This window comes from Somniosus microcephalus, chromosome 4 (genome assembly GCF_052327205.1).
Source record: "Somniosus microcephalus isolate GS21.2 chromosome 4, FLI_Smic_1.0, whole genome shotgun sequence".
NCBI classification, from domain to species: domain Eukaryota; kingdom Metazoa; phylum Chordata; class Chondrichthyes; order Squaliformes; family Somniosidae; genus Somniosus; species Somniosus microcephalus.
Window position 1 is genome coordinate 36,597,669 of NC_140990.1, and position 69,605 is coordinate 36,667,273.

At 51.4% G+C, this 69,605-nt stretch overlaps 2 protein-coding genes across 3 annotated transcripts; one reads left to right on the forward strand and one right to left on the reverse strand.

Annotated features, from left to right (window-relative positions):
* Positions 1 to 46,829: 46,829 nt before the first annotated feature.
* On the reverse strand, positions 46,830 to 51,230 carry LOC147118632 (uncharacterized). Of its 2 annotated transcripts, none has more exons than XM_085984515.1 (2): positions 50,965 to 51,046; positions 46,830 to 48,794 (listed from the first exon to the last, which is right to left on the reverse strand). In XM_085984515.1, the coding sequence occupies exon 2, from the start codon at positions 48,740 to 48,742 to the stop codon at positions 48,152 to 48,154; it is 591 nt and encodes a 196-aa protein (XP_085840641.1). In that variant the 5' UTR covers positions 48,743 to 48,794; positions 50,965 to 51,046; the 3' UTR covers positions 46,830 to 48,151. The 2 variants fall into 2 exon arrangements, with proteins under 2 accessions (XP_085840641.1, XP_085840639.1); XM_085984513.1 differs by lacking the exon at positions 50,965 to 51,046 and adding an exon at positions 51,143 to 51,230 and having other exon boundaries at positions 47,953 to 48,794.
* Positions 51,231 to 54,780: 3,550 nt separating this feature from the next.
* LOC147118633 (uncharacterized) lies at positions 54,781 to 55,721 on the forward strand. Its single transcript, XM_085984512.1, has one exon. The coding sequence runs from the start codon at positions 54,796 to 54,798 to the stop codon at positions 55,552 to 55,554; it is 759 nt and encodes a 252-aa protein (XP_085840638.1). The 5' UTR covers positions 54,781 to 54,795; the 3' UTR covers positions 55,555 to 55,721.
* The last annotated feature ends 13,884 nt before the right edge of the window (positions 55,722 to 69,605 follow it).

Genomic DNA, 69,605 nt, shown 5'->3' on the forward strand with positions numbered 1-69,605 from the left:
CCCTGCGCTTCTGTCTGCGTCTGAACTCCTGTTCACCCTCACACCCTGCGCTTCTCTGTCTTAACTCCTGTTCACTCTCACGCCCTGCGCTTCTCCCTGTGTCTTAACTCCTGTTCACCCTCACACCCTGCGCTTCTGTCTGTGTCTTAACTCCTGTTCACCCTCACACCCTGCGCTTCAGTTTGTGTCTTAACTCCTGTTCACTCTCTCACCCTGCGCTTCTGTCTATATCTTAACTCCTGCTCACCATCACACCCTGCGCTTCTCCCTGTGTCTTAACTCCTGTTCACCCTCACACCCTGCACTTCTCCCTGTGTCTTAACTCCTCTTCACCCTCACACCCTGCGCTTCTGTCTGTGACTTAACTCCTGCTCACCCTCACACCCTGCGCTTCTCCCTGTGTCTTAACTCCTGTTCACTCTCTCACCCTGCGCTTCTGTCTGTGTCTTAACTCCTGTTCACTCTCACAACCTGCGCTTCTGTCTGTGTCTTAACTCCTGTTCATCCTCACACCCTGCGCTTCTGTCTGTGTCTTAACTCCTGTTCGCCCTCACACAACTGCACTTCTGTCTGTGTCTTAACTCCTGTTCACCCTCACACCCTGCGCTTCTGTCTGTGTCTTAACTCCTGTTCACCCTCACACCCTGCGCTTCTGTCTGTCTTTAATCCTGTTCACCCTCACACCCTGCGCTTCTGTCTGTCTTAACTCCTCTTCACCCTCACACCCTTCCCTTCTGTCTGTGTCTAAACTCCTGTTCACCCTCACACCCTGCACTTCTCCCTGTGTCTTAACTACTGTTCACCCTCACACCCTGCGCTTCTGTCTGTGTCTCAACTCCTGTTCACCCTCGCACCCTGCGCTTCTGTCTGTGTCTCAACTCCTGTTCACTCTCACACCCTGCGCTTCTGTCTGTCTTAACTCCTGTTCACCCACACACCCTGCGCTTCTGTCTGTGTCTCAAATCCTGTTCACCCTCACACCCTGCGCTTCTGTCTGTGTCTTAACTCCTGTTCACTCTCCCACCCTGCGCTTCTGTCTGTGTCTTAAATCCTGTTCACTCTCACACCCAGCGCTTCTGTCTGTGTCTTAACTCCTGTTCACCCTCACAACCGGCGCTTCTGTCTGTGTCTTCACTCCTGTTCACCCTCACAACCTGCGCTTCTCCCTGTGTCTTAACTCCTGTTCACCCGCACACCCTGCGCTTCTCCCTGTGTCTTAACTCCTGTTCACTCTCACACCCTGCGCTTCTGTCTGTGTCTTAACTCCTGTTCGCCCTCGCACCCTGCGCTTCTGTCTGTGTCTTAACTCCTCTTCACCCTCATACCCTTCCCTTCTGTCTGTGTCTAAACTCCTGTTCACCCTCACACCCTGCGCTTCTGTCTGTGTCTCAACTCCTGTTCACCCTCACACCCTGCGCTCCTGTCTGTGTCTTAACTCCTGTTCACCCTCACACCCTGCGCTTCTGTCTGTGTCTTAACTCCTGTTCACCCTCACACCCTGCGCTTCTGCCTGTGTCTTAACTGCTGTTCACCCTCACACCCTGCGCATCTCCGTGTCTTAACTCCTGTTCACCCTCACACCCTGCGCTTCTGTCTGTGTCTTAACTCCTGTTCACCCACACACCCTGCGCTTCTGTCTGTCTTAACTCCTCTTCACCCTCACACCCTTCCCTTCTGTCTGTGTCTAAACTCCTGTTCACCCTCACACCCTGCGCTTCTGTCTGTGTCTTAACTCCTGTTCACTCTCACACCCTGCGCTTCTCTGTGTGTTAACTCCTGTTCACCCTCACACCCTGCGCTTCAGTCTGTGTCTTAACTCCTGTTCACTCTCACACCCTGCGCTTCTGTCTGTGTCTTAACTCCTGTTCGCCCTCACACCCTGCGCTTCTGTCTGTGTCTTAACTCCTGTTCACCCTCACATACTGCGCTTATGTCTGTGTCTTAACTCCTGTTCACCCTCACAGCCTGCGCTTCTCCCTGTGTCTTAACTACTGTTCACCCTCACACCCTGCGCTTCTGTCTGTGTCTCAACTCCTGTTCTCCCTCTGTCTTAACTCCTCTTCACCCTCACTCCCTGCGCTTCTCCCTCTGTCTTAACTCCTCTTCACCCTCACACCCTGCGCTTCTGTCTGTGTCTTAACTCCTGTTCACCCTCACAGGAGTTCACCCTCACACCCTGCGCTTCTGTCTGTGTCTGAACTCCTGTTCACCCTCACACCCTGCGCTTCTCCCTGTGTCTTAACTCCTGTTCACTCTCACACCCTGCGCTTCAGTCTCTGTCTTAACTCCTGTTCTCCCTGACACCCTGCGCTTCTCCGTGTCTTAACTCCTCTTCACCCTCACACCCTGCGCTTCTGTCTATATCTTAACTCCTGTTCACCCTCACACCCTGCGCTTCTCCCTGTGTCTTAACTCCTCTTCACCCTCACACCCTGCGCTTCTGTCAGTGTCTTAACTCATGTTCACCCTCAAACCCTGCGCTTCTGTCTGTGTCTTAACTCCTCTTCACCCTCACACCCTGCGCTTCTGTCTGTCTTAACTCCTCTTCACCCTCACACCCTTCCCTTCTGTCTGTGTCTTAACTCCTGTTCACCCTCACACCCTGCGCTTCTCCCTGTGTCTTAACTACTGTTCACCCTCACACCCTGCGCTTCAGTCTGTGTCTTAACTCCTGTTCACCCTCACACCCTGCGCTTCTGTCAGTGTCTTAACTCCTGTTCACCCTCACACCCTGCGCTTCTCCCTGTGTCTTAACTCCCGTTCACCCTCACACCCTGCGCTTCTCCCTGTGTCTTAACTCCTCTTCACCCTCACACCCTGCGCTTCTGTCAGTGTCTTAACTCCTGTTCACCCTCACACCCTGCGCTTCTCCCTGTGTCTTAACTCCTGTTCACTCTCACACCCTGCGCTTCTCCCTGTGTCTTAACTCCTGTTCACTCTCACACCCTGCGCTTCTCCGTGTCTTAACTCCTGTTCACTCTCACACCCTGCGCTTCTGTCTGTGTCTTAACTCCTGTTCTCCCTCACACCCTGCGCTTCTCTCAGTGTCTTAACTCCTGTTCACACTCACACCCTGCGCTTCTCCGTGTCTTAAGTCCTGTTCACTCTCTCACCCTGCGCTTCTGTCTGTCTTAACTCCTGTTCACCCTCACACCCTGCGCTTCTGTCTGTGTCTCCAAACCTGTTCACCCTCACACCCTGCGCTTCTCCCTCTGTCTTAACTCCTCTTCACCCTCACACCCTGCGCTTCTGTCTGTGTCTTAACTCCTGTTCACCCTCACACCCTGCGCTTCTGTCTGTGTCTTAACTCCTGTTCACCCTCACACCCTGCGCTTCTGTCTGTGTCTTAACTCCTCTTCACCCTCACACCCTGCGCTTCTGTCTGTGTCTTAACTCTTGTTCACCCTCACACACTGCGCTTCTGTCTGTGTCTGAACCCCTGTTCACCCTCACACCCTGCGCTTCTGTCTGTGTCTGAACTCCTGTTCACCCTCACACCCTGCGCTTCTGTCTGTCTTAACTCCTGTTCACTCTCACGCCCTGCGCTTCTCCGTGTCTTAACTCCTGTTCACCCTCACACCCTGCGCTTCTGTCTGTGTGTTAACTCCTGTTCATCCTCACACCCTGCGCTTCAGTCTGTGTCTTAACTCCTGTTCATCCTCACACCCTGCGCTTCTGTCTGTGTCTTAACTCCTGTTCAGCCTCACACCCTGCGCTTCTGTCTGTGTCTTAACTCCTGTTCGCCCTCACACCCTGCGCTTCTCCCTGTGTCTTAACTCCTGTTCACCCTCACACCCTGCGCTTCTGTCTGTGTCTTAACTCCTGTTCACCCTCACACCCAGCGCTTCTGTCTGTGTCTTAACTCCTGTTCACCCTCACACCCTGCGCTTCTGTCTGTCTTAACTCCTGTTCACCCGCACACCCTGCGCTTCTGTCTGTGTCTTAACTCCTGTTCACCCGCACACCCTGCGCTTCTGTCTGTGTCTTAACTCCTGTTCACCCTCACATACTCCGCTTCTGTCTGTGTCTTAATTCCTGTTCACCCTCACAGACTGCGCTTCTCCCTGTGTCTTAACTACTGTTCACCCTCACACCCTGCGCTTCTGTCTGTGTCTCAACTCCTGTTCTCCCTCTGTCTTAACTCCTCTTCACCCTCACAGCCTGCGCTTCTGTCTGTGTCTCAAATCCTGTTCACCCTCACACCCTGCGCTTCTGTCTGTGTCTTAACTCCTGTTCACCCTCACAGGAGTTCACCCTCACACCCTGCGCTTCTCCCTGTGTCTTAACTCCTCTTCACCCTCACACCCTCTGCTTCTGTCTATATCTTAACTCCTGTTCACCCTGACACCCTGCGCTTCTCCCTGTGTCTTAACTCCTGTTCACCCTCACACCCTGCGCTTCTCCCTGTGTCTTAACTCCTCTTCACCCTCACACCCTGCGCTTCTGTCAGTGTCTTAACTCCTGTTCACCCTCACACCCTGCGCATCTCCCTGTGTCTTAACTCCTGTTCACCCTCACATACTGCGCTTCTGTCTGTCTTAACTCCTCTTCACTCTCACACCCTGCGCTTCTCCCTGTGTCTTAACTCCTCTTCACCCTCACAACCTGCGCTTCTGTCGAGATCTTAACTCCTGTTCACCCTCACACCCTGCGCTTCTCCCTGTGTCTTAACTCCTGTTCACTCTCACACCCTGCGCTTCTCCGTGTCTTAACTCCTGTTCACCCTCACACCCTGCGCTTCTGTCTGTGTGTTAACTCCTGTTCACCCTCACACCCTGCGCTTCTGTCTGTGTCTTAACTCCTGTTCACCCTCACACCCTGCGCTTCTCCGTGTCTTAACTCCTGCTCACCCTCACACCCTGCGCTTCTGTCTGTGTCTTAACTCCTGTTCACGCTCACAGGAGTTCACCCTCACACCCTGCGCTTCTGTCTGTGTCTTAACTCCTGTTCACTCTCACACCCTGCACTTCTGTCTGTGTCTTAACTCCTGTTCACCCTCACACCCTGCGCTTCTGTCTGTGTCTTAACTCCTGTTCAACCTCACACCCTGCGCTTCAGTCTGTGTCTTAACTCCTGTTCACCCTCACACCCTGCGTTTCAGTCTGTGTCTTAACTCCTGTTCACCCTCACACCCTGCGCTTCAGTCTGTGTCTTAACTCCTGTTCACTCTCACACCCTGCGCTTCTGTCTATATCTTAACTCCTGCTCACCCTCACACCCTGCGCTTCTGTCTGTGTCTTAACTCCTGTTCACCCTCATACCCTGCGCATCTCCCTGTGTCTTAACTCCTGTTCACCCTCACACCCTGCGCTTCTGTCCATATCTTAACTCCTGCTCACCCTCACACCCTGCGCTTCTGTCTGTGTCTTAACTCCTGTTCACCCTCACACCCTGCGCTTCTCCCTGTGTCTTAACTCCTGTTCACCCTCACACCCTGCGCTTCCCCCTGTGTCTTAACTTCTGTTCACACTCACACCCTGCGCTTCTGTCTGTGTCTTAACTCCTGTTCACCCTCACAGGAGTTCACCCTCACACCCTGCGCTTCTGTCTGTGTCTGAACTCCTGTTCACCCTCACACCCTGTGCTTCTGTCTGTCTTAACTCCTGTTCACTCTCACGCCCTGCGCTTCTCCGTGTGTCTTAACTCCTGTTCAACCTCACACCCTGCGCTTCAGTCTGTGTCTTAACTCCTGTTCAACCTCACACCCTGCGCTTCTGTCTGTGTCTTAACTCCTGTTCACCCTCACACCCTGCGCTTCTCCGTGTCTTAACTGCTGTTCACCCTCACCCTGCGCTTCTGTCTGTGTCTTAACTCCTGTTCACCCTCACACCCTGCGCTTCTGTCTGTGTGTTAACTCCTGTTCACCCTCACACCCTGCGCTTCTGTCTGTGTCTTAACTCCTGTTCACTCTCTCACCCTGCGCTTCTGTCTGTCTAAACTCCTGTTCACCCTCACACCCTGCGCTTCTCCCTCTGTCTTAACTCCTCTTCACCCTCACACCCTGCGCTTCTGTCTGTGTCTTAACTCCTGTTCACTCTCACACCCTGCAGTTCTGTCTGTGTCTTAACTCCTGTTCACCCTCACACCCTGTGCTTCTGTCTGTGTCTTAACTCCAGTTCACCCTCACACCCTGCGCTTCAGTCTGTGTCTTAACTCCTGTTCACCCTCACACCCTGCGCTTCAGTCTGTGCCTTAACTCCTGTTCACTCACACCCTGCGCTTCTGTCTATATCTTAACTCCTGCTCACCCTCACACCCTGCGCTTCTCCCTGTGTCTTAACTTCTGTTCACCGTCACACCCTGCACTTCTGTCTGTGTCTTAACTCCTGTTCACCCTCACACCCTGCGCTTCTGTCTGTGTCTTAACTCCTGTTCCCCCTCACACCCTGCGCTTCTGTCTGTGTCTTAACTCCTGTTCACCCTCACACCCTGCGCTTCTCCCTGTGTCTTAACTCCTGTTCACCCTCACACCTTGCGCTTCCCCCTGTGTCTTAACTTCTGTTCACACTCACACCCTGCGCTTCTGTCTGTGTCTTAACTCCTGTTCACCCTCACAGGAGTTCACCCTCACACCCTGCGCTTCTGTCTGTGTCTTAACTCCTGTTCACCCTCACACCCTGCGCTTCTCCCTGTGTCTTAACTCCTGTTCACCCTCACACCCTGCGCTTCCCCCTGTGTCTTAACTCCTGTTCACCCTCACACCCTGTGCTTCTGTCTGTGTCTCAACTCTTGTTCACCCTCACACGCTGCGCTTCTGTCTGTGTCTGAACCCCTGTTCACCCTCACACCCTGCGCTTCTGTCTGTGTCTGCACTCCTGTTCACCCTCACACCCTGCGCTTCTGTCTGTGTCGTAACTCCTGTTCGCCCTCACACCCTGCGCTTCTGTCTGTGTCTTAACTCCTGTTCGCCCTCACACCCTGCGCTTCTGTCTGTGTCTTAACTCCTGCTCACCTCACACCCTGCGCTACTCCCTGTGTCTTAACTCCTGTTCACCCTCACACCCTGCGCTTCTGTCTGTGTGTTAACTCCTGTTCACCCTCACACCCTGCGCTTCTGTCTGTGTCTTAACTCCTGTTCAACCTCACACCCTGCGCTTCAGTCTGTGTCTTAACTCCTGTTCACCCTCACACCCTGCGCTTCTGTCTGTGTCTTAACTCCTGTTCGCCCTCACACCCTGCGCTTCTGTCTGTGTCTTAACTCCTGCTCACCTCACACCCTGCGCTACTCCCTGTGTCTTAACTCCTTTTCACCCTCACACCCTGCGCTTCTGTCTGTGTCTTAACTCCTGTTCACCCTCACATACTGCGCTTCTGTCTGTGTCTTAACTCCTGTTCACCCTCACATACTGCGCTTCTGTCTGTTTCTTCACTCCTGTTCACCCTCACAACCTGCGCTCCTCCCTGTGTCTTAACTCCTGTTCACCCGCACAATCTGCGCTTCTGTCTGTGTCTCAACTCCTGTTCTCCCTCTGTCTTAACTCCTCTTCACCCTCACACCCTGCGCTTCTGTCTGTGTCTCAAATCCTGTTCACCCTCACACCCTGCGCTTCTCCCTCTGTCTTAACTCCTCTTCACCCTCACACCCTGCGCTTCTGTCTTTGTCTTAACTCCTGTTCACCCTCACAGGAGTTCACCCTCACACCCTGCGCTTCTGTCTGTGTCTTAACTCCTGTTCACTCTCACACCCTGCGCTTCTCCCTGTGTCTTAACTCCTGTTCTCCCTGACACCCTGCGCTTCTCCCTGTGTCTTAACTCCTCTTCACCCTCACACCCTGCGCTTCTGTCTATATCTTAACTCCTGTTCACCCTGACACCCTGCGCTTCTCCCTGTGTCTTAACTCCTCTTCACCCTCACACCCTGCGCTTCTGTCAGTGTCTTAACTCATGTTCACCCTCACATACTGCGCTTCTGTCTGTGTCTTAACTCCTGTTCACCCTCACATACTGCTCTTCTGTCTGTCTTAACTCCTCTTCACTCTCACACCCTGCGCTTCAGTCTGTGTCTTAACTCCTCTTCACCCTCACACCCTGCGCTTCTGTCTATATCTTAACTCCTGTTCACCCTCACACCCTGCGCTTCTCCCTGTGTCTTAACTCCTGTTCACCCTCACACCCTGCGCTTCTCCCTGTGTCTTAACTCCTCTTCACTCTCACACCCTGCGCTTCGGTCAGTGTCTAAACTCCTGTTCACCCTCACACCCTGCGCTTCTCCCTGTGTCTTAACTCCTCTTCACCCTCACACCCTGCGCTTCTGTCTGTGTCTTAACTCCTGTTCACTCTCACACTCTGTGCTTCTGTCTGTGTCTTAACTCCTGTTCACCCTCACACCCTGCGCTTCTGTCTGTGTCTTAACTCCTGTTCACCCTCACACCCTGCGCTTCTCCCTGTGTCTTAACTCCTGTTCACCCTCACACCCTGCGCTTCTGTCTGTGTCTTAACTCCTGTTCACCCTCACAGGAGTTCACCCTCACACCCTGCGCTTCTGTCTGTGTCTTAACTCCTGTTCACTCTCACACCCTGCGCTTCTGTCGGTGTCTTAACTCTTGTTCACCCTCACACGCTGCGCTTCTGTCTGTGTCTGAACCCCTGTTCACCCTCACACCCTGCGCTTCTGTCTGTGTCTGAACTCCTGTTCACCCTCACACCCTGCGCTTCTCTCTGTCTTAACTCCTGTTCACTCTCACGCCCTGCGCTTCTGTCTGCGTCTGAACTCCTGTTCACCCTCACACCCTGCGCTTCTCTCTGTCTTAACTCCTGTTCACTCTCACGCCCTGCGCTTCTCCCTGTGTCTTAACTCCTGTTCACCCTCACACCCTGCGCTTCTGTCTGTGTCTTAACTCCTGTTCACCCTCACACCCTGCGCTTCAGTTTGTGTCTTAACTCCTGTTCACTCTCTCACCCTGCGCTTCTGTCTATATCTTAACTCCTGTTCACCCTCACACCCTGCGCTTCTGTCTGTGTCTTAACTCCTGTTCGCCCTCACACCCTGCGCTTCTGTCTGTGTCTTAACTCCTGCTCACCTCACACCCTGCGCTACTCCCTGTGTCTTAACTCCTGTTCACCCTCACACCCTGCGCTTCTGTCTGTGTCTTAACTCCTTTTCACCCTCACACCCTGCGCTTCTGTCTGTGTCTTAACTCCTGTTCACCCTCACATACTGCGCTTCTGTCTGTGTCTTAACTCCTGTTCACCCTCACACCCTGCGCTTCTGTCTGTGTCTCAACTCCTGTTCTCCCTCTGTCTTAACTCCTCTTCACCTTCACACCCTGCGCTTCTGTCTGTGTCTCAAATCCTGTTCACCCTCACACCCTGCGCTTCTCCCTCTGTCTTAACTCCTCTTCACCCTCACACCCTGCGCTTCTGTCTTTGTCTTAACTCCTGTTCACCCTCACACCCTGCGCTTCTGTCTGTGTCTTAACTCCTGTTCACTCTCACACCCTGCGCTTCTCCCTGTGTCTTAACTCCTGTTCTCCCTGACACCCTGCGCTTCTCCCTGTGTCTTAACTCCTCTTCACCCTCACACCCTGCGCTTCTGTCTATATCTTAACTCCTGTTCACCCTGACACCCTGCGCTTCTCCCTGTGTCTTAACTCCTCTTCACCCTCACACCCTGCGCTTCTGTCAGTGTCTTAACTCATGTTCACCCTCACATACTGCGCTTCTGTCTGTGTCTTAACTCCTGTTCACCCTCACATACTGCTCTTCTGTCTGTCTTAACTCCTCTTCACTCTCACACCCTGCGCTTCAGTCTGTGTCTTAACTCCTCTTCACCCTCACACCCTGCGCTTCTGTCTATATCTTAACTCCTGTTCACCCTCACACCCTGCGCTTCTCCCTGTGTCTTAACTCCTGTTCACCCTCACACCCTGCGCTTCTCCCTGTGTCTTAACTCCTCTTCACTCTCACACCCTGCGCTTCGGTCAGTGTCTAAACTCCTGTTCACCCTCACACCCTGCGCTTCTCCCTGTGTCTTAACTCCTCTTCACCCTCACACCCTGCGCTTCTGTCTGTGTCTTAACTCCTGTTCACTCTCACACTCTGCGCTTCTGTCTGTGTCTTAACTCCTGTTCACCCTCACACCCTGCGCTTCTGTCTGTGTCTTAACTCCTGTTCACCCTCACACCCTGCGCTTCTCCCTGTGTCTTAACTCCTGTTCACCCTCACACCCTGCGCTTCTGTCTGTGTCTTAACTCCTGTTCACCCTCACAGGAGTTCACCCTCACACCCTGCGCTTCTGTCTGTGTCTTAACTCCTGTTCACTCTCACACCCTGCGCTTCTGTCGGTGTCTTAACTCTTGTTCACCCTCACACGCTGCGCTTCTGTCTGTGTCTGAACCCCTGTTCACCCTCACACCCTGCGCTTCTGTCTGTGTCTGAACTCCTGTTCACCCTCACACCCTGCGCTTCTCTCTGTCTTAACTCCTGTTCACTCTCACGCCCTGCGCTTCTGTCTGCGTCTGAACTCCTGTTCACCCTCACACCCTGTGCTTCTCTCTGTCTTAACTCCTGTTCACTCTCACGCCCTGCGCTTCTCCGTGTCTTAACTCCTGTTCACCCTCACACCCTGCGCTTCTGTCTGTGTCTTAACTCCTGTTCACCCTCACACCCTGCGCTTCAGTTTGTTTCTTAACTCCTGTTCACTCTCTCACCCTGCGCTTCTGTCTATATCTTAACTCCTGCTCACCATCACACCCTGCGCTTCTCCCTGTGTCTTAACTCCTGTTCACCCTCACACCCTGCACTTCTCCCTGTGTCTTAACTCCTCTTCACCCTCACACCCTGCGCTTCTGTCTGTGACTTAACTCCTGCTCACCCTCACACCCTGCGCTTCTCCCTGTGTCTTAACTCCTGTTCACTCTCTCACCCTGCGCTTCTGTCTGTGTCTTAACTCCTGTTCACTCTCACAACCTGCGCTTCTGTCTGTGTCTTAACTCCTGTTCATCCTCACACCCTGCGCTTCTGTCTGTGTCTTAACTCCTGTTCGCCCTCACACAACTGCACTTCTGTCTGTGTCTTAACTCCTGTTCACCCTCACACCCTGCGCTTCTGTCTGTGTCTTAACTCCTGTTCACCCTCACACCCTGCGCTTCTGTCTGTCTTTAATCCTGTTCACCCTCACACCCTGCGCTTCTGTCTGTGTCTTAACTGCTGTTCACCCTCACACCCTGCGCATCTCCCTGTGTCTTAAGCCCTGTTCACCCACACACCCTGCGCATCTGTCTGTCTTAACTCCTCTTCACCCTCACACCCTTCCCTTCTGTCTGTGTCTAAACTCCTGTTCACCCTCACACCCTGCACTTCTCCCTGTGTCTTAACTACTGTTCACCCTCACACCCTGCGCTTCTGTCTGTGTCTCAACTCCTGTTCACCCTCGCACCCTGCGCTTCTGTCTGTGTCTCAACTCCTGTTCACTCTCACACCCTGCGCTTCTGTCTGTCTTAACTCCTGTTCACCCACACACCCTGCGCTTCTGTCTGTGTCTCAAATCCTGTTCACCCTCACACCCTGCGCTTCTGTCTGTGTCTTAACTCCTGTTCACTCTCACACCCTGCGCTTCTGTCTGTGTCTTAAATCCTGTTCACTCTCACACCCAGCGCTTCTGTCTGTGTCTTAACTCCTGTTCACCCTCACAACCGGCGCTTCTGTCTGTGTCTTCACTCCTGTTCACCCTCACAACCTGCGCTTCTCCCTGTGTCTTAACTCCTGTTCACCCGCACACCCTGCGCTTCTCCCTGTGTCTTAACTCCTGTTCACTCTCACACCCTGCGCTTCTGTCTGTGTCTTAACTCCTGTTCGCCCTCGCACCCTACGCTTCTGTCTGTGTCTTAACTCCTCTTCACCCTCATACCCTTCCCTTCTGTCTGTGTCTAAACTCCTGTTCACCCTCACACCCTGCGCTTCTGTCTGTGTCTCAACTCCTGTTCACCCTCACACCCTGCGCTCCTGTCTGTGTCTTAACTCCTGTTCACCCTCACACCCTGCGCTTCTGTCTGTGTCTTAACTCCTGTTCACCCTCACACCCTGCGCTTCTGCCTGTGTCTTAACTGCTGTTCACCCTCACACCCTGCGCATCTCCGTGTCTTAACTCCTGTTCACCCTCACACCCTGCGCTTCTGTCTGTGTCTTAACTCCTGTTCACCCACACACCCTGCGCTTCTGTCTGTCTTAACTCCTCTTCACCCTCACACCCTTCCCTTCTGTCTGTGTCTAAACTCCTGTTCACCCTCACACCCTGCGCTTCTGTCTGTGTCTCAACTCCTGTTCACCCTCACACCCTGCGCTTCTGTCTGTGTCTTAACTCCTGTTCACCCTCACACCCTGCGCTTCTGTCTGTGTCTTAACTCCTGTTCACCCTCACACCCTGCGCTTCTCCCTGTGTCTTAACTCCTGTTCACCCTCACACCCTGCGCTTCTTCCTGTCTCTTAACTCCTGTTCACCCTCACACCCTGCGCTTATCCCTGTGTCTTAACTCCTGTTCACTCTCACACCCTGCACTTCTGTCTGTGTCTTAACTCCTGTTCACCCTCACACCCTGCACTTCTGTCTGTGTCTTAACTCCTGTTCACCCTCACACCCTGCGCTTCTGTCTGTGTCTTAACTCCTGTTCACGCTCCCACCCTGCGCTTCTGCCTGTGTCTTAACTCCTGTTCACCCTCTCACCCTGCGCTTATCTGTGTCTTAACTCCTGTTCACCCTCACACCCTGCGCTTCTGTCAGTGTCTTAACTCCTGTTCACCCTCACACTACCTCCTGTTCACCCTCACACCCTGCGCTTCTGTCTGTGTCTTAACTCCTGTTCACCCTCACACCCTGCGCTTATCCCTGTGTCTTAACTCCTGTTCACCCTCACACCCTGCGCTTCTGTCTGTGTCTTAACTCCTGTTCACCCTCACACCCTGCCCTTCTGTCTGTGTCTTAACTCCTGTTCACCCTCACACCCTGCGCTTCTCCCTGTGTCTTAACTCCTGTTCACCCTCACCACTGCGCTTCTGTCTGTGTCTTAACTCCTGTTCACCCTCACACCCTGCGCTTCTTTCTGTGTCTGAACTCCTGTTCACCCTCACACCCTGTGCATCTGTCTGTGTCTGAACTCCTGTTCACCCTCTCACCCTGCGCATTTGTCTGTGTCTTAACTCCTGTTCACCCTCACAACCTGTGCTTCTGTCTGTGTCTTAACTCCTGTTCTCCCTGACACCCTGCGCTTCTCCCTGTGTCTTAACTCCTCTTCACCCTCACACCCTGCGCTTCTGTCTATATCTTAACTCCTGTTCACCCTGACACCCTGCGCTTCTCCCTGTGTCTTAACTCATGTTCACCCTCACATACTGCGCTTCTGTCTGTGTCTTAACTCCTGTTCACCCTCACATACTGCTCTTCTGTCTGTCTTAACTCCTCTTCACTCTCACACCCTGCGCTTCAGTCTGTGTCTTAACTCCTCTTCACCCTCACACCCTGCGCTTCTGTCTATATCTTAACTCCTGTTCACCCTCACACCCTGCGCTTCTCCCTGTGTCTTAACTCCTGTTCACCTTCACACCCTGCGCTTCTCCCTGTGTCTTAACTCCTCTTCACTCTCACACCCTGCGCTTCGGTCAGTGTCTAAACTCCTGTTCACCCTCACACCCTGCGCTTCTCCCTGTGTCTTAACTACTCTTCACCCTCACACCCTGCGCTTCTGTCTGTGTCTTAACTCCTGTTCACTCTCACACTCTGCGCTTCTGTCTGTGTCTTAACTCCTGTTCACCCTCACACCCAGCGCTTCTGTCTGTGTCTTAACTCCTGTTCACCCTCACACCCTGCGCTTCTCCCTGTGTCTTAACTCCTGTTCACCCTCACACCCTGCGCTTCTGTCTGTGTCTTAACTCCTGTTCACCCTCACAGGAGTTCACCCTCACACCCTGCGCTTCTGTCTGTGTCTTAACTCCTGTTCACTCTCACACCCTGCGCTTCTGTCGGTGTCTTAACTCTTGTTCACGCTCACACGCTGCGCTTCTGTCTGTGTCTGAACCCCTGTTCACCCTCACACCCTGCGCTTCTGTCTGTGTCTGAACTCCTGTTCACCCTCACACCCTGCGCTTCTCTCTGTCTTAACTCCTGTTCACTCTCACGCCCTGCGCTTCTGTCTGCGTCTGAACTCCTGTTCACCCTCACACCCTGCGCTTCTCTGTCTTAACTCCTGTTCACTCTCACGCCCTGCGCTTCTCCCTGTGTCTTAACTCCTGTTCACCCTCACACCCTGCGCTTCTGTCTGTGTCTTAACTCCTGTTCACCCTCACACCCTGCGCTTCAGTTTGTGTCTTAACTCCTGTTCACTCTCTCACCCTGCGCTTCTGTCTATATCTTAACTCCTGCTCACCATCACACCCTGCGCTTCTCCCTGTGTCTTAACTCCTGTTCACCCTCACACCCTGCACTTCTCCCTGTGTCTTAACTCCTCTTCACCCTCACACCCTGCGCTTCTGTCTGTGACTTAACTCCTGCTCACCCTCACACCCTGCGCTTCTCCCTGTGTCTTAACTCCTGTTCACTCTCTCACCCTGCGCTTCTGTCTGTGTCTTAACTCCTGTTCACTCTCACAACCTGCGCTTCTGTCTGTGTCTTAACTCCTGTTCATCCTCACACCCTGCGCTTCTGTCTGTGTCTTAACTCCTGTTCGCCCTCACACAACTGCACTTCTGTCTGTGTCTTAACTCCTGTTCACCCTCACACCCTGCGCTTCTGTCTGTGTCTTAACTCCTGTTCACCCTCACACCCTGCGCTTCTGTCTGTCTTTAATCCTGTTCACCCTCACACCCTGCGCTTCTGTCTGTCTTAACTCCTCTTCACCCTCACACCCTTCCCTTCTGTCTGTGTCTAAACTCCTGTTCACCCTCACACCCTGCACTTCTCCCTGTGTCTTAACTACTGTTCACCCTCACACCCTGCGCTTCTGTCTGTGTCTCAACTCCTGTTCACCCTCGCACCCTGCGCTTCTGTCTGTGTCTCAACTCCTGTTCACTCTCACACCCTGCGCTTCTGTCTGTCTTAACTCCTGTTCACCCACACACCCTGCGCTTCTGTCTGTGTCTCAAATCCTGTTCACCCTCACACCCTGCGCTTCTGTCTGTGTCTTAACTCCTGTTCACTCTCCCACCCTGCGCTTCTGTCTGTGTCTTAAATCCTGTTCACTCTCACACCCAGCGCTTCTGTCTGTGTCTTAACTCCTGTTCACCCTCACAACCGGCGCTTCTGTCTGTGTCTTCACTCCTGTTCACCCTCACAACCTGCGCTTCTCCCTGTGTCTTAACTCCTGTTCACCCGCACACCCTGCGCTTCTCCCTGTGTCTTAACTCCTGTTCACTCTCACACCCTGCGCTTCTGTCTGTGTCTTAACTCCTGTTCGCCCTCGCACCCTGCGCTTCTGTCTGTGTCTTAACTCCTCTTCACCCTCATACCCTTCCCTTCTGTCTGTGTCTAAACTCCTGTTCACCCTCACACCCTGCGCTTCTGTCTGTGTCTCAACTCCTGTTCACCCTCACACCCTGCGCTCCTGTCTGTGTCTTAACTCCTGTTCACCCTCACACCCTGCGCTTCTGTCTGTGTCTTAACTCCTGTTCACCCTCACACCCTGCGCTTCTGCCTGTGTCTTAACTGCTGTTCACCCTCACACCCTGCGCATCTCCGTGTCTTAACTCCTGTTCACCCTCACACCCTGCGCTTCTGTCTGTGTCTTAACTCCTGTTCACCCACACACCCTGCGCTTCTGTCTGTCTTAACTCCTCTTCACCCTCACACCCTTCCCTTCTGTCTGTGTCTAAACTCCTGTTCACCCTCACACCCTGCGCTTCTGTCTGTGTCTCAACTCCTGTTCACCCTCACACCCTGCGCTTCTGTCTGTGTCTTAACTCCTGTTCACCCTCACACCCTGCGCTTCTGTCTGTGTCTTAACTCCTGTTCACCCTCACACCCTGCGCTTCTTCCTGTCTCTTAACTCCTGTTCACCCTCACACCCTGCGCTTATCCCTGTGTCTTAACTCCTGTTCACTCTCACACCCTGCACTTCTGTCTGTGTCTTAACTCCTGTTCACCCTCACACCCTGCACTTCTGTCTGTGTCTTAACTCCTCTTCACTCTCACACCCTGCGCTTCTGTCTGTGTCTTAACTCCTGTTCACGCTCCCACCCTGCGCTTCTGCCTGTGTCTTAACTCCTGTTCACCCTCTCACCCTGCGCTTATCTGTGTCTTAACTCCTGTTCACCCTCACACCCTGCGCTTCTGTCAGTGTCTTAACTCCTGTTCACCCTCACACTCTGCGCTTCTGTCTGTGTCTTACCTCCTGTTCACCCTCACACCCTGCGCTTATCCCTGTGTCTTAACTCCTGTTCACCCTCACACCCTGCGCTTCTGTCTGTGTCTTAACTCCTGTTCACCCTCACACCCTGCCCTTCTGTCTGTGTCTTAACTCCTGTTCACCCTCACACCCTGCGCTTCTCCCTGTGTCTTAACTCCTGTTCACCCTCACACCCTGCGCTTCTGTCTGTGTCTTAACTCCTGTTCACCCTCACACCCTGCGCTTCTTTCTGTGTCTGAACTCCTGTTCACCCTCACACCCTGTGCATCTGTCTGTGTCTGAACTCCTGTTCACCCTCTCACCCTGCGCATTTGTCTGTGTCTTAACTCCTGTTCACCCTCACAACCTGTGCTTCTGTCTGTGTCTTAACTCCTGTTCACTCTGACACCCTGCGCTTCTCCCTGTGTCTTAACTCCTCTTCACCCTCACACCCTGCGCTTCTGTCTATATCTTAACTCCTGTTCACCCTGACACCCTGCGCTTCTCCCTGTGTCTTAACTCCTGTTCACCCTCACATCCTGCGCTTCTCCCTGTGTCTTATCTCCTCTTCACCCTCACACCCTGCGCTTCTGTCAGTGTCTTAACTCATGTTCACCCTCACATACTGCGCTTCTGTCTGTGTCTTAACTCCTGTTCACCCTCACACCCTGCGCTTCTCCCTGTGTCTTAACTCCTCTTCACTCTCACACCCTGCGCTTCTCCCTGTGTCTTAACTCCTGTTCATCCTCACACCCTGCGCTTCAGTCTGTGTCTTAACTCCTCTTCACCCTCACACCCTGCGCTTCTGTCTATATCTTAACTCCTGTTCACCCTCACACCCTGCGCTTCTCCCTGTGTCTTAACTCCTGTTCACCCTCACACCCTGCGCTTCTCCCTGTGTCTTAACTCCTCTTCACTCTCACACCCTGCGCTTCGGTCAGTGTCTAAACTCCTGTTCACCCTCACACCCTGCGCTTCTGTCTGTGTCTTAACTCCTGTTCACCCTCACACCCTGCGCATCTCCCTGTGTCTTAACTCCTGTTCACCCTCACACCGTGCGCTTCTGTCTGTGTCTTAACTCCTGTTCACTCTCCCACTCTGCGCTTCTGTCTGTGTCTTAACTCCTGTTTGCCCTCACACCCTGCGCTTCTGTCTGTGTCTTAACTCCTGTTCACCCTCACACCCTGCGCTTCTGTCTGTGTCTTAACTCCTGTTCACCCTCACACCCTGCGCTTCTCCCTGTGTCTTAACTCCTGTTCACCCTCACACCCTGCGCTTCTGTCTGTGTCTTAACTCCTGTTCACCCTCACAGGAGTTCACCCTCACACCCTGCGCTGCTGTCTGTGTCTTAACTCCTGTTCACTCTCACACCCTGCGCTTCTGTCGGTGTCTTAACTCTTGTTCACCCTCACACGCTGCGCTTCTGTCTGTGTCTGAACCCCTGTTCACCCTCACACCCTGCGCTTCTGTCTGTGTCTGAACTCCTGTTCACCCTCACACCCTGCGCTTCTCCCTGTGTCTTAACTCCTGTTCACCCTCACACCCTGCGCTTCAGTCTGTGTCTTAACTCCTGTTCACCCTCACACCCTGCGCTTCAGTTTGTGTCTTAACTCCTGTTCACTCTCTCACCCTGCGCTTCTGTCTATATCTTAACTCCTGCTCACCCTCACACCCTGCGCTTCTCCCTGTGTCTTAACTCCTGTTCACCCTCACACCCTGCACTTCTCCCTGTGTCTTAACTCCTGTTCACCCTCACACCCTGCGCATCTCCCTGTGTCTTAACTCCTGTTCCCCCTCACACCCTGCGCTTCTGTCTGTGTCTTAACTCCTGTTCACTCTCACACCCTGCGCTTCTCCGTGTCTTAACTCCTCTTCACCCTCACACCCTGCGCTTCCCCCTGTGTCTTGACTCCTGTTCACCCTCACACCCTGCCTTCTGTCTGTGTCTTAACTCCTGTTCACTCTCACACCCTGCGCTTCTCCCTGTGTCTTAACTCCTGTTCACCCTCATACCCTGCGCTTCTGTCTGTGACTTAACTCCTGCTCACCCTCACACCCTGCGCTTCTCCCTGTGTCTTAACTCCTGTTCACCCTCACACCCTGCGCTACTGTCTGTGTCTTAACTCCTGTTCACTCTCACAACCTGCGCTTCTGTCTGTGTCTTAACTCCTGTTCATCCTCACACCCTGCGCTTCTGTCTGTGTCTTAACTCCTGTTCGCCCTCACACCCTGCACCTCTGTCTGTGTCTTAACTCCTGTTCACCCTCACACCCTGCGCTTCTGTCTGTGTCTTAACTCCTGTTCACCCTCACACCCTGCGCTTCTGTCTGTCTTTAATCCTGTTCACCCTCACACCCTGCGCTTCTGTCTGTGTCTTAACTGCTGTTCACCCTCACATCCTGCGCATCTCCCTGTGTCTTAACTCCTGTTCACCCTCACACCCTGCGCTTCTGTCAGTGTCTTAACTCCTGTTCACCCACACACCCTGCGCTTCTGTCTGTCTTAACTCCTCTTCACCCTCACACCCTTCCCTTCTGTTTGTGTCTAAACTCCTGTTCACCCTCACACCCTGCACTTCTCCCTGTGTCTTAACTACTGTTCACCCTCACACCCTGCGCTTCTGTCTGTGTCTCAACTCCTGTTCACCCTCGCACCCTGCGCTTCTGTCTGTGTCTTAACTCCTGTTCACTCTCACACCCTGTGCTTCTGTCTGTGTCTTAACTCCTGTTCACCCTCACACCCTGCGCTTCTGTCTGTCTTAACTCCTTTTCACCCTCACACCCTGCGCTTCTGTCTGTCTCAAATCCTGTTCACCCTCACACCCTGCGCTTCTGTCTGTGTCTTAACTCCTGTTCACTCTCACACCCTGCGCTTCTGTCTGTGTCTTAAATCCTGTTCACCCTCACAACCTGCGCTTCTGTCTGTGTCTTCACTCCTGTTCACCCTCACACCCAGCGCTTCTGTCTGTGTCTTAACTCCTGTTCACCCTCACAACCTGCGCTTCTGTCTGTGTCTTCACTCCTGTTCACCCTCACAACCTGCGCTTCTCCCTGTCTTCACTCCTGTTCACCCTCACACCCAGCGCTTCTGTCTGTGTCTTAACTCCTGTTCACTCTCACACACTGCGCTTCTGTCTGTGTCTTAACTCCTGTTCACCCGCACACCCTGCGCTTCTGTCTGTGTCTTAACTCCTGTTCACCCTCACACCCTGCGCTTCTGTCTGTCTGAACTCCTCTTCACCCTCACACCCTTCCCTTCTGTCTGTGTCTAAACTCCTGTTCACCCTCACACCCTGCGCTTCTGTCTGTGTCTCAACTCCTGTTCACCCTCGCACCCTGCGCTTCTCCCTCTGTCTTAACTCCTGTTCGCCCTCACACCCTGCGCTTCTCCCTGTGTCTTAACTCCTGTTCGCCCTCACACCGTGCGCTTCTGTCTGTGTCTTAACTCCTGTTCACCCTCACACCCTGCGCTTCTGTCTGTGTCTTACCTCCTGTTCACCCTCACACCCTGCGCTTCTGTCAGTGTCTTAACTCCTGTTCACCAACACACCCTGCGCTTCTGTCTGTGTCTTAACTCCTGTTCACCCTCACACCCTGCGCTTCTCCCTGTGTCTTAACTCCTGTTCACCCTCACACCCTGCGCTTCTTCCTGTCTCTTAACTCCTGTTCACCCTCACACCCTGCGCTTATCCCTGTGTCTTAACTCCTGTTCACTCTCACACCCTGCACTTCTGTCTGTGTCTTAACTCCTGTTCACCCTCACACCCTGCACTTCTGTCTGTGTCTTAACTCCTGTTCACCCTCACACCCTGCGCTTCTGTCTGTGTCTTAACTCCTGTTCACGCTCCCACCCTGCGCTTCTGCCTGTGTCTTAACTCCTGTTCACCCTCTCACCCTGCGCTTGTCTGTGTCTTAACTCCTGTTCACCCTCACACCCTGCGCTTCTGTCAGTGTCTTAACTCCTGTTCACCCTCACACTCTGCGCTTCTGTCTGTGTCTTACCTCCTGTTCACCCTCACACCCTGCGCTTCTGTCTGTGTCTTAACTCCTGTTCACCCTCACACCCTGCGCTTCTCCCTGTGTCTTAACTCCTGTTCACCCTCACACCCTGCGCTTCTGTCTGTGTCTTAACTCCTGTTCACCCTCACACCCTGCGCTTCTTTCTGTGTCTGAACTCCTGTTCACCCTCTCACCCTGCGCATCTGTCTGTGTCTTAACTCCTGTTCACCCTCACAACCTGTGCTTCTGTCTGTGTCTTAACTCCTGTTCGCCCACACCCTGCGCTTCTGTCTGTGTCTTAACTCCTGTTCACCCTCACACCCTGCGCTTCTGTCTGTGTCTTAACTCCTGTTCACCCTCACACCCTGCGCTTCTGTCTGTGTCTTAACTCCTGTTCACCCTCACACCCTGCGCTTCTGTCTGTGTCTTAACTCCTGTTCACCCTCACACCCTGCGCTTCTGTCTGTGTCTTAACTCCTGTTCACCCTCACACCCTGCGCTTCTCTCTGTGTCTTAACTCCTGTTCACTCTCAGACCCTGCGCTTCTGTCTGTGTCTTAACTCCTGTTCATCCTCACACCCTGCGCTTCTGTCTGTGTCTTATCTCCTGCACCCTCACACCCTGCGCTTCTCCCTGTGTCTTATCTCCTGTTCACCCTCACACCCTGCGCTTCTCCCTGTGTCTTAACTCCTGTTCACTCTCACACCCTGCGCTTCTCCCTGTGTCTTAACTCCTGTTCACCCTCACACCCTGCGCATCTGTCTGTCTTAACTCCTGTTCACTCTCACACCCTGCGCTTCTCCCTGTGTCTTAACTCCTGTTCACCCTCACACCCTGCGCTTCTCCGTGTCTTAACTCCTGTTCACCCTCACACCCTGCGCTTCTGTCTGTGTCTTAACTCCTGTTCACCCTCACACCCTGCGCTTCTGTCTGTGTCTTACCTCCTGTTCACCCTCACACCCTTCGCTTCTGTCTGTCTCTTACCTCCTGTTCACCCTCACACCCTGCGCTTCTGTCTGTGCCTTAACTCCTGTTCACCCTCACACCCTGCGCTTCTGTCTGTGTCTTACCTCCTGTTCACCCTCACACCCTGCGCTTCTGTCTGTGTCTTAACTCCTGTTCACCCTCACACCATGCGCTTCTGTCTGTGTCTTAACTCCTGTTCACCCTCGCACCCTGCTCTTCTGTCCGTGTCTTAACTCCTGTTCACCCTCACACCCTGCGCTTCTTTCTGTGCCTGAACTCCTGTTCACCCTCACACCCTGCGCATCTGTCTGTGTCTTAACTCCTGTTCACCCTCACACCCTGCGCTTCTGTCCGTGTCTGAACTCCTGTTCACTATCACACCCTGCGCTTCTGTCTGTGTCTTAACTCCTGTTCACCCTCACACCCTGCGCTTCTGTCTGTGTTAACTGCTGTTCGCCCACACCCTGCGCTTCTGTCTGTGTCTTAACTCCTGTTCACCCTCACACCCTGCGCATCTGTCTGTGTCTTAACTCCTGTTCACCCTCACACCCTGCGCTTCTGTCCGTGTCTGAACTCCTGTTCACTATCACACCCTGCGCTTCTGTCTGTGTCTTAACTCCTGTTCACCCTCACACCCTGCGCTTCTGTCTGTGTTAACTGCTGTTCGCCCACACCCTGCGCTTCTGTCTGTGTCTTAACTCCTGTTCACCCTCACACCCTGCGCTTCTGTCTGTGTCTGAACTCCTGTTCACTCTCACACCCTGCGCTTCTGTCTGTGTCTTAACTCCTGTTCACCCTCACACCCTGCGCTTCTCCCTGTGTCTTAACTCCTCTTCACCCTCACACCCTGCGCTTCTGTCCGTGTCTTAACTCCTGTTCACCCTCACACCCTGCGCTTCTTTCTGTGTCTGAACTCCTGTTCACCCTCACACCCTGCGCATCTGTCTGTGTCTTAACTCCTGTTCACCCTCACACCCTGCGCTTCTGTCTGTGTCTTAAATCCTGTTCACCCTCACACCCTGCGCATCTGTCTGTGTCTTAACTCCTGTTCACCCTCACACCCTGCGCTTCTGTCTGTGTCTTAACTCCTGTTCACCCTCACACCCTGCGCTTCTGTCTGTGTCTGAACTCCTGTTCACTCTCACACCCTGCGCTTCTGTCTGTTTCTTAACTCCTGTTCACCCTCACACCCTGCGCTTCTCCCTGTGTCTTAACTCCTCTTCACCCTCACACCCTGCGCTTCTGTCCGTGTCTTAACTCCTGTTCACCCTCACACCCTGCGCTTCTTTCTGTGTCTGAAATCCTGTTCACCCTCACACCCTGCGCTTCTGTCCGTGTCTTAACTCCTGTTCACCCTCACACCCTGCGCTTCTGTCTGTGTCTTAACTCCTGTTCACCCTCACACCCTGCGCTTCTCCGTGTCTTAACTCCTCTTCACCCTCACACCCTGCGCTTCTGTCCGTGTCTTAACTCCTGTTCACCCTCACACCCTGCGCATCTGTCTGTGTCTTCACTCCTGTTCACCCTCACACCCTGCGCATCTGTCTGTGTCTTAACTCCTGTTCCCCCTCACACCCTGCGCTTCTCCCTGTGTCTTAACTCCTGTTCACCCTCGCACCCTGCGCTTCTCCGTGTCTTAACTCCTGTTCACCCTCACACCCTGCGCATCTGTCTGTGTCTTAATTCCTGTTCACCCTCACACCCTGCGCTTCTCCCTGTGTCTTAACTCCTCTTCACCCTCACACCCTGCGCTTCTGTCTGTGTCTGAACTCCTGTTCACCCTCACACCCTGCGCTTCTGTCTGTGTCTTAACTCCTGTTCACCCTCACACCCTGCGCTTCTGTCTGTGTCTTAACTCCTGTTCACCCTCACACCCTGCGCTTCTGTCTGTGTCTTAACTCCTGTTCACCCTCACACCCTGCGCTTCTGTCTGTGTCTTAACTCCTGTTCACCCACACACCCTGCGCTTCTGTCTGTGTCTTACCTCCTGTTCACCCTGATGTGCCTCAATTATTCCGAGACTCGAAGTTAGCAGAACAAAAGTAAGGCTTTTATTAACTCAGAACATAACACGTAAAATAGAGAGATGTCTTCCTTCAGGAGGCTGATGCCCGACTGAACTTAGATTACAAAGGAGCCAGGTATGGGCGGAGCCCTGCACACAACCAGTTCCAGCACATTCCAATACATAATACATGAGGACTGGGGGAAGGGAAAAGACACAGAAAGCAGGCAGTTACAAGACACAGAAAACAGGCAGTGATGAATGGAATATATTTCATCACATTCACCTCTTCTATAGATTTAGTCTGTTCGGGGGTTTGATAGTCCTCTGCGACCGACGTGGCTGATGTGGTGCCGCGGGTGTCGGCTGGGTGTCCCCGGTAGCCTCCTGGGTCTCTGCCGGGGGTGCCGCCGGGGTTGTTGAAGGGGTAGTTGGTGGGGGTGCCATTGGTCGATGTTCTTCCGGGGGTGATGAAAGAATAGTGGGTGGGTAAGGGTTGCTGTGATCGTCGTCGCTGCTATTGCCGTGGTTGTTGTCGATGCCGGCTGGGGCGACGTCTTTTATGGACACGGTGTCCTCCCTTCCGTCGGCGTGCCGGACATATGCATATTGGGGGTTGGCGTGGAGTAGGTGTACTGGCTCCACGAGAGGGTCCGTCTTGTGGCCCCTCACATGCCTTCGCACGAGTACCGGACCTGGGGTGGAGAGCCATGACGGCATGGATACGCCTGAGGTGGATTTCCGAGGAAAGACAAACATTCGTTCATGAGGCGTGGCATTAGTGGCCGTACACAATAGCGACCGTATCGAATGGAGCACATCCGAGAGGACCTCCTGCCAGCGGGAGATAGGGAGGCCCTTGGTCCTTAGAGCTAGAGTGACTGCTTTCCACACTGTCCCGTTCTCTCGCTCCACCTGGCCGTTACCCCGGGGGTTGTAGCTGGTGGTACGGCTCGTGGCGATCCCCTTGGACAGCATGTACTGGCGTAGCTCTTCACTCATGAAGGACGCCCCCCTATCCGTGTGGATATAGCTCGGCATACCGAACAGGCAGAACAGGCTGTTGAGGCATTTAATGACCGTGGCGCTGGTCATGTCTGGGCAGGGGAAGGCGAATGGGAAACGGGAGTATTCGTCCACAATGTTCAGGAAGTAAACATTGCGGTCGACGGACGGGAGGGGGCCCTTGAAATCTAAGCTGAGCCGCTCGACGGGCCGTGTAGCTTTGATTAAGTGGGCTCTATCTGGGCGGTAGAACCGAGGCTTGCACTCAGCGCAAGTGCGGCAGTTCCTGGTCAGAGACCGAACTTCCTCAATCGAGTAGGGTAAGTTACGGGACTTTATGAAGTGGAACAGCCGCGTGACCCCTGGGTGGCAGAGGTCGTTGTGGAGGGTCTGTAGCCGATCCTCGGTGGCGCTGGCACACATCCCTCGTGAGAGGGCGTCAGGGGATTCGTTAAGGGCCCCTGGCCGGTAAATGATGTCGTACTCGAAAGTGGAGAGCTCGATCCGCCACCTAAGAATCTTATCATTTTTAATCTTCCCCCTCTGTTTATTGTTGAACATAAACGCTACCGACCGCTGGTCGGTAAGTAGGGTGAAGCGTTTGCCGGCTAGGTAGTGGCGCACTGCCTCCACGATGGCTTGGGCCTCCTTTTCCACGGAGGAGTGTCTGATCTCGGGGCCTTGGAGGGTCCTCGAGAAGAAAGCTACGGGCCGCCCCGCCTGGTTGAGGGTGGCCGCCAAGGCGAAGTCGGACGCATCACTTTCCACTTGAAATGGAGTGTTCTCGTCCACTGCCTGTAGCGTGGCCCGCTCAATATCCTGCTTAATGCTTTTGAAGGCGGCGTGGGCCTCAGCAGAGAGCGGAAAAGAGGATGCTTTCAAGAGGGGGCGGGCTTTGTCGGAGTAGTTGGGGACCCATTGGGAATAGTAAGAAAATAACCCCAGGCACCTTTTCAGGGCTTTGGGAGTGTTGGGCAGGGGCAGCTCCCGTAGGGGGCGCAATCGGTCAGGGTCTGGTCCGATTTCCCCATTCTCCACCACGCTGCCCAGTATGCAGAGGCGCGTGGTGTTGAAAACGCACTTGTCCTCGTTATAGGTGAGGTTGAGTTTTTGTGCGGTTTTCAGGAACCTCTCGAGGTTCGAGTCGTGATCCTGCTGGTTGTGACCGCAGATGGTGACGTTGTCGAGGTAGGGGAAGGTTGCCTGCAAGTGGTGGTCATCGACCATGCGATCCATCTCCCTCTGAAAGACCGAGACCCCGTTCGTCACCCCAAAGGGGACTCTGAGGAATTGGTAGAGGCGTCCGTTCGCCTCGAAGGCGGTGTACGGGCGGTCCTCTGGTCTGATAGGGAGCTGGTGGTACGCTGACTTGAGGTCGATGGTGGAGAACACCCGGTATTGGGCGATTTGGTTCACCATTTCTGATATGCGGGGTAGCGGGTAGGCGTCTAGTAGGGTGTACCTGTTGATCGTTTGACTATAGTCGATCACCATCCGTTTCTTCTCGCTACCCCTTACCACTACCACTTGGGCGCGCCACGGGCTGTTGCTGTGTTCAATAATGCGCTCTTTCAGGAGCCTGTCTACCTCGGTCGCGATAAACCGCCTGTCCTCCCAGCTGTACCTCCTGCTTTTGGTCGCTATTGGCCGGCAGTTAGGGGTAAGGTTCGCGAATAGTGAAGGCGGCTTTACCTTCAGGGTAGCCAGACCGCACACAGTGAGGGGCGGCTGGGACCCACCGTACTTGAGCGTGATGCTTTGGTGGTTGCACTGGAAATCCAAACCCAAGATTACGCTCGCACATAGATTCTTCATGATTAATACTTTAAAATTATCATACACAGTTCCGTTAACGCACAATTGTACCGTGCAGTAACCCAGAATGGTCGATGTCTGGGTTTTATCGGCCACAGAGATGGTACCCTGAGCAGGGACCACCTTTAGGGAGAGTTGTTGTGCCAGTTCAAGGTGGATAAAACTCTCCGTGCTTCCACTGTCAATTAAGCATTTAACCCGGCACCCGTTTACCTCGATGTCCACCATTGATTTGGATAGCGGATGCGGCCTGGTCTGGTCCACTGTGACCGATGCCACTGTAGGGCCCTGATCGAGACAAGATGGCGTCCACGCTGTCTGCTCATAAGATGGCGGACCCCACGAGGTCGGGCAAGATGGCGTCCAAGATGGCCGCTCCCACGGCGCACACGCGGCGGTGGCGGGTTTTCTGGCGGTTGGTTTTCCGGCGGGGTTCCCTCTGCACACCTTCCCGAAGTGCCCCTTCTTACCGCACTTAAAGCAGGTGGTGCCTTTCGCCGGGCACAGGTTTCTGGTGTGCTTTGGCTGCCCGCAGAAGTAGCAGTTGGGTCCTTGACGCGTCGCGGCTGTCGCAGGGCTTCTGGGGGGGAGCTGGGCCCCGCCGGTGTCGGGCTGCCGGGCGGGGAAGATGTCTTCCAAGATGGCGGCGCACACGTGGTGGCGTGGGCGGCGCGGGCTGAAGAGTAGGCGTCCGAGTTTCTCTGGGCCATCTCCAGGGACCGCGCGGTGTCCGCAGCCTGTTTCAGGTCCAACTCCGTTTTTTCCAGCAGTCTTTGCCGGATGTGAGTGGAGCTGAGGCCTGTGATAAAGGCATCGCGAACAAGCTCATCGGTGTACACTGCGGCTTTTACATCTCGGCACTTACAGTCCTTGCCAAGCTTTTTCAGGATGCTTAGGAACTCCTCCACCGATTCCCCAGGTCGCTGTGCGCGAGTAGCGAGTAGATGCCTAGCATACACCTCATTCGTAGGCTGCTGGTAATGCGCCTTTAAGGTGTTGCAGGCGGCCAGGTACGTATCGGCATCTTGGATGAGGGGGTAAACCCGGTGGCTTACCCAATTCCGTAGCATTCCGAGTCTCATCTTCGCAGTGTCCGTAGTGTCTTTGACGGCTGCGGAATTGTCCAGGAAGAATTCCATACAGTCAAACCAGTGTCCGAAGCGTGCTGATGCGTCCGGAGCATGTTGATCCAAATCCAAACGTTCGGGTTTCAGGAGTTGATCCATAGTGTTGAAAATTGAGTTAATAAAATTGATGTGCCTCAATTATTCCGAGACTCGAAGTTAGCAGAACAAAAGTAAGGCTTTTATTAACTCAGAACATAACACGTAAAATAGAGAGATGTCTTCCTTCAGGAGGCTGATGCCCGACTGAACTTAGATTACAAAGGAGCCAGGTATGGGCGGAGCCCTGCACACAACCAGTTCCAGCACATTCCAATACATAACACATGAGGACTGGGGGAAGGGAAAAGACATAGAAAGCAGGCAGTTACAAGACACAGAAAACAGGCAGTGATGAATGGAATATATTTCATCTCACACCCTGCGCTTCTGTCTGTGTCTTAACCCCTGTTCACTCTCACACCCTGCGCTTCTGTCTGTGTCTTAACTCCTGTTCACCCTCACACCCTGCGCTGCTGTCTGTGTCTTACCTCCTGTTCACCCTCACACCCTGCGCTTATCCCTGTGTCTTAACTCCTGTTCACCCTCACACCCTGCGCTTCTGTCTGTGTCTTAACTCCTGTTCACCCTCACACCCTGCGCTTCTGTCCGTGTCTTAACTCCTGTTCACCCTCACACCCTGCGCTTCTTTCTGTGTCTGAACTCCTGTTCACCCTCACACCCTGCGCATCTGCCTGTGCCTTAACTCCTGTTCATCCTCACACCCTGCGCTTCAGTCTGTGTCTTAACTCCTGTTCACTCTCACACCCTGCGCTTCTGTCTGTATCTTAACTCCTGTTCACCCTCACACCCTGCGCTTCTCCCTGTGTCTTAACTCCTGTTCACCCTCACACCCTGTGCTTCTGTCTGTGTCTTAACTCCTGTTCACCCTCACACCCTGCGCTTCTGTCTGTGTCTTAACTCCTGTTCACTCTCACACCCTGCGCTTCTGTCTGTCTCTTAACTCCTGTTCACCCTCACACCCTGCGCTTATCCCTGTGTCTTAACTCCTGTTCACCCTCACACCTGCGCTTCTGTCTGTGTCTTAACTCCGGTTCACCCTCACACCCTGCGCTTCTGCCTGTGTCTTAACTGCTGTTCACTCTCACACCCTGCGCATCTGTCTGGGTCTTAACTCCTGTTCACCCTCACACCCTGCGCTTATCCCTGTGTCTTAACTCCTGTTCACTCTCACACCCTGAACTTCTGTCTGTGTCTTAACTCCTGTTCACCCTCACACCCTGCGCTTCTGCCTGTGTCTTAACTCCTGTTCACGCTCACACCCTGCGCTTATCCCTGTGTCTTAACTCCTGTTCACTCTCACACCCTGCGCTTCTGTCTGTGTCTTACCTCCTGTTCACCCTCACACCCTGCGCTTCTCCCTGTGTCTTAACTCCTGTTCACCCTCACACCCTGCGCTTCTGTCCGTGTCTTAACTCCTGTTCACCCTCACACCCTGCGATTCTTTCTGTGTCTGAACTCCTGTACACCCTCACACCCTGCGCATCTGTCTGTGTCTTAACTCCTGTTCACCCTCACACCCTGCGCTTCTGTCTGTGTCTTAACTCCTGTTCACCCTCACACCCTGCGCTTCTGTCTGTGTCTTAACTCCTGTTCACCGTCACACCCTGCGCTTCTGTCTGTGTCTTAACTCCTGTTCACTCTCAGACCCTGCGCTTCTGTCTGTGTCTTAACTCCTGTTCACCCTCACACCCTGCGCTTCTGTCTGTGTCTTAACTCCTGTTCACCCTCACACCCTGTGCTTCTCCCTGTGTCTTAACTCCTGTTCACTCTCACACCCTGCGCTTCTGTCTGTGTCTTAACTCCTGTTCACACTCACACCCTGCGCTTCTGTCTGTGTCTTAACTCCTGTTCACCCTCACCCCCTGCGCTTATCCCTGTGTCTTAACTCCTGTTCACCCTCACACCCTGCGCTTCTGTCTGTGTCTTACCTCCTGTTCACCCTCACACCCTGCGCTTCTGTCTGTGTCTTAACCCCTGTTCACTCTCACACCCTGCGCTTCTGTCTGTGTCTTAACTCCTGTTCACCCTCACACCCTGCGCTGCTGTCTGTGTCTTACCTCCTGTTCACCCTCACACCCTGCGCTTATCCCTGTGTCTTAACTCCTGTTCACCCCCTCACCCTGCGCTTATCCCTGTGTCTTAACTCCTGTTTACCCTCACACCCTGCGCTTCTGTCTGTGTCTTACCTCCTGTTCACCCTCACACCCTGCGCTTCTGTCTGTGTCTTAACTCCTGTTCACCCTCACACCCTGCGCTTCTCCCTGTGTCTTAACTCCTGTTCACTCTCACACCCTGCGCTTTTTTTCTGTGTCTTTACTCCTGTTCACCCTCGCACCCTGCGCTTCTGTCAGTGTCTTAACTCCTGTTCACCCACACACCCTGCGCTTCTGTCTGTGTCTTAACTCCTGTTCACCCTCACACCCTGCGCTTCTGCCTGTGTCTTAACTCCTGTTCACCCTCACACCCTGCGCTTCTCCCTGTGTCTTAACTCCTGTTCACCCTCACACCCTGCGCTTCTCCCTGTGTCTTAACTCCTGTTCACCCTCACACCCTGCGCTTCTCCCTGTGTCTTAACTCCTGTTCACCCTCACACCCTGCGCTTCTCCCTGTGTCTTAACTCCTGTTCACCCTCACACCCTGCGCTTCTGTCTGTGTCTTAACTCCTGTTCACCCTCACACCCTGCGCTTCTGTCTGTGTCTTAACTCCTTTTCACCCTCACACCTGTGCTCACTGAACTACACTGGCTCCCATTCCAGCAATGCCTCAGATTTAAAATTCTCATCCTTATTTTCAAACCCCTCCATGGCCTCGCCCCTCCCTTTCTTTGTATCCTCCTCCAGCTCTACAAACATCTAAGAACTCTGCGTTCCTCCAATTCTGGCCACTTCTGCATCCCCGATTTCTTTCACTCCACCAGTGGCGGCTGTGCATTTAGCTGTCTGGATCCGAAGCCCTGGAATTCCCTCCCTAAACCTCTCTGACTCTCCACCTCTCTCTCCTCCTTAAAACTACCTCTTTGAGCCTGCTTTAGGTCACCTGACCTGACATCTCATTATGTGGCTCAGTGTCAAACCTTGTTTGATACTCTTAGGACGAACCTGGGAACGTTTTGCTGTGTTAAAGGAGCTGTATAAATGCAAGTTGTTGTGGCTGTTGACTTCAGAGGCGGTAGGGAAGGACCATGCACTCAACATTTCTGGCTGAAGATAGTTGCGAATGTTTCAGCCTTTCTTTTGCACTTAGGTGCTGGGCTCCCCATCATTGAGGATGGGGATGTTCGTGGAGCCTCCTTCTGTTAGTTGCTTCATTGTCCACCCCGTTCACGACTAGATATGGCAGAACTGCAGAGCTTTGATCTGATCAGTTGGTTGTGGGATGACTTAGCTCTGTCTGCAGCATGCTGCCTCCACTGTTTAACAGGCATGTAGTCCTGTGTTGTAGCTTCACCAGTTTGGCACGTCCTTTTTAGATAGGCCTGGTGCTGCTCCCAGCATGCTCGTCTCCACTCCTCATTGAACCAAGGTTGGCCAGCTTGCTTGATGGTAATGGATGAGTGAGAATATGCCGGGTCATGAGCTTGCAGATTGTGTTGGAATACAATTCTGCAGCTGCGATGGCCCACAGCACCTCATGGCTGCCCAGTTTTGAGCTGCTCGGTCTATTATTAACCTACTCCACATGGCACAGTGGTAGTGCCACACAATACGATGGAGGTTGTTCTCAGTGTGAAGGTGGAACTTGGTCTCCACAAGGACCAAATTGGTATAATCTGCAAATTTCGACATGCCTCCAGTTTCTGAGTCCATATAATGGTGAACACCAGTGGTCCCAGCACAGATCCCTGTGGGACACCAGTTCTCACTTCCTGCCAGTCCGAGAAACTCCCCTTAACTTCCACCCTCTGATTTCTGTTTTGGAGCCATCTTTCCACCCATTCTGCTACCTGGACCTAGACTCCACATGGCCGGACCATGACTCCACATGGCCTGACCGTGGTCACCCTGTAAATCGTACACACTGCTGCAGACACAGTGCACCAGTGGTGGAGGGGGTGGATATTGAGTCCTGTGGCAGGGGCGCTGATGAACTGGATTTCTCTGCCCCTTGTGTTTTTGAGGCATCGCTGGTGGTGTTTTTCACCTCTTTCCACCTTTTTAAAAAAAATTAAAAAAAACTTGTTGCCAGTTTATTAAAGCCATTAACAGACTCTCCGGGTGAGTCACACAAAGAAAATGAGGCCTTGTACGTTTCCCTCAGAGTGACAGGCCAGAACTCAAGTTTGAAAAATGGTTAGAAAATATTTAGCAATTGAATCAGACTGGGCGGGTCCTGAGATGCCAGTTAGTAACAGAGAAGTGTCGGCCAGCGTACTTCACACCCACACGACAGAGAAACCCTGGAAATGTGGGGAATGTGGGAAAGGATTCAGTTCCCCTTCCCAGCTGTTACCAATGGTGTCTGTGTGATAGTGACACAGCCTTGTGGTCACAGTCAGAACAATGACAGATATCCTTGTGGTTATGGTTTGGGCAGGGCCAGGTCAATAATGTATGTAACCCCTTCACGGTTCTCTAGATATATGTGAGATGTGGTCTCTGTTGTAGACAGTATTCTATAGTCCAGTAAGGAGATCACTACTACAATGGCTTAATTCTAATTATCTTACTTTATAGTTTTAACGTCAGACAGTATAAGAAGATTACGGGTCAATGACCTAAATTAGACATTTGCATACATTAGAATGAATCTAGACATAATAAACATACATTCTCCATTTATATGGATTCAAAGGAGAATCTGTCCGTGTCCAAATTTGAGTGCACTCTTTCGTTGGCGCGCTTAAGTTGGAGCTCATGGTATGTATAATGTCTGCAAGACTTACGACTCCGAACCCCTTCGTTGAATTCTCTTCACGATCACTGAATCCCACTTTGAGTTCTGGATGCAGAGCTACTAATACGAAGGGCAGCGGCCGAGTTTGGAAGCCCAGGACGGGATGCGGCAGCCATTTGCCTCCTGAGCCCTCTTTTCATAGCTCCTGCCCTCTTCTCTTCCAGTCGCTCCCGTTTTCCCGCTCGAAAAACCCGACTCCACCCCTTCCTCCTGGGGTTTCTGCCTGGAGACTGCGCAGCCTCACTGTCTGCAACAGTTGATACTGGTGCAGAATTATGGAAAGTCTGCTCTTAGTCACATTGTGTCCTTAAAAGTTCTTGCCGTACCTTCACATGGGCAACTTTAACCTAGGGATTTATAACAATGATAATACAGTGTCTAAGTTAAAGATTGATAACCATACTTAGCGTACATAACATTTCCAGTGGGCATTACACTCCCCCCCCCCCCCCTACCAAATATAGGCATGTCCCCATGACTAATGAACTTTACACATAAGTGGTTGCATGCTTCCGAACCATTTATAAAGGGAGGTAACATATCGAACTGTAGGGGCTATCATTACACTTGGCACTCCTAGTGTACTGTATGTCAATCTTTCAGGAACCTTCTTAACTCGCTGTGAGCTCTTTACTTCGGATACCCGGTCTTCAGTTCCTTCAACTACGTTGGAGGCATTGGTTCCTTTGTTATCATGCCTTTCAGTCTCTTTTATCTCCTTCTCGGAAGCATCTGGTTCTTCCCAGACCATGTCCAAGTCTGAGCTAAATGGTTCAGACAATTCATCCAGATTCTGTCTTATGCGTCTTTCTGGGAGGTCGTACCATAGATCCCATTCTTCATCTTCCGACTCATCAGGTTCCTCATGATCCACACACTGTGTCATGGGTTTTCTGTCTTCTGGAACAAAGTTTTCCTGGTTTCTCGTTTTTTTCCTTCTTCTTCTCTGCAGGGTTCTCCTACTAGGTGTCGGCTCATTATCCGCTGGCGGATCCAGACGCACTTGCTGTCCCAATGGCAGGATATGATTCCGGTGCAGTATTTTTATGGGTCCATTCCCACCTGCAGGTTTTAGCCGAAACACAGGTAGTTGTGACATTTGACTTTCAACAATGTAAGGTGTAGAAGCCCAGCGGTCTGCTAACTTATGTTTCCCTTGAAGTCCTAGGTTCCGTATGAGAACTCGGTCACCAGGCATGAGTTGGGAAAAACGGATCTTCTGGTCATACCTCTGCTTATTTCCTTTATTCTGTTTGGCATAAACAGACTCAGCAAGTTCATAAGCAGCTTGCAATTCCTTTCTCATGTCAGATACATACTTGAGGTAAGTTCTCTGTGATGTGCCATCACTGGATACTCCGAAACACAAATCCACCGGCATCCTCGCTTCATGTCCAAACATGAGGTAGTACGGTGAAAAACCAGTAGCGTCATTTCGGGTACAATTATAAGAATGAACAAGATGTCCAATGCGCCGACTCCACTTGTTCTTTCGCTTTGAATCCAGCGTTCCAAGCATGTCTAACAAAGTACGGTTAAACCGCTCAGGTTGAGGATCTCCCTGAGGATGGTATGGAGTTGTTCTTGACTTCTCAATCCCGAGCATGGACAACAACTCATGTATAAGTCTACTTTCAAAGTCTCTACCTTGATCACTGTGTATTCGCTTTGGCAGTCCATAGTGGATGAAGTATTTCTCCCACAACACTTTGGCAACGGTGGATGCTTTCTGATCCTTTGTGGGAAAAGCTTGGGCGTAGCGAGTATAATGATCTGTAATGACCAAGACATTTGCGGTATTGCTGGAATCGGGTTCGATGGACAGAAAATCCATACAGACAAGGTCTAGAGGTCCATCACTTTGCATGTGAAACAGAGGAGCAACTCTTTTAGGTAAAGTCTTTCTCTGGACACAACGTGCACAGGACTTGCAGAACTCCTCAACCACAGACTTCATACGTGGCCAATAGAATCTGTCCTTGACCAACCCATAGGTCTTATCTACTCCCAGATGACTTGCGTCATCATGCAAAGACTTCATCACTATTTCCCTGTACTTTTCAGGCAGGACCAACTGTGAATGACATGGTTTAGTGGGTGGGTGAGTGATTCTACACAACACTCCCTCTTTAATTTCCACCTGGTCCCATTCTCTTAGGAGCAGACGACAGTCAGGATGTTTTGATTTGTCGATCTGTGTAATATCACCCAGACGGAGAGCTGAAAACACCTCATGAATACAGGGATCCTCCTGTTGTGCTTTGGATATTTCAGATGAACACAACATGGGTAAGTTTTGTACATCCAAACTGGAAAGGTTGCAAAATGCCTGGGGAACAGCATGCATTGACGCTCCCAAGTGGTCAATCTCTCGGGCATGAAATTAATTCTTTGGTCCAGATACCACGGACATCTGACACATTACTTTCACATCTGCTGAAGCAACATCTTTCCACTCTGGTTTCTGGTAGTGTGGGTGACGAGACAGAGCATCTGCGTCAATGTTCTGGTTCCTAGGTCTGTACCTGAGACTAAAGTCATAAGCAGATAGTGCAGCAAGCCAGCGGTGGCCGGTGGCATCAAGTTTTGCCGAAGTCAACACATAGGTTAATGGATTATTGTCTGTCCTCACTTCAAACTTCGCTCCATACAGATAATCCTGCAGCTTATCCAACACCCCCCACTTCAACGCCAAGAATTCTAGCTTATGAGCTGGGTAGTTACGCTCTGATGGTGTAAGACTGCGACTGATGAACGCTACGGGTCTCAGCCCTGCTCCTTGGTCCTGATACAACACACCACCCAACCCTTCTTGACTGGCATCCACGTGTAGCACATATGGCAGCTGTGGGTTTGCAAAAGCCAACATGGGGGCTTGAGTAAGACTTTGCTTTAAGGTGTGGAAGGCCTCTTCGCATTTCTCATCCCATCTAACACCAAAAGGCTCAGAGGGTTTGAAGTAGTCCTTGTTCTCTTTACCTTTAGCCTTTTTCTTCCTCTCGGCTGGTGGGAGGTAACCAGCCAGCAGCTGATTCAGAGGATGGGCCACTTTGGAGTAATCCTGCACAAAGCGCCTGTAATATCCGCAGAACCCAAGAAATGACCGCAAGGCAGTCACTGTGTTCGGTTTGGGCCATGTGGTAACAGCTTCGATCTTGGATGGATCTGTGGCTACTCCATCCTGTGATACAATATGCCCCACATAGGACACGGATGTTTGGCAAAACTGACACTTGTCCAATGATAGCTTGAGACCTTCATCCTCCAGGCGACCAAGCACTTTCAGCAACCGAGCTTCGTGTTCTTCAAGGGTTGCCCCAAACACAATGATATCATCCAAGTACATCAATACTTCGAGCAAGTTCATGTCCCCAACTGTTTGTTCCATTATTCTTTGAAAAGTTGCTGGAGCGCCTGAAACTCCCTGTGGCATCCTTTCAAATTGGTAGAACCCAACTGGACATATAAAGGCTGTCTTTTCTTTGTCCGATTCACTCATCGGCATTTGGTAGTATCCACTTCTGAGATCCAACACACTGAACCACTTGTTTCCATTAAGACAAGCCAGTGCATCCTCAATTCTTGGAACGGTGTATTGGTCAGGAATAGTACGTCTGTTAAGCGTCCTAAAGTCCACACACATCCGAATCTTTCCGTTCTTTTTCCTCACCACCACTATAGGAGATGCATAAGGACTCCTGGACTCGGTAATGATCTCAGCTTCTTTTAACTGCGACAGGTGCTGTCTCACTGCTTCGATGTCAGCTGGTGCCAGCCGTCGAGACCTCTCCCGAAAGGGTTTATCCTCGGTAATTCTGATAGAATGGCGAGTACTCTTACTACAACCAACATCAAACTCATGAGTAGAGAAAACTCCTCTCCGCTCCATCATCTTCCTGACTAATCGGTCCTTCCATTCTTTAGGAACGAATGAATCTCCAAAGTTGAAGGAGGAGGGTGTCAGATCTCCGGTTGAGTTAACTTTGGACTCTTCCTTCACATGTGACGACAGTACATTTACAGGAAACAGATGCGCAATCGGCATTCCTTTCCTCAATGTGATTCCTTTGCCTGACATATTCCTCACGGTCACTGTAACTCTCCTTGACATCACAGCTGTCGGGGTCTGCAACTCTGGTCTCACCAGAAGCTCATTTGGAAACCGTGACTCTTCTGCAGGATCATCCGGTGACTCTATCAGAATGGCTTCAGTACCTGGCGTTCCAGGGAATTTTAGTATCCCAGGGATTCTAGCCACTCCTCCAGGACGCAGGGTGATAGGGTTGGCTCGAACGTACCACACAGTTCCTCTTTTGCTATCATCTACGTCGGAAGAAAGTTCAGGCAGTTTCTCAAAAGCCTTTTTGAAAACAGGGTGAATGTGTCTGGTGCTCAAGAAGTTTTCACTTCCCTGCTCTTTGCAGCTTGTCAGGAGTCGTCTCACTATGGGTGTATTACTGCCAACCAGTATGGAAACCTCACCTTTCACCATGGGGTCAGGACAAACCAACACAAGTGCATCAATGGTCTCAGTGGTCCCTACATCAGCTTCCAAGAACTCCAACCTCAGCGACAAATAGCCACCATATGGGTAATCAGCAGGACTAAGGCCCCAGGTCTGCAGAAGACTGATTGGGGTTAACGGCAAATGCGTCAGGTATCGGTCATAGAAGGATCTGTACAGTATGGTAACCTGAGAACCCGTGTCGAGGATAGCTTTAGTATAAATGCCTTCAATCTGTATTGATACAGCAGAATTCGGCCCTACTAAACCTTCAGGTATGATGTCTTTCATATCCCCTCGTCTATTATTGCACTTAGCGGAACGTGTCTTAACTACAGGGACAGCAGGCCGTTCCGTTACTGTGCCCCTTTGTAGTTTCCCGACTTCTTGGTAAGTTTTATGTGACGGTCATTTACTTTTTTTTAGATTTTCCTCACCTCTACATTCTCGCTTGAAATGTCCATCCTTTCCACAGTTATAACAAAAGACTCCAGGTCTATCTCCTTCAGGGGGATATCCTTTAGAGGAATCATTCATTTTGCTGTTAGACTTCGCAGGGTGTTCAACCTTTTGCACCCGTGCGTCATCCCTTTCTGTTTTGGGCTTAGACCGAAAATATGCCATCTCGGCTCTCATGACATTTATTTCCTTCTTCAGCTGCTCCATCTCAGGGTTGACATCACCCTTAGGAGTAGGAACTGTAACAGGAGTCACAAGCTTTTGGACATCACAGCACTCTTTGCTACATTCCGGGCCTGAAGCATATCCTCCTCTCTGACTTCCCTTAGCAGCTCAGTGAAGGTAGGTGGATCTCGCAACTTATGGGTCATGCGTATGCGAAGAGCAGTCACGTCTTCGAGCAATGCACCTCGCACAACCTGTTCAATGCGGAACCGATTCATTTCAGGCAACTCAATCCCTCTTTTCCGTAACATACAATGCAGCAGTTTGTCTATTCTCAGCAGATAACTGGACAGCTTCTCTCCCTCACACTGGAATGTGCTTCTGAATCTGACCATCAAATCTGAAATGGTTTCAGTAGTTCCAAAGGCAGTTTCTAGAGCCTGCTTGTAGTCAAAGGAAGTAGCAGAGGTGTTCTGCGCCTTTAAGAATCTTACAATGTCAGCAGCAGGACCCTTAAGGCTTTCTACTATTCTCTGCCTCTTCACATTGTCACTGCACTGCCATTCCTCTAGCAGAGGCAGGGTCTGCTCAGCCCAGGCGTCATACTCCTCTTCCCCACTGGGAGTTGGTCTCACTCCTGAGAACATACGGAGCTTACGGTATCCCTGAGCCTCGAAGGGCAGATTGGTGCATTTATCCACCAGAGAACTAATGGCACTGACCAACTGAGTGTTCATATTCAGGGCCGAAGGACCTATCAGACCTTTGACATCAGCAACAGTCTTTCCTTCTTGTCTCAAGAATGACAACAACTTGGTCTGAAACCCTTCTTCTTCCTTAGTAGTAATAGGGACAAACTGAATTGGCCAGGGACCAGCCTCTTCAGAAAGCCCAACTGCCTCAGGTAAACCATGACCTCTCAGGTTCTCTGATGTCTGGATCAACACAAACTGCTTCTTGGTAGCTGTATCCAAGCAGCGCTCAACTATCCTAACCTTTCCAAAGGCTTTGACACAATTCAGAGCCCTTAGCAAAACATCATCGGGGTCATCGTTAGCAACACCATTCAGCACAATGGCATGGGTAGTAGCTATCTGCTTCCGTTTGCACCAAGCTTCAACCTCAATAACATCCATCTTTTATGCTCAAACAGCCCAGTAGAAACCACAAACCACTCTCTTAGCAATGAGCATTCAGTACTGTTAGTTTACTGACATAAATAGACCACAATCCTGGACGAGCCCCCAAAATGTAACCCCTTCACGGTTCTCTAGATATATGTGAGATGTGGTCTCTGTTGTAGACAGTATTCTATAGTCCAGTAAGGAGATCACTACTACAATGGCTTAATTCTAATTATCTTACTTTATAGTTTTAACGTCAGACAGTATAAGAAGATTACGGGTCAATGACCTAAATTAGACATTTGCATACATTAGAATGAATCGAGACATAATAAACATACATTCTCCATTTACATGGATTCAAAGGAGAATCTGTCCGTGTCCAAATTCGAGTGCACTCTTTCGTTGGCGCGCTTAAGTTGGAGCTCATGGTATGTATAATGTCTGCAAGACTTACGACTCCGAACCCCTTCGTTGAATTCTCTTCACGATCACTGAATCCCACTTTGAGTTCTGGATGCAGAGCTACTAATACGAAGGGCGGCGGCCGAGTTTGGAAGCCCGGGACGGGATGCGGCAGCCATTTGCCTCCTGAGCCCTCTTTTCAGAGCTCCTGCCCTCTTCTCTTCCAGTCGCTCCCGTTTTCCCGCTCGAAAAACCCGACTCCACCCCTTCCTCCTGGGGTTTCTGCCTGGAGACTGCGCAGCCTCACTGCAACAGTTGATACTGGTGCAGAATTATGGAAAGTCTGCTCTTAGTCACATTGTGTCCTTAAAAGTTCTTGCTGTACCTTCACATGGGCAACTTTAACCTAGGGATTTATAACAATGATAATACAGTGTCTAAGTTAAAGATTGATAACCATACTTAGCGTAGATAACATTTCCAGTGGGTATTACATGTAGTAAACAAGTTAAATATAAATATCGCCAGTGTAGTCACAGCTTGTTAGAACAGACCTGGGGAGAAGAGAGCTCTGAATCCACTGTATTATCCCTGTTCTCCGGATCGGGTAACTATACTCTCTCTATTTTTGCAGTGCTGTTAATAAAGTCAGTCAAAGACAATCTGTTGTTGTGAGCTTGATTATCTGGTGTCTGAAACCACAAGACTCAATATATAGTCAACAAGATGAACAAGTAAACACATCATAGCCCAATACTCCAGCTCTATATTCACAGAAGAAAGTCTGTTATCACACTCCTCGAGTGGACAGAATAAAGAAAGCTCCCAACTCAAAGAACCTCGAGAACCATTTGTAAATACCATTTGAATCCTGACTGATATCAATTGTCACTGTACGTTCCATTTAAGTCAATGGAAGATGAGAGAGGGGCTGGAGAGTAGGGGTGAAAGATGAGTTGGGGTGAGGGCGGTTGGAGAGTAGGAGTGAAAGAGGAGTTGGAGTGAGGGGTTGGGGTGAGGGGGGTTGGAGAGTAGGGGTGAAAGAGGAGTTGGGGAGTAGGGGTTGGGAGAGTAGGGGTGAAAGAGGAGTTGGGGTGAAAGAGGAGTTGGGGTGAGGGTCAGAGAATAGGGGTGAAAGAGGAGTTGGGGCGAGGGGTTGGAGAGTAGGGGTGAAAGAGGAGTTGGGGTGAGGGTCAGAGAATAGGGGTGAAAGAGGAGTTGAGGTGAGGGGGGTTGGAGAGTAGGGGTGAAAGAGGAGTTGGGGTGAGGGGGTTGGAGAGTACGGGTGAAAGAGGAGTTGGGGTGAGGGGGTTGGAGAGTAGGGGGTGAAAGAGGAGTTGGGGTGAGGGGGGTTGGAGAGTAGGGGTGAAAGGAGTTGGGGTGAGGGGAGTTGGAGAGTAGGGGTGAAAGAGGAGTTGGGGTGAGGGTCGGAGAGTAGGGGTGAAAGAGGAGTTGGGGTGAGGGGGGTTGGAGAGTAGGGGTGAATGAGGAGTTGGGGTGAGGGGGTTGGAGAGTAGGGGTGAAAGAGGAGTTGGGGTGAGGGGGGTTGGAGAGTAGGGCTGAATGAGGAGTTGGGGTGAGGGGGTTGGAGAGTAGGGGTGAAAGAGGAGTTGGGGTGAGGGTCGGAGAGTAGGGGTGAGGGTCGGAGAGTAGGGGTGAAAGAGGAGTTGGGGAGTAGGGGTGAAAGAGGAGTTGGGGTGAGGGGGGTTGGAGAGTAGGGGTGAAAGAGGAGTTGGGGTGAGGGGGGTTGGAGAGTAGGGGTGAAAGAGGAGTTGGGGTGAGGGGGGTTGGAGAGTAGGGGTGAAAGAGGAGTTGGGGTGAGGGGGGTTGGAGAGTAGGGGTGAAAGAGGAGTTGGGGCGAAAGAGGAGTTGGGGTGAGGGGCGTTGGAGAGTAGCGGTGAAAGAGGAGTTGGGGTGAGGGGGGGTGGAGAGTAGGGGTGAAAGAGGAGTTGGGTTGAGGGGGTGGTTGGAAGGCAAGTGTGAAAAAGAACTTGGCCTTAAGCTCTGTAATTCACTCCCTAAAACTCTCTGCCTCTCCCCCTTTCTCTCATCCTTTGAGATGCTCCTTAAAACCTACCTCTATGATAAAGCTTTTGGTCATCTTTCCTGCTATCCCGTTCAGCGCCTTTGGACGTTTTACTACACTAAATGTGCTATAAAAATGTAAGTTGTTGCTGATACCAAATCTAGGGACCACTGACACCGTAATACCAAATCCAGGGACCACTGACACCGTAATACCAAATCCAGGGACCATTTACACTATGACACCAAACTCAGGCTAGATTTATGATGGGGCAACAAACCCAGGGACTCTTTGCACTGCAACACTAAATTCAGAGACCACGTGTACAATCCTAGGGATAGAATCCCCATCTACAGTCCCAGGGTTAGAATCCCCATGTACAGTCCCAGGGTTAGAATCCCATGTACAGTCCCAGGGTTAGAATCCTCATGTACAGTCCCAGGGTTGGAACTCCCATGTACAGTTCCAGGGTTAGAATCCCCATGAACAGTCCCAGGGTTAGAATCCCCATGTACAGTCCTAGGGTTGGAATCCCCATGTATAGTCCCAGGGTTAGAATCTTCATGTACAGCTCCAGGGTTAGAATCCCCATGTACAGTCCCAGGGTTAGAATCCCCATGTACAGTCCAAGGGTTAGAATCCCCATGTACAGTCCCAGGTTTAGAATCCCCATGTACAGTCCCAGGGTTAGAATCCCCATGTACTGTCCCAGGGTTAGAATCCCCATGTACAGTCCCAGGGTTAGAATCCTCATGTACAGTCCCAGATTTAGAATCCCCATGTCCAGTCCCACGGTTAGAATCCCCATGTACAGTCCCAGGGTGAGGATCACCATGTACTGTCCCAGGGTTAGAATCCCCATGGACAGTCCCAGGGTTAGAATCCCCATGTACAGTCCCAGGGTTAGAATCCTCATGTACAGTCGCAGGGTTAGAATCCCCATGTACAGTCCCATGGTTAGAATCCCCATGTACAGTCCCAGGGTTAGAATCCCCATGTACAGTCCCAGGGTTAGAATCCTCATGTACAGTCCCAGGGTTAGAATCCCCATGTACAATCCCAGGGTTAGAATCCCCATGTACAGTCCCAGGGTTAGAATCCCCATGTACAGTCCCAGGGTTAGAATCCCCATGTACTGTCCCAGGGTTAGAATCCCCATGTACAGTCCCAGGGTTAGAATCCCCATGTACAGTCCCAGGGTTAGAATCCTCATGTACAGTCCCAGGGTTGGAATCCCCATGTACAGTCCAAGGGTTAGAATCCCCGTGAACAGCCCCAGGGTTAGAATCCTCATGTACAGTCCCAGGGTTAGAATCCCCATGTACAGTCCCATGGTTAGAATCCCCATGTACAGTCCCAGGGTTAGAATCCCCATGTACAGTCCCAGGGTTAAAATCTCCATGTACAGTCCCAGGGTTAGAATCCTCATGTACAGTCCCAGGGTCGGAATCCCCATGTACAGTCCCAGGGTCGGAATCCCAATGTACAGTCCCAGGGTCGGAATCTCCATGTACAGTCCAAGGGTTAGAATCCCCATGTACAGTCCCAGGGTTAGAATCCCCATGTACAGTTCCAGGGTTAGAATCCCCATGTACAGTCCCAGGGTTAGAATCCCCCTGTACACTCCCAGGGTTAGAATCCCCATGTACAGTCCCAGGGTTAGAATCCCCATGTACAGTCCCAGGGTTAGCATCCCCATGTACAGTCCCAGGGTTAGAATCCCCATGTACAGTCCCAGGGTTAGAATCCCCATGTACAGTCCCAGGGTTAGAATCCCCATGTACAGTCCCAGGGTTAGAATCCCCATGTACAGTCCCAGGGCTGGAATCCCTATGTACAGTCCCAGGGTTAGAATCCCCATGTACTGTCCCAGGGTTAGAATCCCCATGTACAGTCCCAGGGTTAGAGTCCCCATGTACAGTCCCAGGGTTAGAATCCCCATGTACAGTCCCAGGGTTAGAATGCCCATGTACAGTCCCAGGGTTAAAATCTCCATGTACAGTCCCAGGGTTAGAATCCTCATGTACAGTCACAGGGTTGGAATCCCCATGTACAGTCCCAGGGTTAGAATCCTCATGTACAGTCCCAGGGTTAGAATCCCCATTTACAGTCCCAGGGTTAGAATCCCCATGTACAGTCCCAGGGTTAGAATCCTCATGTACAGTCCGAGGGTTAGAATCCCCATGTACAGTCCCAGGGTTAGAATCCCCATGTACAGGCCCAGGGTTAGAATCCCCATGTACAGGCCCAGGGTTAGAATCCTCATGTACAGTCCCAGGGTTGGAATCCCCATGGACAGTCCCAGGGTTAGAATCCCCATGTACAGTCCCAGGGTTAGAATCCCCATGTACAGTCCCCCAGGGTTAGAATCCCCATGTACAGTCCCAGGGTTAGAATCCCCATGTACAGTCCCAGGGTTAGAATCCCCATGTACAGTCCCAGGGTTAGAATCCCTATGTACAGTCCCAGGGTTAGAATCCCCATGTACTGTCCCAGGGTTAGAATCCCCATGTACTGTCCCAGGGTTAGAATCCCCATTTACAGTCCCAGGGTTAGAATCCCCATGTACAGTCCCAGGGTTAAAATCCTCATGTACAGTCCCAGGGTTAGAATCCCCATGTACAGTCCCAGGGTTAGAATCCCCATGTACAGTCCCAGGGTTGGAATCCCCATGTACAGTCCCAGGGTTGGAATCCCCATGTACAGTCCCAGGGTTAGAATCCTCATGTGCAGTCCCAGGGTTAGAATCCCCATGTACAGTACCAGGGTTAGAATCCCCATGTACTGTCCCAGGATTAGAATCCCCATGTACAGTCCCAGGGTTCGAATCCCCATGTAGAGTCCCAGGGTTGGAATCCCCGTGTACAGTCCCAGGGTAAGAATCCCCATGTATATGCCCAGGGTTAGAATCCCCATGTACATTCCCAGGGTTAGAATCCCCATGTACAGACCCAGGGTTGGAATCCCCATGTACAGTCCCAGGGTTAGAATCCCCATGTACAGTCCCAGGGTTAGAATCACCGTGTACAGTCCCAGGGTTAGAATCCCCGTGTACAGTCTCAGGGTTAGAATCCCCGTGTACAGTCCCAGGGTTAGAATCCCCACGTACAGTCTCAGGGTTAGAATCCCCGTGTACAGTCCCAGGGTTAGAATCCCGATGTTCAGTCCCAGGGTTAGAATCCCCATGTACAGTCCCAGGGTTAGACTCCCCATGTACAGTCCCAGGGTTAGAATCCCCATGTACAGTCCCATGGTTAGAATCCCCATGTACAGTCCCAGGGTTAGAATCCGCATGTACAGTCCCAGGGTTAGAATCCCCATGTACAGTCCCAGGGTTAGAATCCCTATGTACAGTCCCAGGGTTATAATCCCCCAGTACAGTACCAGAGTTAGAATCCCCATGTACAGTCCCAGGGTTAGAATCCCCATGTACTGTCCCAGGGTCAGAGTCCCCATGTACAGTCCCAGGGTCAGAATCCCCATGTGCAGTCCCAGGGTCAGAATCCCCATGTACTGTCCCAGGGTTAGAATCCCCATGTGCAGTCCCAGGGTTAGAATCCCCATGTGGAGTACCAGGGTTAGAATCCCCATGTACAGTCCCAGGGTTAGAATCCCCGTGTACAGTCCCAGGGTTAGAATCCCCGTGTACAGTCCCAGGGTTAGAATCCCCATGTAAAGTCCCAGGGTTGGAATCCCCATGTACAGTCCCGGGGTTAGAATCCCCATGTACAGTCTCGGGGTTATAATCCCCATGTACAGTCCAAAGGTTAGAATTCCCATGTACAGTCCCAGGGTTAGAATCCCCATGTACAGTCCCAGGGTTAGAATCCCCATGTACAGTCCCAGGGTTGGAATCCCCATGTACAGTCCCAGGGTTGGAATCCCCATGTACAGTCCCAGGGTTGGAATCCCCATGTACCGTCCCAGGGTTAGAATCCCCATGTACCGTCCCAGGGTTAGAATCCCCATGTACAGTCTCAGGGTTAGAATCCCCATGTACAGTCCCAGGGTTAGAATCCCCATGTACAGTCCCAGGATCGGAATCCCCATGTACAGTCCCAGGGTCGGCATCCCCATTTACAGTCCCAGGGTCGGAATCCCCATGTACAGTCCTAGGGTCGGAATCCCCATGTACAGTCCCAGGGTCGGAATCTCCATGTACAGTCCAAGGGTTAGAATCCCCATGTACAGTCCCAGGGTTAGAATCCCCATGTACAGTCCCAGGGTTAGAATCCCCATGTACAGTCCCAGGGTTAGAATCCCCATGTACAGTCCCAGGGTTAGAATCCCCCTGTACACTCCCAGGGTTAGAATCCCCATGTACAGTCCCAGGGTTAGAATCCCCATGTACAGTCCCAGGGTTAGCACCCCCATGTACAGTCCCAGGGTTGGAATCCCCATGTACAGTCCCAGGGTTGGAATCCCCATGTACCGTCCCAGGGTTAGAATCCCCATGTACCCTCCCAGGGTTAGAATCCCCATGTACAGTCTCAGGGTTAGAATCCCCATGTACAGTCCCAGGGTTAGAATCCCCATGTACAGTCCCAGGGTCGGCATCCCCATTTACAGTCCCAGGGTCGGAATCCCCATGTACAGTCCTAGGGTCGGAATCCCCATGTACAGTCCCAGGGTCGGAATCTCCATGTACAGTCCAAGGGTTAGAATCCCCATGTACAGTCCCAGGGTTAGAATCCCCATGTACAGTCCCAGGGTTAGAATCCCCATGTACAGTCCCAGGGTTAGAATCCCCATGTACAGTCCCAGGGTTAGAATCCCCCTGTACACTCCCAGGGTTAGAATCCCCATGTACAGTCCCAGGGTTAGAATCCCCATGTACAGTCCCAGGGTTAGCACCCCCATGTACAGTCCCAGGGTTGGAATCCCCATGTACAGTCCCAGGGCTGGAATCCCCATGTACAGTCCCAGGGTTAGAATCCCCATGTACTGTCCCAGGGTTAGAATCCCCATGTACAGTCCCAGGGTTAGAATCCCCATGTACAGTCCCAGGGTTAGAATCCCCATGTACAGTCCCAGGGTTAGAATGCCCATGTACAGTCTTAGGGTTAGAGTCCCCATTTAGAGTCCCAGGGTTAGAATCCCCATGTACAGTCCCAGGGTCGGAATCCCCATGTACAGTCCCAGGGTCAGAATCCCCATGTTCAGTCCCAGGGTCAGAATCCGCATGTACAGTCCCAGGGTTAGAATCCCCATGTACAGTCCCAGGGTTAGAATTCCCATGTACAGTCCCAGGGTTAGAATCCCCATGTACATTCCCAGGGTTAGAATCCCCATGTACAGTCCCAGGGATGGAATCCCCATGTACAGTCCCAGGGTTAGAATCCCCATGTTCAGTCCCAGGGTTAGAATCCCCATGTACAGTCCCAGGGTTAGAATCCCCATGTACAGTCCCAGGGTTAGAATCCCCATGTACAGTCCCAGGGTTAAAATCCCCATGTCCAGTCCCAGGGTTAGAATCCCCGTGTACAGTCCCAGGGTTAGAATCCCCATGTACAGTTCCTGGGTTAGAATCCCCATGTACATTCCCAGGGTTAGAATCCCCGTGTACAGTCCCAGGGTTAGAATCCCCATGTACAGTCCCAGGGATGGAATCCCCATGTACAGTCCCAGGGTTAGAATCCCCATGTACAGTCCCAGGGTTAGAATCCCCATGTACAGTCCCAGGGTTAGAATCCCCATGTACAGTCCCAGGGTTAGAATCCCCATGTACAGTCCCAGGGTTAGAATCCCCATGTGCAGTCCCAGGGTTAGAATCCCCATGTACAGTCCCAGGGTTAGAATCCCCATGTCCAGTCCCAGGGTTAGAATCCCCATGTACAGTCCCAGGGTTAGAATCCCCATGTACTGTCCCAGGGTTAGAATCCCCATGTACAGTCCCAGGGTTAGAATCCCCATCTGCAGTCCCAGGGTTAGAATCCCCATGTACAGTCCCAGGGTTAGAATCCCCATGTAGTCCCAGGGTTGGAATCCATGCGTTGGCAATGAGCTTGGGCCCCAGCATATGCTCACCATAAAACCCAGGTCAAGGTCAAACCCAGTGTGCCCTCTCTGAACCCGGTTTGCTGCTCCCTCTGTGCCCAGCACTACCTGCACCCCCGGTGCATGGATGTGGAATTTCAGCCTCAGTGTTACAAGTTTAATCGGTTACAGGCTGGAGAGAGGAATAATTTAACCTGACCCAGAGCTGTGTGATTGGTTCAGTCTGTCTATCACTGACGGGCCCTTTTAAATTTGAGTGGTCAGGTATTCAAATTCCCATAAACTCTAATCCTGAATATAAAAGAGGGGAGAGCTGTGTTTAAATCAGAGTCCCCTTGGAGATTCTCTGAGAGAAGGAACTGGTCAGCTTGAAATTGAATCAGAAAAATCAGTGAGAAATTTCCAATTAGCAGATTTTGACCATAGAATCAATGGTTACAGCACAGAAGGAGGCCATTCGGCCTGTCGAGCCCGTGCCGAAACAGCGTAGCTCATCAGGACAGGGATTGAACCCATGACATTGGCGTTATTAGCACCATGCTCGAACCATCTGAGCAAATTGACCAATATCAACTCCCACAGGGATGGGGAATTCTAGAATAAGGAGGAACCGGTCACGATTTGAAAGGTATTAAAGTATTTGAGAGGCCCTTACATTTGGGATATTTCTTTATTTTGTCCACTCGAGGAGTTTGATAACAGGCTTCCTCCTGTGAATGTAGAGCTGGATTATTGGGCCGTGATGTGTTTCCTTGTTGATCTGTTAAATACATTTCCTGAGTTAATTTAAATATAAACCAGGTTTGCAGGCGTGATTCTCTATTCACACATCGAAGGTGAGAGAGATGCTGTGGGGCACACGATAAGTCCAGCAGCTGAAAGTGATTAACAGACTGGGTTTTGTGTTTAGTGATCCCGGGCGTGTTACTGATACCTTCCCTGGATACCAAGGCTAGGAGAGGCACTCTGGAAGGTTTGGGGAGCTGGGACTTGTCCATGAGAGTAACCGAAGGTATGAGAACTGAAATAATCTAGAGTTAGAAAGGAGAAAAGGCCCAAATCTGCAGCAGTCGGTAACAGGACATCAATTAGTCTCCTGTTATCTTGTAGACGTCAAGGACTTAACACACTGTGTTGGAAACAAAGCTGATTTATTTGGCATATATCCAGAAGATTAAACTCCAGCCCAGTTAGAGAGTTATTACCATCAAACCCCAACTGTCAGAATGAACAGGGTTCAGTCCTGAATGTGCTTAACAGCAGCAATAACAGCAGAATCCAACCCCTGCAGTCAGCGGTGAACTCGCTGGTGTATCAGTAGGCTGGATGATTGAGTGAATCCCTTCCCACACACGGAGCAGGTGAACGGCATCTCCCCGCTGTGAGTGCATTGGTGTGCCAGCAAAGAATTTCTGCTTCTAAAGCTCTTCTCACATTCAGAACATTTAAAAGATCTATCATCAGTGTGAACAAGCTGGTGTGTAGTGAGGTGGGATGAAGAAATGAATCCCTTCCCACACACGGAGCAGGTGAACGGTCTCTCCCCGGTGTGAATACGCTGGTGTTCAGTGAGGTTCCATGAGCGAGTGAATCCCTTCCCACACACGGAGCAGGTGAACGGCCTCTCCCCGGTGTGAATGCGCTGGTGTTCAGTGAGGTTCCTTGAACGAGTGAATCTGCTCCCACACACGGAGCAGGTGAACGGTCTCTCCCCGGTGTGAATACGCTGGTGTTCAGTGAGGCTCCATGAACGAGTGAATCCCTTCCCACACACGGAGCAGGTGAACGGCCTCTCCCCAGTGTGCTTGCGTCGATGAGTTTCCAGCTCAGATGGGCAAGAGAATCCCTTCCCACAGTCCCCACATTTCCACGGTTTCTCCATGGTGCGGGTGTCCTTGTGTCTCTCCAGGTTGGACAATCGGTTGAATCCTCGTCTACACACAGAACACATATATGGTTACTCCCCGCTGTGAAAATTTTCCTTATATAACAGATTCTACAAACAAATACTAATTATGATATTCATACAATATTATAGTTGTGTAGTAAAGTTCTTCTGACAGGCAGTGTCCACCAACTGAGCAGACCAATAGTTAGCAGATCTGGGAGGCACCACAAGATGTTCCACCTTGACTGCAGCAGTCAGCTTTCTTATCCCCGGGGTTCGGACTCTCAACTAAGCTGCTAACTGCCCCTCTATTAAGGCCCGAAAAGTAGAGCCTGCGTGATTCTTGTTACACCTGTGAATCAGATCATCCTGCTGAAGGAAAGTTACAGAACAAACAACCTCAAACTAAACTTACAATTAATGAACTAACAAAGGGCCTCCATCGAACGGCAAGGAATATTACTTCCAGCTGCATTCCTTTTACAGATGTGCTCACTCTAACTCGATCTTCCGTAGACATAGGCTTGGCAGACTGTTTTTGTAACTAACAGCTCCTTTAGTATATTTTCTTCCAACAATTGAGTGTTGTGCCTCAGGAGTTAATTGGAACTATAAACTTCTTAAATTGATAGTTAAGACAGATGGCTTTGCCCGTTGCCTGGACAGCACAATGATGTTTATGGACATCTCCAACAGGGAAGAACATAAGAAATAGGAGCAGGAGTAGGCCAATCGGCCCCTCGAGCCTGCTCCGCCATTCAATAAGATCATGGCTGATCTGATCCTAACCGCCAATCCACTATCACAGAACCATCTCCTGAATCTAACAGAATTAGACACACGAAATAGGAGCAGGGTCAGGTTATATGGCCCCTGGGCCTGCTCCGCTACCCACGGGGCCATGACCGATCCGAACCTAGACTCATGTCCAAATTCCTGCCCGCTCCCCGTAACCCTTAATTCCCTTTACTTCTAGGAAACTGTCTATTTCTGTTTTAAATTTATGTAATGATGTAGCTTCTACAGCTTTTTGGGGCAGCATATTCCATGGACCTACCACCCTCTGAGTGAAGTAGTTCCTCCTCATCTCAGTTTTGAAAGAGCAGTTTTGAAAGAGCAGCCCCTTATTCTAAGACTAGGTCTGTGTGTAGAGAATAACAACAAGTTGCATTTATGTAGCACCTTTAACATAGTAACATGTCTCAAGGTGCTTCACAGGAGGGTTATCAAACAAAATTTGACACCAAACCGCATAAGGAGATATTAGCGCAAAAGAGGTAGGTTTTAAGGAGCGGCTTAAAAGAGGAAAGAGAGTCGGAGAGTTTGGGGAATGAATTCCAGAGCTTAGGGCCCAGTAGCTGAAGGCACAGCCGCAAATGGTGGAGCGATTAAAACTGGGGACGTGCAAGAGGCCAGAATTGGAGGAGCGCAGCAATCTGGGAGGATTGTAGGGCTGGAGGAGGTTACAGAGATAGGGAGGGGTGAGGCCAAGGAGGGATTGAAAAAAAGCTTCAATTCAAAAGTTTCTGGGCAGTTAGTCTTTTAATTCAGAATCTAGCAGCTTCTATGTAAACATACAATAGCAAAATACTGCGAATGCTGGAAATCTGAAATGACAACAGAAAATGCTGGAAACACTCAGCAGGTCATGTGTATATGAAATAAAGAAAATCTGTCTTGTGTTTAGGATGTCATTCAAAATCTAATTTAATTGTGACAATATTTTAATTTTAATTCTGGACTTCTAAAACCCCCTTTCCCACACTCGGTCCCTCCCTATAAACTGTCCCTGGCTCAGATTAGGTGAAGGACGCTCCCTGACCAGTCTCCATTTCTCCTCCATTTACAGACACTCCCTGACTAATTTCCACTTCTCCTTCATTTACAGACGCTCCCTGTCCAGTTTCCATTTCTCCTCCATTTACAGACGTTCCCTGACCAGTCCCCATTTCTCCTCCATTTACAGACGCTCCCTGACCAATCTCCATTTCTCCTCCATTTACAGACACTCCCTGACCAATCTCCATTTCTCCTCCATTTACAAATACTCCCTGACTAATTTCCATTTCTCCTTCATTTACAGACGCTCCCTGTCCAGTTTCCATTTATCCTCCATTTATAGACGCTCCCTGAACAGTCACCATTTCTTCTCCATTTACAGACGCTCCCTGACCAGTCTCCATTTCTCCTCCATTTACAGACGCTCCCTGACTCACTTCCTGTCTGTCCCGGAGTTTGGCGCTTTGTTGAGATTCGGGCCGGAGCGAAACGGGAACCCGCGGGTGGAGGCGGATAATCTTCACTGCTCTTATAATCGGGCCTGGGGCCGCACTCGGGGTGTGTGAAGCCCGCGTCCCCCCGGGGTTCATGAACCCGCTCCCTGAGCTCTCTCACCTGATGTGTCAGCGGCTGCTGCCAAAGTCCGTGCATGCTCAGCTCACCATCTCTTGTTCCGGTTTAAAGGTCAAGCCCCGCCCCTCACACACTCCGATTGTTTGGAGGACCCGCCGCCCGCTCGGTCCTCCAGTCCCGCCCCGCTCTTCCTATTGGTCCGGAGCACCCGTCAATCACCCGGGCAGTGTGAGCTGAGCATGCGTGGATCCTTGGCAGCAGCCGCTGACTCATCAGGTGAGAGAGCTCAGGGAGCGGGTTCATGAACCCCGGGGGGACGCGGGCCGCTCACACCCCGAGCTCGGGGAGCGGGTTCATGAACGCCGGGGGGACGCGGGCCGCTCACACCCCGAGCTCAGGGAGCGGGTTCATGAACCCCGGGGGGACGCGGGCCGCTCACACCCCGAGCTCAGGGAGCGGGTTAATGAACCCCGGGGGGACGCGGGCCGCTCACACCCCGACTGCGGCCCCAGGCCCCATTATTAAAAGACTCAACATTATCCGCTTCACAAACACCCGGGGTGGGCCTCAGGCCCTGAACAAGAGCCTCCGGGCCAGGCGTTTGCCCCGAGTGGGGCGACAGCTGCATGGCTTTCTCCCGGTGACAGGCCCGGGGTAACGGCCGCCATCTTGAGAGGCTCAGGGGGCAGCAGGGCGCATGTGCGGCTCCCTTGGCCAGGAACCAGGAGGAGAGAATCTTGTCAATTTCAACAGAAAATGCTGGAAAAACTCAGCAGGCCAGGCAACATCCGTGGAGAGAAATTAGAGTCGACGTTTCGGGACTAACCCTTTTTCAAAACTGGAAAGGAAATGAAATAGATCGAAAGGTAGGGCTGGGACAGAACAAAAGAAGTGAAGAGACACTAAGAGGTATTCAAAAGGAGACGAGATGGTGATGGGACTAGTGGAGACAAAAGATGGCTCAGATTAGGTGTGAAATGTTCTGGCAGAATGAGAGATAGCTGCCATGTGGGACAGAGGAAAAAAAAAGGAAAGGCGGAGGGGGAGGGAGAAACCTCAAAGGGGTGGATAAAAAATATAAGTAAAAATGTAATAGGGGCCGAGGTTATGATCTCAAATTTTTGAACTCGATATTGAGTCCGGAAGGCTGCAAAGTGCCTAATCGGAAGATGAGGTGCTGTTCCTCGAGTTTACGTTGAGCTTCCATGGAACAATGCAAGAGGCCAAGGACGGTGAGGTCTGAGTGGGAATGGAGCGGTGAATTAAAATGACAGGCGACCAGAAGCTCGGGGTCACCCTTACGGACTGAACGGAGGTGTTTCGCAAAGCGGTCACCCAATCTGCGTTTAGTCTCCCCAGTGTAGAGGAGACCGCATCGTGAGCAGCGAATACAGTATACTAGATTGCAAGAAGTACAAGTAAATTGCTGTTTCACCTGGAAGGAGTGTTTGGGGCCCTGGGAAGGGGGGAGGTATAGGGGCAGGTGTTACATCTCCTCCGCTTGCACGGGAAGGTGCCAGGCGAAGGGGAAGGGGTGCTGGGGGTGATAGAGGAGTGGACTAGGGTGTCTCGGAGGGAGCGGTCCCTACGGAATGCTGAAAGGGGAGGGGAAGATGCATTTGATGGTGGGATCACTTTGGAGGTAGCAGAAATGGCGGAGGATGATCCGTTGAATGTGGAGGCTGGTGGGATGAAAGGTGAGGACAAGGGGAACCATTTCGTGGTTCCAGGAGGGAGGGGCAGGGGTGAGGGCTGAAGTGCGGGAGATAGAACGGACATGGTCGAGGGCTGTGTCAACCACGGTAGAGGGGAATCCTCGGTTGAGGGAAAAGGAAGACATGTCGGAAGCACTGGTGTGGAAGGTGGCATCGTCGGAGCCGATGCGGCGGAGACGGAGAAACTGGGAGAATGGAATAGAGTCCTTACAGGAGGCGGGGTGGAGGAAGTGTAGTCCAGGTAGCTGTGGGAGTCAGTGGGCTTGTAGTGAATATTGGTCAATAACCTAACCCCAGAGATGGAGACGGAGAAGTCGAGGAAGGGAAGGGAAGAGTCAGAGATGGACCATGTGAAGGTGAGGGAAGGGTGGAAATTGGAGGCAAAGTGAATGAAATTGTCAAGTTCAGGGCGAGAGCAGGAAACGGCACCGATACAGTCATCAATGTATCAGAAAAAGAGGTGAGGGAGGGGACCTGAGTAGGACTGGAACAAAGAGTGTTCCAGATATCCCACGAAAAGGCAGGCATAGCTAGGACCCATGCGGGCAGGCATAGCTAGGACCCATGCGGGTACCCATAGCAACACCTTTGATTTGGAGGAAATGAGTGGAGTTAAAGGAGAAGTTGTTCAATGTGAGAACAAGTTCAGCCAGGCGGAGGAGGGTGGTGGTGGATGGGGACTGGTCGGGCCTCTGTTCAAGGAAGAAGCGGAACGCCCTCAGGCCATCCTGGTGGGGGATGGAGGTGTAGAGGGATTGTACGTCCATGGTGAAAAGGAAGCGGTTGGGGCCAGGAAACTGGAAACTGTTAAAGTGGCGGAGGGCGTCCGAAAAGTCGCGGATGTAGGTGGGAAGAGACTGGACAAGGGGAGAAAAGATAGAGTCGAGATAGGAAGAGATAAGTTCCGTGGGGCAAGAACAGGCTGAAACGATGGGTCTACCAGGGCAGTCCTGTTTGTGGATCTATCCTGGACTCACAGTGATGGCTTTTGTAAACTCCTTTTACAGGCTGTGAGAAGGGCAGCATTTACACACCGCCAACTCAAACCAACAACAACTTACCTTTATATGGCACCTTTAAAATATCACAGTAGCGCAGTCAGACAATAATCGGCACACATACTTTGTTTATGGTCCAGTGCACTTACACAAAGTTCCTTCACAACTGTAACAATTTTATTCTGGTTGCTGTGAAGGCTGCGCTCACTGCTCGTACACCTGGTCTCCAAAGAATGCAAAACAGGACTAATGCTGCCGAGCTCAGCTCTTTTTGATCAGAAAATATCAACTGTTTTGCCTCGCCAGGAAATGCACAAAAGAGGCAGCAGTGCTCATTGGCTGCCCAGGAAAGTCCTATTTAGATTAAACTCCTTCACCCAGGGAGTGCTGAGAATGTGGAATTTGCTGCCACAGGGAGTAGTTGAGGCGAAGAGCAGGGATGCATTTAAGGGGAAGCTGGATAAACACATGGGAGGAAGAAATAGAAGGAGATGCTGATAGGGTGAGATGAAGAGAGATGGGAGGAGGCTCGTGTGGAGAATAAACACTGCATTGGCCAGTTGGGCTGATTGGCCTGTTTCTGTGCTGTACAATCTGGGTAATTCTCTATGTAATAAGAGGAAAGAATGTTCCATAGAAACTGGAATTTTCTGTTCTGCATTTTAATCCTGAACTCTTAGTGATGACTTTTGTAAACTGCTTTTACAGGTAATATCATCAGCCTTTGAATGTGGAAGGAGAAATGTTTGTCTGTTCTGTTGGTGGGAAAAGATTTCAACATCAGTGTGACTGGAAAAGCACCGACACACACACTCGAGTGAGAGTGTTCCAGTGCACTGACTGTGGAAAGAACTTTAACCAGTTACACAGCCTGAAAAAACATTGCACCATTCACAGTAGGGAGAAACCATACACGTGTTCTGTGTGTGGACGAGGCTTCAATTGATCGTCCAACCTGGAGAGACAGAAGGACACCTGCACCATGGAGAAACCATGGAAATGTGGGGACTGTGGGAAAGGATTCAATTACCCATCTGAGCTGGAAACTCATCGACGCAGTCACACCGGGGAGAGGCCGTTCACCTGCTCCATGTGTGGGAAGGGGTTCACTATCTCCTCCAGCCTCACTGCGCACCAGCTTGTTCACTCTAATAAGAGACCATTTAAATGTTCTGACTGTGAGAAGAGCTTTAAAAGCAGAAAGCATCTGATGAAGCACCAACGCACTCACACCGGGGAGAGGCCGTTCACCTGCTCCGTGTGTGGGAACAGATTCACAAATTCATCCAACCTGCTGACACATCAGCGAGTTCACACTGGGGAGAGGCTGTTCACCTGCTCCGTGTGTGGGAAGGGATTCACTCAGTCATCGAACCTGCTGACACACCAGCGAGTTCACACTGGGGAGAGGCCGTTCATCTGCTCCGTGTGTGGGAAGGGATTCACTTCATTATCCCATCTCATTGAACACCAACTTGTGCACTCTGACGAGAGACCGTTTAACTGTACTGACTGTGAGAAGAGCTTTAAAAGCAGAACTGCTCTGTTGCAACACCATCACACTCACACCCCGCAGACACCATTCACCTGCTCTGTGTGTGGGAAGGGATTCACTCGATTATCCACACTGCTGATTCACCAGCGAGTTCACACTGGGGAGAGGCCGTTCACCTGCTCTGAGTGTGGGAAGAGATTCACTCAGTCATCCCACCTGCTGAGACACCAGCAAGTTCACAAGTGACTGTAGGGGTTGGATTCTGCTGTTATTGCTGCTGTTAATCACATCCAGGACTGAACCATGTTCATTCTGACAGTTGGAGTTTGCTTCTGCTGATTGTTAATAACTCCTGTAACTGGGCTGGAGTTTAATATTCTGGATAGATGTCAAATAAATCAGCTTTGTTTTAAGCACATTGTTGTATATTTTTGTCTTTCCCACCTGAGTATTTAGCATCACCTGACTGGAGCTCAGAAAGGACAATCTGGGGGAGGATCGTACGGTGGGAACAGAACTCCAGCCTGGACACAGTCCTTCAGGGCCACACTGAGAGGGGCAAACGGCACTTTGGTCTTTCTCGTCTCTCTTCACTGACAGCAAAGGCTCCGTGCGGGTTAATCTCGAGGCGTGTGAGAAACGTGCCCCAGCCGTTCTCTGCCATGGTTCAGAGCTCCTAGGCACGGAACAGAAGGCTCCTTTAGGAATGTACCCCAGTGCTTTTTTAATGGCCTTATTAACCTGTGTCGCTACTTTTAGTGATTTGTGTATCTATCTCTGGATCCCTCTGCTCCTCCAGCCCATTTAGACTCTTAGGGGCAAAATTCAGTGGCTCCCCCTTTGGGTCGCTAACGTCGCCGGGGCTAACTTTAGTGCCTCGAAAAAGTTAGCGCCCTGCGCATTAAATTCAGTGGTAGCACCCCAGGCAGGAGGTGGGGTGCTAATGGAAGCGCTCCCCTCTTGAGGCGCTACCAGTGAATTTTGCGGTGCTTCATGCAACAGTGCCACGCCGGTCGGCACATAGCACTGCGTCATAGCAGACCTCCCTCCCTGATTGAAGGGGAGGGGCCTAGCACTGTGCACACCGGGGCCCTGCCGGAACACCGGGGACCGGGGTGTCGGATCAAGAGGAGCGCCGGGCTGAGTGATCGCGGCCGACACCCCGAAGAAGAAAGGGGAAGGGGGCAGGTGCTGGCAGTCGGCCAAAATAAAACGTTGCTGCCCGACACCTGCCCTTTAAGTGGCGTCACCGTGGCTGCAAGAACAACCCCTGACCCTGTCGGACATATTGTCCGGTGATAGGTCAGGGGTCGCAACCCAAGGTTGCAGCTGGGGCGCTGCGCATGGCGATGACAACATTGCCGGCGGTGCAGTGCCGCGGGGAGCTACCGGCTACCGCCGCCGCTAACCTCCCGCTGAATATCGCGGGAGGCGCAAAGCAACCCAATTTCACCCCCTTGTCCCAGTAGTGTGTGGCCTCCTTATTCTTCCCACCAAAACACACCACCTCACACTGATCTATAGTGACATTCATTTGCCAATTACACGCCCATTCTGAAATTTATTAATATCTTCTTGCATTTTGTCTTCCTCAGTATTAACTCTACCTCCCAATTTGGTGTTATTGACAAATTTTGAAATTGTTCTTCTGATTCCCGAGTCCAAATCGTTTATGTAAATGGTGAACAACAGTGATCCCAGCACCGATCCCTGTGGAACACCACTTCCCACCTTTTGCCAGTCTGAGTAGCTACTCCTAACCCCTACTCTCTCTGTTTTGTAACCAGCTTGCTATCCATAACAGTATGTAAGATCGACAAGATGACCCAGGTCAGGCTGTGTGGAGTGAAGGGCCAGGCAGCAGAATGGACGGAAAGCTGGCTGCAAAACAGAAATCAGAGAGTTGGAGTTAAGGGAAGTTTGTTGCGATCTTTCTGTCCATTCTGCTGCCTGACCTTTGACTTCACACGGCCTGACCATGGTCATCTAGTAGACCGTACATACTGCAGACACAGTGCACCAGTGGTGGAGGGGGTGGATATTGAGTCCTGTGGCAGGGGTGCTGATGAAGTGGATTTCTCTGTCCATGAGTTTTGAGGCATCGCTAGTGGCGTTTTTCACCACTTTCCTGCTTTTAAAATAAAAATCTTGTCAGTTTATTAAAGCCATTAACAGCCTCTCTGGTAAGTCACACAATAAAATGAGGCCTCAGAATGACAGCCCTGAACCCTAGTTAGAAATCACAGTTAGAAAACATTTACTAATTAAATCAGACTGGCCGGGGCCTGAGGTGTGAGTTAGTAACGGAAAATTGGGAGCCAGCGTACTTCACACCAGGGCTGAGGACTTGGGTTTCTGTGTATTTTATTGATTAATTTAGTTTATTGCCCAATCTCAAGCAGACTGATGAGTCATCTTACCGTCTGGCAAAGGTGAGGTTCCCCAGTGGAGGGCTCTCTACGTGAGGGTCATTCCCTGCACCATTGGGGATCTGGGGTGGAGACTGTTGCAGGGAGCTATTGCGTGGTCTTGTCTCTGCCCGGGTGGCCCTGGAGAGGGAGCAGGCAGTGTCCACCGGTTCACTTGATACCTTCCTCGACTGGTGGGCACGGAAGGTATCAAGAGGCAATAATCGATCCTCACAATCACATTGTGATGTAATTATTAATTGTGTGTGTGTCACAATAGATTTCTTCTATTTTGATACAAAAGCTCTACTAGACATGTTAAACTACTAGTTATTTAATCCGGGCTGCAGCTGCTGAAAGGTTGACTGTACTGAGCTTTGTGGCCAGAGCTGGCAGACGTGTTGTTCTGAAGTCTGATGTCTCACACCTGAAGAGTCTGTTTATGTCGTGTTGTAATGACCTTTTTCTGTTGCCTGCTGTCAGAAATAGAAATCAAAGGGAGATGATGCCCCACTCTGTTAATCAACTCTTTGAAACATTTCCATGCATTTCCTTTCTTAATTTACAAAGATCACAACTCCATTAGTGAACAATGGATTGCCAGTCTGCCACTTTTTAGTGAGGCTTGAAAGGATTCACTGTGAAGCTACACCTGCCCATCTGTCTGTGTGCCACTGTGTTCGGATTATGTTAGACAACAGTCGTAATATCTCACCTACATCCATTACAATTTTTGAAATGTTAGATTGTACTTGGAAGAAGTTGAGTTTGAATCTGATCATTCTGAAATTGGGAGCTGTTAGTGATTTCTGTTTTTCACGTAACTATATAGTGATGTGATCAGTCAAAGCAAATTAAAAGATGCTGCTATTTACTGAACACAACTGAATAATTCTAGCAGGATGCTATCAAAGTCTTCCTCAGTATTAACTACATCCCCCAATTTAGTGTCATCAGCAAATTTTGAAATTGTACTTCTGATTCCCAAGTCCAAATCATTCATGTAAATGGTGAACAACAGTGGTCCCAGCACCGATCCCCGTGGAACACCACTTCCCACCTTCCGCCCGTCTGAGTAAATACCTTTAACTCATCCTGTTACTACAACTGGACTTGTCTCCATTCCCATGCCGAGGGGATTGCTGTACCAGACGGGAGGGGCAACTTTTGGGGACTCTCGATTCTCCACCAATTCCCATTCCTGCTCTTTCTGGTGGATAATGGAGGTGCCACTGTGTGTAATGTGCAAGTCAGTAAGAATTATCAGCAAGGATTAATCAGCACTTTCTAATTGGAGATGTTAATCAGTGGAACCTTTCAGGCACTGAATTATAGCAAAGATTAATATACGAGTGAAGTAAAAGTTATTAATTTTATTTTAAAATAATTCAGGGACTCTCATCAGAAATTAAGGGGAAAGATCAGACAGCGGTTCTTAAATGAACACTGCAGCCCCAACAAGTCAATCAGCTATATATCCAGAATATTAAACTCCATCCCAGTTATAGGGGTTATTAACATCAGCAGAAACAAACCCCAACTGTCAGAATGAACATGGTTCAGTCCTGGATGTGATTACATAGAAACACATCAGTCGGAGCAGCGGGAGCAGCAGAGGAGGAGCCCGGTATAAAAACCGGCGACCAGCAGAGGCCCGAGACCAGTCGGAGCAGCGGGAGCAGCAGAGGAGGAGCCCGGTATAAAAACCGGCGACCAGCAGAGGCCCGAGACCAGTCGGAGCAGCGGGAGCAGCAGAGGAGGAGCCCGGTATAAAAACCGGCGACCAGCAGAGGCCCGAGACCAGTCGGAGCAGCGGGAGCAGCAGAGGAGGAGCCCGGTATAAAAACCGGCGACCAGCAGAGGCCCGAGACCAGTCGGAGCAGCGGGAGCAGCAGAGGAGGAGCCCGGTATAAAAACCGGCGACCAGCAGAGGCCCGAGACCAGTCGGAGCAGCGGGAGCAGCAGAGGAGGAGCCCGGTATAAAAACCGGCGACCAGCAGAGGCTTACCAACTCAGCAGCGGGGGAGAGAGGTAAAAAGTAATCAGTGTGTGACGTCACCAGGGAGCAGGTAAGTGATTGGTTGGTGAGTATTTCTCTTTTTTAAACTTTAACTCTGTAGTTTAGAGTTACTAGGGTCTTTTCTGGTGTAACAGGGACTGTTGGTAGACTATACAAGCGCCTTAGAGATAATTTTAATTGGTGATAGTAAATTAATTTAAATTAAGTAAAGGGAAGGTCATGCCAGGTGAGCCCAGCCCCGTGATATGCTCCTCTTGCTCTATGTGGGAATTCAGGGACCCCGGTGCCCCTGATGACCACGTGTGCCAGAGATGCATCCATCTGCAGCTACTAGCAGACCGCATTGAGGCGCTGGAGCTGCGGGTGGATGGGTTGTTGAGCATTCACGATGCTGAGAGGGTCGTGGATAGCACGTTTAGTGAGTTGGTCACACCGCAGGGAAGGGATGCACAGGAAGACAGGAAATGGGTGACCACCAGGCGGAGCAATAGAAGCAGGCAGGTAGTGCAGGAGACCCCTGTGACCATTCCCCTCTCAAACAAGTATACCGCTTTGGATACTGTTGAGGGGGATGACTCACCAGGGGAAGGCAGCAGCAGCCAACTTCCTGGCACTGGGGGTGCTCCTGCTGCCCAGGAAGGGGGGAAAAAGAGTGGGAGAGCAATAGTGGTAGGGGATTCTATAGTAAGGGGAACAGATAGGCGTTTCTGTGGCCGTAGACGTGAATCCAGGATGGTTTGTTGCCTCCCTGGTGCCAGGGTCAAGGATATCACTGAGCGGCTGCAGGGCATTCTGGAGGGGGAGGGTGAACAGCCAGAGGTCGTGGTCCACATTGGTACCAACGACATAGGTAAAAAGAGGGATGAGGTCCTGCAGCAAGAATTTAGGGAGCTAGGTGAAGGATTAAAGAGCAGGACCTCAAAGGTTGTAATCTCTGGATTACTCCCGGTGCCACGTGCTAGTGAGTATAGAAATAGGAAGATAGAACAGATGAATGCGTGGCTAAAGGGATGGTGCAGGAGGGAGGGCTTTAGTTTCCTGGATCACTGGGTCTGCTTCTGGGAAAGGTGGGACTTGTACAAGTCGGACGGTTTACACCTGAACCAGAGGGGAACCAATATCCTTGCGGGGAGGTTTGCTAGCACTGCTGGGGGGTGTTTAAACTAACTTGGCAGGGGGATGGGGTACAGAGTGGAGCTATAGTAGGGGGTGATTTACAGCCAAATACAGAGGAAAAAACAAGTCAGCTGGGAAGGCAGAGCAAATATGTGAAGGCAAAAGGGAATATGGCAGGGCTGGAAGGCATTTATTTTAATGCAAGGAGTCTTGCAAATAAGGTGGATGAACTGAAGTTGTTGTTGAACACATGGGAGTACGATATTGTTGCCATCACGGAGACATGGTTGAGGGAGGGTCAGGACTGGCAGCTCAATATTCCGGGGTATAGAATCTTCAGGCGAGACAGAGGGGGGTGTAAAAGGGGAGGGGGTGTTGCAATATTAATTAAGGAGTCAATTACTGCTGTAAGGAGGGATGATATATTAGCGGGTTCCTCAAATGAGGCCATATGGGTAGAACTTAAAAACAAAAAGGGGGCAAGCACTTTGCTGGGAGTGTACTATAGGCCCCCAAACAGTCAGGGGGAGATAGAGGAACAGATATGTAGGCAAATCTCAGAGAAGTGTGAAAATAATAGGGTAATAATAGTGGGGGATTTCAACTTCCCCAATATAAATTGGGATAGTCAGAGTGTGAAAGGCTTAGAGGGTGCAGAATTCTTAAAGTGCATCCAGGAGAGCTTTTTGAGCCAACATGTAGAAAGTCCTACAAGAGAGGGGGCGGTACTGGACCTAATTCTGGGGAATGTAGCCGGGCAAGTGGTGGAAGTATCAGTAGGAGAGCATTTTGGCGACAGTGACCATAATTCGGTGAAATTTAAGGTGGTCATGGAAAAAGACAAAGACGGCCCGGAAATAAGGGTTCTAAATTGGGGGAAGGCCGATTTTAATATGATAAGGCAGGATCTGGCCAAAGTGGACTGGGAGCAGCTACTTATAGGAAAATCCACATCAAAACAGTGGGAGACTTTCAGAAGGGAAATAGAGAGAGTACAGCGCCAACATGTTCCTGTAAAGGTCAAGGGTGGGACCAACAAGCAAAGGGAACCTTGGATGACAAGGGAGATACAAAAATGCATTAGAAATAAAAGGGGGGCTTTTGGCAGTTACAAAAGACTAAAGACGGAAGAAGCCCTAGAGGAGTATAAAAAGTGCAGGGGCATACTTAAAAAAGAAATTAGGAGGGCGAGGAGGGGCCATGAAATAACACTGGCGAGCAAAATAAAGGAAAATCCTAAGATGTTTTATAAGTATATTAAGGGCAAGAGGATAACCAGGGAAAGGGTAGGGCCCATTAGGGACCAAAGTGGCAATCTGTGTGTAGAACCAGATGATGTAGGTGGGGTTTTAAATGAATTTTTTGCATCTGTGTTCACTATGGAGAAAGACGATGCAGACATAGAAATCGGGCAAGGGGATTGTGACATACTTGAACATATTAGCATCGAGAGGGAGGAGGTGCTAGCGGTTTTAGCAGGCCAAAAAGTCGATAAATCCCCAGGCCCGGACGAGATGTATCCCAGGTTGCTGTGGGAGGCAAAGGAGGAGATTGCAGGGGCTCTGACACAAATTTTCAGAACCTCTCTGGCCACAGGGGATGTACCAGAGGACTGGAGAACAGCTAATGTAGTACCATTATACAAGAAGGGTAGCAGGGATAAACCAGGGAATTACAGGCCAGTGAGCCTAACATCTCTGGTAGGGAAATTATTGGAAAAAATTCTGAGGGACAAAATTAGTCTCCACTTGGAGAGGCAAGGATTAATCGGGGATAGTCAGCATGGCTTTGTCAAGGGTAAATCATGTCTGACAAATCTGATTGAATTTTTCGAGGGGGTGACTAGGGAGGTGGATGAGGGAAATGCTGTGGATGTGGTTTACATGGACTTCAGTAAAGCTTTTGACAAAGTCCCGCATAGGAGACTGGTCAAGAAGGTAAGAGCCCATGGGATCCAGGGTGCCTTGGCGCGTTGGATCCTAAACTGGCTGAGTGGCAGGAGGCAGAGGGTGATGGTCGAAGGTTGCTTTTGTGACTGGAAGCCTGTGTCCAGTGGGGTACCTCAGGGATCGGTACTGGGTCCCTTGTTGTTTGTGATCTACATAAATTATTTGGATGAGAATGTAAAAGGGATGATCAGTAAGTTTGCAGATGACACGAAAATTGGTGGGGTGGTAAATTGCAAGGGGGAAAGCCTCAGGCTACAGGACGATATAGACGGGTTGGTCAGATGGGCGGAAAAGTGGCAAATGGAATTTAACCCTGAAAAGTGCGAGGTGATGCATTTTGGACGGACAAATAAGGCAAGGGAATACACAATGAGTGGTAGGACCCTAGGAAGTACAGAGGGTCAGAGGGACCTCGGTGTACATGTACATAGATCTCTGAAGGCAGCGGAACAAGTAGATAAGGTGGTTAAAAAGGCATATGGGATACTTGCCTTCATTAGCCGAGGCATAGAATATAAGAGCAGGGAGGTTATGATGGAGCTGTACAAAACGCTGGTGAGGCCACAGCTGGAGTACTGTGTGCAGTTCTGGTCGCCTCACTATAGGAAGGATGTGATTGCTTTGGAGAGGGTGCAGAGAAGATTCACCAGGATGTTACCTGGGATGGAGCGCCTCAGCTATGAAGAAAGACTAAACAGGCTGGGGTTGTTTTCCTTGGAGCAAAGAAGGCTGAGGGGGGACCTGATTGAGGTGTACAAAATGATGAGGGGCATAGATAGGGTAGACAAAGAGGAACTTTTCCCCTTAGTAGGGGGGTCAATAACAAGGGGGCATAGATTCAGGGTAAGGGGCAGGAGATTTAGAGGGGATTTGAGGAGGAACTTTTTCACCCAGAGGGTGGTTGGAATGTGGAACTCAATGCCTAAAAGGGTGGTAGAGGCAGGAACCCTCACAACATTCAAGAAGCATTTGGATGAGCACTTGAAATGCCATTGCATACAAGGCTATGGACCAAATGCTGGAAAATGGGATTAGACTGGACAGGGATGGATGGGCGGCGCAGACACGATGGGCCGAAGGGCCTCTTTCTGTGCTGTAAAACTCTATGACTCTATGACTCTATAGTAGCAGGAGTAGGCCATTCGGCCCCCCGAGCCTGCTCCACCATTCAATGAGAGCATAGCTGCTCATCCAAATTCAGTACCCTGTCCCTGCCTTCTCTCCATATCCCTGGATCCCTTTAGCCTCAAGAAATATATCCAACACCTTCTTGAATATATGTAATGAATTGGCCTCAACTGCCCTGTGTGGCAGAGAATTCCACAGGTTCACCACTCTCTGGGTGAAAAAATTCCTCCTCATCTCTGCCCTAAATGGCTTACCCCTTATCCTTAGACTGTGACCCCTGGTTCTGGACTCCCCTGCCATCGGGAACATCCTTCCTGCATCTAGTCTGTCTAATCCTGTTAGAATTTTATAAGTTTCAATGAGATCCCTCTCATTCTTCTAAACTCTAGCAAATATAAGCCTAATCGACCCAACCTCTCCTCATACGTCATTCCTGCCATCCCAGGTATCAGTCTGGTGACTCTTCGCTGCACTCTCTCCATGGCAAGAACATCCTTCCTCAGATAAGGCGACCAAAACTGCACACAATACTCAAGGTGTGGTCTCACCAAGGCCCTGTACAACTGCAGCAAGACATCCTTGTTCCTGTACTCAAATCCTCTCGCTATGAAGGCCAACATACCATTTGCCTTCTTAACCGCCTGCTGCACCTACATGCTTACCTTCAGTGACTGGTGCACAAGGACGCCCAGGTCTCGTTGCACATCCCCTTCTCCCAATCTATTGCCGTTCAGATAATAATCTGTCTTCATGTTTTTGCCACCAAAATTGATAACCTCACATTTATCCACATTATACTGCATTTGCCATGCATCTGCCCAATTACCCAACCTGTCCAAATCGTCCTGGAATTTCTCTGCATCCTCCTCACAACACACACGCCCACCCAGCTTTGTGTCGTCTGCAAACTTGGAGATATTACATCTAGTTCCCTCGTCTAGATCATTTATATATATTGTGAGTAGCTGGGGTCTGTGGTAAACCACTGTTTGTATTCCACTGTGTACATGTCTGTACATGCCTCGGCTGACTCCTCCCACGAGTCCAGGTATAAAGGTGACTGCTCCACAGTCCCTCTGTATTCTGGACTGGTCGACCACTCGAGGCACACCTTCATTCTGTTGTTAATAAAAGCCTGTTAGTTACTCGCTTAACCTCAGTCTTTTGAGTGATTGATAGCGCATCAATTTTATTAACAAGATTTTTTTATAATGGAGAAGATCCTCACACCAGCATGCCTAGACTTAGACCATCGGGAGGCGGACGCATCCACCAAGTTTGCTCACTGGCTTAGGTGCTTTGAAAAATTCCTGATCGCCTCCGCTGCAACGGTTAAATCGGATAAGGACAAACTGGATGTCCTGACCTCCAAAGTGAACCACCGAGCGTACTCGGTCAGCCAGGACGCGACCTCGTACACGGCTGCTATCAAGCTCCTCAAGGACCAGTACACGTGCCCAGTGAACGAGGTGTATGCCAGGCACCTCCTGGGGAGTCGTAAACAACAACCTGGGGAATCGACAGAGGAATACCTTCAGGCACTGTCTGTGCTGGGCCGGGCCTGTGCTTGTAAGGATGTAAAGGCTGCCGTGTACACAGAGGAACTTATCCGGGACGCTTTTGTAGCGGGCCACAGGTCCAATTACACCCGACAGCGACTGTTGGAGCAGACTGGCCTCGACCTCAACAAGGCCTCTGAACTCGCACTATCATTGGACGCAGCCTACCGGGGCATGGATGCCTACTCCTCAGCACCGTGGACGCCGCGGGGAACGACAGCCTGGGACACGGTAGGACCGTCTCATAGCGCCGTGCCACCCCAGCCACATCCCAGCAACGGCCCAACTACCGCAGCAGTGTCCCAAGACCAGAAATGCTACTTCTGTGGCCAGGCCAAACACCCCAGAGCACGCTGCCCGGCGAAAAATGCGATCTGCTCGGGCTGCGGGAAGAAGGGACACTACGCCAGCGTCTGCAGGGCCAAAGCCACCCCGAACCCCAGCAGCGCCGTGTGTGGGCCGTGCGGGCCGCCATCTTGGGCCTCCCCAGCCATGTGCGAACCACCGGAACAGCAGCCATCTTGGACGCCTCCAGCCACATGGGGATCATGGATGCCGCCACCTTGGACGCCAGCCGGGACGCAGCAGGGCCCCAACACCGCCTCATCTGATACCCGCAACGACACACCGACCCCTACGCTGGCCTCCGTTACGCTGGACCAAGCGAGACCGCACCAACTGGCCCGGTCCACAATGGACATTAAGGTAAATGGTCACGAAACAATCTGCCTTTTTGACTCTGGGAGCACGGAGGGCTTCATCCACCCCGACATGGTGCGGCGTTGCTCTCTCCCAGTCCTGCCTGCGCACCAGCGGATTTCTATGGCCTCCGAGTCCCAGTCGGCGGACATTGGTGGCTACTGCGTGGTGACACTCTTAGTAGACGGGACTGTGTACGATAATTTAAACTTCTGGTCCTGCCCCACCTCTGCGCTGCCATTCTACTGGGGTTAGATTTTCAGTGCCACCTTAAAAGTGTTACGATGGCGTACGGTGGGCCCCTCCCCCCACTCACAGTCCGCAGCCAGCAGCTTCCAAATTGTCCGCCACGCACCAGGTGCAACCTCTCCACACTCAGAGCCACCCCCCCCCCACTGTTTGCTAACCTCACCCCCGACTGTAAGCCCATCGCCACAAAGAGCAGGCGATACAGTGCCGGGGACAGGGTTTTCATTAAAACCGAAGTGGAGCGGCTCCTGAAGGAGGGGATTATTGAGGGCAGCACCAGCCCCTGGCGAGCCCAGGTTGTGGTCGTTAAGACCGGCGAGAAGCAGCGCCTGGTCATCGACTACAGCCAGACAATAAATCGCTACACCCTGCTGGACGCTTACCCACTCCCCCGCATAGCTGATATGGTCAACCAGATCGCGCAGTACCGCGTCTTCTCGACCATTGACCTGAAATCAGCGTACCACCAGCTCCCTATTCGCCCTGAGGACCGCCAGTATACTGCCTTTGAGGCAAACGGCCGCCTCTATCACTTCCTTAGGGTTCCCTTTGGCGTCACCAATGGGGTCTCCATCTTCCAAAGGGAGATGGACCGGATGGTCGATCAAAATGCGTTGCAGGCCACTTTCCCATATCTGGACAATGTGACCATCTGCGGCCATGACTTGCAGGACCATGACGCAAACCTCAAAAAATTCCTCTGCACCGCCCAACTCCTGAACCTGACATATAACAAGGAGAAGTGCATATTCTGCACAACCCACCTCGCCATCCTTGGCTGTGTTGTGGAACACGGAATCATCGGTCCCGACCCCGACCGGATGCGTCCCCTTATGGAACTCCCACTGCCCCACTGCCTCAAGGCCCTGAAGAGGTGCCTAGGGTTTTTCTCCTATTATGCCCAGTGGCTCCCCTACTATGCGGACAAGGCCCATCCGCTGATCAAGTCCACCTCTTTTCCCTTGACGGCAGAGGCCCGCTTAGCCTTCCACCGTATCAAGGAAGACATTGCCAAAGCCACCATGCACGCAGTGGACGAATCCATCCCCTTCCAGGTGGAAAGCGATGCATCCGACTTTGCCCTGGCCGCTACCCTTAATCAGGCGGGGAGACCCGTGGCCTTCTTTTCACGAACCCTCTAGGGCCCGGAGACCAGACACTCTGCTGTTGAGAAGGAGGCCCAGGCTATTGTGGAGGCTGTGCGTCATTGGAGGCACTACCTGGCCGGAAAACGATTTACCCTGCTCACTGACCAGTGTTCAGTTGCTTTTATGTTTAACAACAAGCAGAGGGGCAAAATCAAAAACGACAAGATCTTGAGGTGGAGAATCGAACTTTCCACCTACAATTACGAGATCTTGTACCGGCCCGGGAAGCTCAATGAATCCCCAGATGCTCTATCGCGTGGCACCTGCGCCAGCGCGCAGATCGATAGACTGCGGGCCCTCCACAATGACCTCTGCCACCCGGGGGTCACCAGGTTCTTCCACTTCATCAAGGCCCGCAACCTGCCTTACTCCATTGAGGAGGTCAGGACCATGACCAGGAACTGTCAAGTCTGCGCTGAGTGCAAACCGCACTTTTATAGACCAGACAGGGCTCACCTGATAAAAGCCACTCGCCCCTTCGAGCACCTGAGCGTTGATGTTAAAGGGCCTCTCCCCTCCTCCGACCGCAATGTGTACTTCCTCAACATTATTGATGAGTACTCCCATTTCCCGTTCACCATCCCCTGCCCGGACATGACCAGTGCCACGGTCATTAAATATCTGAATGACCTCTTCACCCTGTTCGGTTTCCCCAGCTATATCCATAGCGACCGGGGCTCATCGTTTATGAGCGACGAACTCCGCCAGTACCTGCTCGCTAGGGGTATTGCCACAAGCAGGACCACCAGTTACAACCCCCGGGGGAACGGACAGGTGGAAAGAGAGAATGCGGAAGGCCGCCCTGCTAGCCTTAAAGTCTGGAGCCTTCCGATCTCCCGCTGGCAGGATGTGCTCCCCGATGCGCTCCACTCTATTCGGTCACTGCTCTGCACTGCCACTAACGCCACCCCTCATGAGAAAATGTTTGTCTTCCCAAGGAAGTCCACATCGGGGACATCGCTACCGCCATGGCTGACATCCCCAGGGCCGGTCCTACTGAGAAGACACGTGAGGACCCATAAAACGGACCCCCTGGTCGAGAGGGTCGACCTCCTCCACGCCAACCCCCAGTACGCTTACATTGCGTACCCGGACGGGTGGGAGGACACAGTCTCCATACGAGACCTCACACCCTCGGGGGCCCCAGTAACCCACTACCCACTACAACCCCCCCCCACGATCCAATATCCAACCCCAGCAGACGGCACGCCTGTGCCCCGCGACCCGCTTGACACCCACGAGGACTACACACCAGTGCCCCAGCCTACGCGGGACTCGACGCCGGAAGCTTCACTACCCCTGCCGTCGCCACATCGATCACAGCGGCCGACAAGACCTCCGGAGAGACTCCAATACACTAACTTTTAATACACTTCGCCCCGCCGGACTCATTTTTAAACAAGGGGTGAATGTGGTAAACCACTGTTTGTATTCCACTGTGCACATGTCTGTACATGCCTCGGCTGACTCCTCCCACGAGTCCAGGTATAAAGGTGACTGCTCCACAGCCCCTCTGTATTCTGGACTGGTCAACCACTCGAGGCACACCTTCATTCTGTAGTTAATAAAAGCCTGTTCGTTACTAAATTGATGCGCTATCAATCACTCAAAAGACTGAGGTTAAGCGAGTAACTAACAGGCTTTTATTAACAAGAGAATGAAGGTGTGCCTCGAGTGGTCGACCAGTCCAGAATACAGAGGGACTGTGGAGCAGTCACCTTTATACCTGGACTCATGGGAGGAGTCAGCCGAGGCATGTACAGACATGTACACAGTGGGATACAAACAGTGGTTTACCACATTCACCCCTTGTTTAAAAATGAGTCCGGCAGGGTCAAGTGTATTAAAAGTTTGTGTATTGGAGTCTCTCCAGAGGTCTTGTCTGCCGCTGTGATCGACGTGGTGATGGCAGGGGTAGTGAAGCTTCCGGCGTCGAGTCCCGCATAGGCTGGGGCACTGGTGTGTAGTCCTCGTGGGTATCGAGCGAGTCGCGGGGCCCAGGCGTGCCGTCTGCTGGGGTT

What these genes read in the sequence shown, in the direction of transcription:
- LOC147118632 (XM_085984515.1), bottom strand. Translation starts at nt 48,742, where the DNA reads ATGGAGAAACCGTGGAAATGTGGGGACTGTGGGAAGGGATTCTCTTGC.
- LOC147118633 (XM_085984512.1), top strand. Translation starts at nt 54,796, where the DNA reads ATGGAGAAACCATGGAAATGTGGGGACTGTGGGAAAGGATTCAATTAC.